This window comes from Lichenostomus cassidix, chromosome 20 (assembly GCF_008360975.1).
Source record: "Lichenostomus cassidix isolate B80296 chromosome 20, HeHo_3.0, whole genome shotgun sequence".
NCBI lineage: Eukaryota > Metazoa > Chordata > Aves > Passeriformes > Meliphagidae > Lichenostomus > Lichenostomus cassidix.
The window spans coordinates 5,155,509-5,226,386 of NC_139500.1; the positions used below are offsets into that span (position 1 = coordinate 5,155,509).

General features: G+C 45.9%; 1 protein-coding gene across 1 annotated transcript; it reads left to right on the forward strand.

Moving 5' to 3' along the window:
• The first annotated feature begins 6,904 nt into the window (after positions 1-6,904).
• NTSR1 (neurotensin receptor 1) lies at positions 6,905-60,508 on the forward strand. The gene is made up of 4 exons (XM_085078997.1): positions 6,905-7,750; positions 43,505-43,706; positions 54,010-54,100; positions 56,420-60,508. The coding sequence occupies exons 1-4, from the start codon at positions 7,091-7,093 to the stop codon at positions 56,667-56,669; spliced, it is 1,203 nt and encodes a 400-aa protein (XP_084935123.1). The 5' UTR covers positions 6,905-7,090; the 3' UTR covers positions 56,670-60,508.
• The last annotated feature ends 10,370 nt before the right edge of the window (positions 60,509-70,878 follow it).

A 70,878-nucleotide genomic window follows, 5' to 3' on the forward strand; every position in this document is an offset into this window, starting at 1 on the left:
CAATTTCTTGTATGAATGCACCCTTCTACCCAAATCATTCTCCAGACTTCTTTCCTGCGGCATTCAGACCTGGATTCAAGGCTGGGTGGGCAACTTTTTCTCTTTTGCTGTAAAATCATGTACTGCACTAAAAGTGAACTTGGTTTGGTTTCAGCATCTGTACACGGGCTTAGTAAATAAAAGAGAATAACTGCAGCCTGAGCCTGGGAAAAAAGAAGGTTCTGGAGAGACCTAATTGTGGCACAGGGTGCCCAGAGAAGCTGTGGCTGCTCCATCCCAGGAAGTGTCCAAGGCCAGGCTGGATGGGGCTTGGAGCAATCTGGGATAGTGGAAGGTGATCCTGCCAAGGCAGGGGGTGGAACATAATCTTTAATGTCCTCTCCAGCCCAAACCATTCTATGATTCTGATTCAGCAGTGTTTCCTGAGGAGCCAGTTCTAAATTCCAGCAAAGATACCACAGGATCACCCCTTTGCTTTGGCATCAGGCTTTGGAATGATAGTCACAGGCTAGACAGAACAAGAGGCAGAGCAGGGAAGTCTCTAGAAGCAAAAGTGAAAAGATGCTGCCAGAGCAGACATTGTTTTCTGTAAAATGAAAAAACCCTGAGTTATTTTTTAACAGTGAAACAGTTGGAAATATTTTCCCTTGGAGTCAGAACAGTTTGTCTGTGATTTATGAGAATCTTTAGAAAGATAGCTATTGTCCAGAGAATTCCCCTTCTCGGTAAACATCTTTCCACTAAATCAACCAAAGATTTATTTCCCACAAGCTGGGCCCTTTTTATTTTTTGTTTTTCTCCTCACCTTTCATCAATACCTGCAGTTTCCCAAACAACTCTGATAAGACTTACAGAAAAAAGACGTCAAGATTGAATGCAGCCCCAGTTATCACTGAAAGGCACTGAATGAGTTCCCTCTCTAACACAGGAATGAACTTCCCTAGCCATTTTTTGGTAGATTTTTTTCCCTCTATCTCCTGCTTCATTTGGGTGTTTCTTTACAGCCTAATTTAGAGCAGTCCCAGGGCTGCTCTACATTATAGAGCCCCTGGAGCTGGGGATTTTACCTGAGCATGGGAACCTTTTCCATTAGGTTGGATGAAACAACCCCTGAGCCATAACAGAAGAAGGAAAATAAAATCCCTCCCCAGGGACTCTCTGCTCACAGAGAGGGTGACCTGTAACCCTGCTCACATAGGGTTAATTCTATTTTTGTCATCTCTGGTCCAACATGCTCGAACTGAGAAATGGTCTGGGTAAATCTGGCCAAAGTGGGGAAGGAAATCAGCACAGCCTGAGGTGTGAGATTGTGGCTGGGAGGTGTCAGGGTGGACACAGGGCTGTGAGCTGCTGCCTCTGCTGATCTGCCTTGGAAAAAAAGGACCCCAGGCAAGCCCACAAAGGGATCTCGACAGTTTCCTGGCCTCAGGAGTGTGAATAAACCTTCCTCTGAGTCTCACATTCGCCATCAGAGCAGCAGGTGCTGCAGTAACATCAGTGAGGAAGCATCAGGATGGAAATAGGGCTTTCCTTCAGAAACAGGTGGAGGTCAGGCTGTGGCCAGGCAGCTGCACAGCCACAGGGATGGAGCTCAGGAGCCTCGGCAGCCTCTTGTTCTTCCTGGTGATAATCAGGAGGGACCTTCTCCCACCCTCAGAGGCTGCAGAACAGTGTCAGCACCCTCTCTTCACAGGGACAGGGATGCCAGATTGGGCTCAGGAGCAGCCCAGGCTCAGGGTGTCAGTGCTGCAAAAAATGGGAGGATATGGGCTCTTGAAGGGAAGAATAGCAGGAATGAGCCAGATTGCAGACAACCAACAATAAACATTTCCAACAGGTCACAGCGTGCTCTGGAAGACATAAAGCGCCAAGTTTTTGAGTTTGAAATGTCACAGAGCAACTCAAAGCCAGTGTAAGGTATTCCAGGAAAGTTCCCACTGGGAGCTTTGCTGGAGCTGACCCTGCTGCATCCCACAGTCCTGGTCCCCCTGGAAAAGGAAAGGGACTTTCTGGGTGCAAGGGATTGAGAGGGAGTGGTGTATGAACAAATGTCCTGTTGTTTGGTGACATGGAGCCGAGGAAAAGCCCTTCCAGCCCATGGCATTTCCAGCATTTAATAAAAGGCTCACACCAGGAAAGAGCACAAAGCATGCCCGGTGCTTTGTGTGTTTCCTGAAATCCAAGGCACTCAATAAGGGTTTGGGAGCATTTCAAACACATGGGAAGGTCACAGGGAAAAGACAGTAAGGAGCGTTTGGCTGCCAGGGATTTCCACCGCGCCGTTTTTTCCCTTCGCATTTTACAATCGCCAGGCACGCTGCGATTTTGGAAAACAGCACAAATGATTTGGAGGAAGGCTGAGAAAGTGAGCTTAACCTGTGACTTGACTGCTGAGATTTCCTGAAGGATGCTGGTGGGGTGTGTGAGGAGCAGGGATGGAGCTGGAGCGTTGCTGGCAGGGCTGTGCTCCGAGCCGGCACCGCTGCGCGGAGCTGTTGGAAGCACGGCTGGCAGAGCTGCAAAAGCAGATTAAATCCCCGAGGAACAGAGTAGCAACACATCTGCATGTGCCCTGCTTGGGGCTACAGCGGATGGTCACAGCTACAGCAAGTGCAAACTCTCTATTTAGACTCCTCTGTTCCTTTTTTTTATATTTGTCCCTGGAATAAAACCCAGGATTTCCAAAGAGAAATGCTGCGTGCAGAGTGTGAGCAGGGCTGGCTTTGCGGTGAGCACTTGTACTGCATACAAGAGGAGAAAATGCATTTATTGCCATGAGGAATCAGATTTGGGCTTGTTGCAGTACCAGCTCAAGGGACCCCAAACTTCTTTATTTCTAAGCTAAAGCAGTTGATATCTCCTGTGTGTGTCCAGTTAATGCATCAGTCTCTGATGTTTGAGACAAATATTACAGGGTCTCTCAGCCAGCACATTCATTATCTTTCAAGGAGTTTTCCCTAAGTAAAGGACTGAATTTGACCATGCAGCACACAGAACACAGGAACTGTAAACACCTTATAAGGTGCCTGGACACCTTATTTCCCAGTCCTTCCTTCCCACAGACTGATCCCTCTTCAGGGTGACTCTCTTGCCAACAGAACCATACACATCTCTGTGTGTTCTGGTTTTGGGCTCCTTCTTTGTTTTTAAAGCTGCCAAGAACACACATGCTGGGGTGTGTGATCCTTGCTCTGCTCTGGGCAACTCTGTCCACTCTGCCAACCCACACAGCGATGTGCTGTGGAGCCTCAGCGTGTGCATCTGCAACAAAAACCAGAGTCAATAAATTTCCTGTGTATCAACTGGTTTGATTTAAAATACTCTCCTGAAATCAGTTCAGCCAAAAGCACTAAATATAATTTATTGCTCAGCCAAACCAACACTTTATTTTGCAATAAGCTGAGTGTAGGAGTGCCTGCAAGTAATGATCCAGTCAATATTGCCACCAACAAAGCTGATCGATGTCCCTTTTTCTATCACCCCTTCCTCCCTCACTTCCTTGCTTTTCAGGCACAGCATGCCTAAAAAAAAAATCCTTGTGCACTCCAGGATTTTACCTTCCTAACCCATCTTAGACACTCCTGACTTTTAGGGGAGAGCCTGTCTATAGTGAGCCCACTGGGAACTGATTTTAAAGGCTTCAATCAGTCCAGCATCCCCTGCCTCCTGAGCCTATCTAACAGGTATTTGGGGCTGGGTGCTCAATGGGAAAAAGGTTGCTGCTGTCTCTTAGCACCAACCTCTTGCAGAGCTTTCCCTCTGCTGCTTCCTGTGCCCTTCAGAAAAATCTCACCTGAGGAAGTCTGGCAGGAACAAGATTAACGTGAAAAATTCCTAGTGACTGGAATCAACTGGAAAAAAAAGATGAAAGACACTTGAGTCTACATAAAAGGGAGTGAGGCTTCACATCTCAGGCACAATGGGACCCTCAGCTTGAAGTCCAGGCAGTTTAAATAGATGAGGTCTTTGGGTGATATTTTCCTGCAAGATTTTAAGTAAATGCCTTGCTGTAACATTTGAGATCAGGCATCTCTTGGTTTCCATGATTCTTTTCCTTTTGTTAAGCCACAGACACACACACAGAAAATATATTAAAACGAGCCCAGATTAGCTAAAAGGTCGGCTAGTTCTGAAACAAACAGTGGGGATTTATGGTGGAGGCTTTGGGGCACCAGAAGGAAGTGGTTCATCCCCACCTCTGCTTTGGCTGGAAGGGGAATATGGATTAAATCTCGCTGGGAGCAGAAGTGATGGTGAGAAGAGATTTGCCAAGGAATTATTAGAATTTATGAAATTAATTAGCTCATAGGAAGGTGCTGCTGAGGCCTTTCCTGATGGGAGCACTCAGCCCATTTTTGGGTGGTCCCTACCAGTTTTTGGGGTTGTACTCTCCCCTTGTGCTTTGAGAAAAGGAGAGATTTGGTTCTACAAACTGCACCAGCCTGTTGAAGTGCTGATTGTAGATCAACAGCAGATAATGTAGATCACATTATTTCCAGGTACCTGCTATTTCAGTTTGCAATTAGAATTATTTTTAAACTGTGTCTCTTGATATTTCCTGCCAGTACTTGGCATGGAGGGAGAGTGGAGGAGGCAGCACATGGAGCACTGAGGAACAGCAGCTGGGGCAATTCTCTCCTTGTTCTCAGCCGTGCCTGCTTGCAGAAACATGAGGCAACAGAACCCAAAGCAGAGCATTTCTGCAGACAGCTATTGATATAAACGTGCACATCCACACTGCAAAATTAGACCAGCAGATGGGTATCTTGTTTGTGGGAAGAGCAACTGCTTTTCACAAGGCCAAAATGAAGTTACAGCACCAGAAGGAACAATAACTCTTCGTTACAGATAAAGATCCCAAAGGAACTCACTGCTGGGAGAGCTGCTTTAGGCCAGAATGGTGGGTTTGTGATGGAATTGTGGGGCTCTGAGTTCCCCCCAGCTTGGGGGTTGAGGGCTAGGGACCGTGGGCAGCCAGGAGAAGGTTTGCATCCCAGCTGCAGCTCTCCTTCAGACATCAATACACACCACCAACTTATCCCATGTTGCACTTTCCTCCTCCAGGATAAACACACTTGATCCATCCTGAGAAATTGTCCAAGGGCCAGGAATATTGGGGGAGACCAGCTGGGAACAGCAACTCCGACAAATTCCTGCGACTAATAGAAATTTCATAACAGAAGAGCTTAAATGGAAGGAACACTGGTGTTAAGAGATTATTAGTCATTCTTTAAACTAGAGTGGGATGAGTGCTGGAAAATATTTCTCTCCAAATTGGTGTGAATAATATGACTAAATAAATCTGATTTTGTTTAGTCTTCCGTGGTGTTCTTATTTGGATGGATGTAAGAGGAGCAAAATTGGGGGGAATATTGACTCTTGGTGGATGGCTGAGGAAATTTTGCTGTTTGTATGCAGGAGATGATTTCATTGACTGAAGAATTAGACATCTTTTATCAGCTAGGTAAGCAGCGTGGGTGAGCACAGAGCCCACTGGCTGTTGAAAACAAGGTACCCTGCTAATGAACAGGAAAACTTTTGGCTGTCTTTGGACAAACCAGTGATGCCCTGAGTGAGATTTTCCTCCATCTCCTCCCTACATTTGTAAAGATTTTATCATGAAGACAACTGAGGGGACAGACAGCTCATCAAAATTTTACAGTGTGGCTGAAAGGGTAACCCCGTCATGGACCACTCATCCTTGGGGAACCTTTCCCTGTGGAGGATCCCTTTGCCACCTTCAGCACCACCATGACATCCTCACTGTCCCTACAACAGGGAAGCTCAGGGAGGAACCCACATTCCCAAATATGATGATATGGGATAAAGGGAAAAGTGTCTGAAAGGGACCAGAGCAAAGCAGCTGTGCCATGGCACTGAGGGTGCCCCAGGCAGGTTAGGGAATAGGTAGGTATTGTTAGGTGTTTTTTCCCCTCCATGTAAATGCAGCACCAAAACTGAGTGGGTATTTGGGAATCAGCAGAACCTACAGATATACAAGTGTCTTGGAGCACCCCTGATACTTCTCCTCTCCCTGTGGGGGATGAAGGAGGAGGTTTGGACCCACAACCAGCCCCTGACCAGCTCTCAGCTTCCAGCCGTGCCTCTGTGCCTGACTTAGAGTGGGATGGAGAAGATGTGGGGGAAATCCCAGTGCGGAGGGCTTTGCAGCCCAGCCCGGGACCCCCATGGGCAGCACTTTGGGGATCGAGCTGGGGCTGCAAAACCCCCTGGGCGGAGGGGCCGGGGGTGGTGTGCGGTGAGCGGCGGGGAGGGCTGGCTGTGCGGGGCTGGCTGTGCGGGTATGGTGTGTGTACCGGTGTGAATGGTGTGTGTACAGTGTGTGTGGGGTGTGTACAGTGTGTGTGGGGTGTGTACCGGTGTGTGTGGTGTATGTACCGGTGCATATGATGCGTGCACCGGTGTGTGTTTGCCCTGTACCGGTGTGTGTGTGTGTGTGTGTGAGCCCTGGACCGGTGCGTGTGCCCTGGACTGGCTGTGCGGGGCGGGCGGGGGTGTGTATGCTGTGTGTACTGGTTCGTGTGCCCCGTACCGGTGTATATGGTGTGTGTGCCCTGTACCGGTGTATATGGTGTGTGTACCGGTGTATATGGTGTGTGTACCGGTGTGTACCGTGTGTGTACCGTGTGCGTACCGGTGCGTGTGTGCCCTGTACTGGTGTGTATGGTGAGTGTACCGCTGTGTATGGTGCGTGTATCAGTGTGTGTGTTCCCCGTACCGGTGCGTATGGTGTGTGTACCGGTGCGTATGGTGTGTGTACCGGTGCGTGTGTGCGTGTGCAGTAGCGGTGCGTGTGCGGGGCGGCTCCCGCGCTGCCGGGGCACATCTGGGCGCGGGGGAGGAGGCAGCCGGGGCTGCGGGGAGGAGGCAGCCGGGGCTGCGGGCGCTCGCACGGAGGAGCGCCGGGCGGGGGGCGCGTCTCTCGTCTCGCGTCTCGCACTCGCACACGCGCGGCAGCCCCGGGACCGCCGGCTCCTCCCGCCGCATTAAAACGAGCCAAGTTCCCCGCCGGGCGCAGCGGCGGCTCCGGGCGGTGCGGCGGTCCGGGCGGCGCTGCCCGGCGCCGGGGATGCACCCGAACGCCACGGCTCCGGCCGTGCCGCTGCACCCGCACCCCAGCGGCTATGCCAACGCGTCCAACCGCTCCGACCTGCTGCCCAAAGTGCCCGACGAGGAGGACCTGGACGTCAACACCGACATCTACTCCAAAGTGATGGTGACCGTCATCTACTTGGCTCTTTTCTTGGTGGGCACCGTGGGCAACTCCATCACGGCGTACACACTGGTGCGGAAGAAGTCTCTGCAGAACCTGCAGAGCACCGTGCATTACCACCTGGCCAGCCTCGCCTTCTCCGACCTCCTCATCTTCCTCCTCTGCATGCCCATCGAGCTCTACAACTTCATCTGGGTCCATCACCCCTGGGCTTTCGGGGGGGCCGTCTGCAAGGGCTACTACTTCCTCCGGGACGCCTGCACCTATGCCACGGCGCTCAACATCGCCAGCCTCAGCGTGGAGCGCTACATGGCCATCTGCCACCCCTTCAAGGCCAAGAGCATCATGTCCCGCAGCCGCACCAAGAAGTTCATCAGCTGCATCTGGATCGCCTCCTTCCTGCTCGCCATCCCCATGATCTTCACCATGGGGCAGATCTACGTCAACGCCCAGGATCCCGACTCCCTGGTCTGCACGGCCATCGTGGACACCTCCACGCTGAAGACGGTCATCCAGGTGAGGGGCCGGGGGGCCGGGGCTGGGCAGCTGTCCCCTCCCCCGGCTGGTCAAACTTTGCCGAGTCGGGCGGGGCAGGACCGGGAGGCTGGAGCGGGACCGGCTCAGGAACGGGGATGTCCCGGGCAGCCCTGACGGGACTCTCCGGCCCGGTATGCGCTCAGGAGGGGTTAGTGGGGGTTTGAGGAGTCTCGGCTCCCTGTGCCCCTCCCTCTGCCCCACCACGCTGAGCAGAGACCTTGCGCCGGGGCACATCCTGCCCTGGGGTTAATCCGACCCCGAGCGGGTTCAACCCTCCCCGGAGCTCCTTCCTGTGCCCGGAGCGCCCCTCGTCCCGGTCCGGAGCTCCTGGTGCCGCAGAGCCCGGGACAGCCAGCCCGCTCCGCTCTGTCGCGCCGGGGACTCTCTGGTCCCCCCAAAGGTGACAGTTCATCGCCAGGAAACCCTAAATCTCCACCCTTTCTTTGCATTTTCTGCATCTCCTTCCCTTCTGCTGGAAAGCTGCCGGCAAGTTCAGGGCAAATAAAACCATCTCTCCCCCTCCCAGCTCCTTATGTTGATCCAGAGCTCTCCAGTGTAGTGACAGCTCCTAATTTCAGAAAGTTTTGGACACGAGGCGTAGCATGAGCATCCGAAAAGGAGCTGCATCGTGGAAGCCAGAGGCTGCTGGTTTTGCTGTTGAGGAGAAATCTGTAGCTAGTTTAACTGGCAGCCCCTCCTGACTTCAGCACGGCTTTGCTGCTCTCCACACGGTGCTAAATCCAACACGCCCATGCGTGGAGAGGATTTCAGCATCAACACTTGCCGTGCTCCAGTGCTCTGGCGGGTTGAGGCGTTTGTTTACTGGAGCATCGGGCTTGAAAAATGTAAGAGACACGGAAGGAGGGACAGAAGAGAGCAAGACACCAATCTCCATCGTCCCTGGGCTGCCAGGCTTGCATGTGATAGCTGCTCAATTTTTTATTTGGAACATGAATTTCGGGTGGGGTTAATCAGCGGGCAGTTGGAATTTAAAGCTGCATGTGCACTGAAGTGGTTGGGATGTTCCCACACTCAAAGGGAGGGAACTTAAAAGGAAATGAATCAGAACCATTCCTGCCCACTAAATGCAGGTGAGGGTACTTGCACTTAGATTTAAGACCAGAGCCCGTAGATGTTTAGTCACAACTCTCCCAGTTTCCCTCTGTACTGTACCAGTGAACCAAAATCAAGCCCTGATGGAAGCCCTGGATTCACTCTGCATTTGGTCATGATCCTAACTTTCATCTGAGATGGTGAGGGCTGCATTTCTCCTGTAGATGCTTGGAAGGTTTTGTCAGCGGCAGCCCAGTGTACTTAACCCAAATTCTCTACTCTCTGAGGAGACATGAGCCATCTGATTTGAGAACAATGGGACTGAAAAGCATTATTTCCACTCATCTTCCTCCTAGGATTAAACTGATGCTCATTGTTACCATAGCAGGGCTAAACCCAGAGGATTATTTCCTATCCATATCTTTGGAGATTACACTTTAAACAACTCTCAGTGTGCCTTACAGTCTTGCAATTATTCAGGCTATACCTTATCCCATTTGCCAAGTCAGGAGTAGGCAGACATGAATTTATTATGTGCACGTGAAGTTCACCTGTGGGCTTTTCCTCATCTATATATATTTAATTAACTAGTGAATTAATTTAAAACTTAAAAGAAAGAGGCAGCTGTTGGGGTAGAAAGAAGAACCAAACTCCAAACTGTGTCAATCTGTTCCTTCTTGGGGGGTTTGGCTGCAAAAGTAGCTTTGCCAAGACAGGAAGGCTATTTCGTGGTTTCACTCCATTCCTCTGAGCACAGGGAAGCATCACACAACGTGAGGCAGGGCCCTGGGCTGGGGAAGGCTCTGGAGTGAATAAGCAAAGCAGCTGCAAGTCAGGTTTGAAGTGCGTTAATGGAAACCATTGCACAGCGTGTGAGCAGCGCTCACACATCCTGAGCCGTGCAGAGGCTTAAAAAAAGGCAAATGATGGAAGATCCGCAAGGGAAAGGGCAGTGCTGATGTGGAGTGTGACGTGCAGAGGTCTTGCTGGGTGGCAATCTGGAGATCTGGTCGTTCTTGGTGGGTTCAAGCTGCTTTAGAGCATCTCTGCATCTCTTTGCATTTGTTTGCTGTCTTTAAATTAGGGAGAGCAATGATGCACTTGCTTGAGCTGGCAAATCGCTCGTAATAAATCACTCAACGTATTTCACTCCTATTCCTGTTTGGCAAACTGTCTAAAGCAAACTGGCAGTTTATTTTGGAAGCCATCAGTTCTCCAAGTGGTTTCATTTGTTGGCTGATTGAAAGCCTGTCCCAGAACAGGGCGACTGTAACCATTTATATCCTCAGAGCCCAGTGTGAGCTGTGGTTTTCTGGGATTATTACAGGAGAATGATCCTCTCTGGACTGGAACAAGCTTCCTGGAATAAAAATATTTCACAGAATCACAGAATAGTCTGAGTTGGAAGGGCCTATTTCATTGTAGTAATTTAACATCTCTGATTTTGGAAAATGTTCCTCTGCATTTGCTTTGAATATTTAAGTTTTAATGGACATTCCTGGGTGAAATTAGACTGTGAACAACCAGGTTTCCTTGTAACAATAATAATAAAAAAGGCAATTATTCAAACAACACTCAGGATATTTTGTTCTTGCACATATTAACTTGCACCACTTAAGCTCCACAACAAGTGTAAGAGGTAATTACAGATATTCTTCTAGCAATTACAAATTGTTCAGGGCGGCACATAATCAGGAAGAGCAGTAAGTGAGATGTTCTGCAGGGTGACACTGTGTGTCCCCACAATCTGTACACCAGGCACATCTCACCTCTCACCATCAAGGCATAAGCCCTGTGTGGCCTCTGATGTGGAATTCTTAGAACTATTTGCCAGCTTTGCTCATCCCTGTCCTGGCAGCTGCTTCAATCAGCCTGCGCATCTGGTTTATTAGATATTCTCCATTGCCAGGTTTTCATGTTGCTTCTGTCAGTCAGGGATGTCTGGTTTGGATTTTGGCATCCACGTGGGATCTGGTAACAGGAGTAAGTCCATTACAGCCACAGTATTTAGGCATAGTAAACTCTTTAGCTGGCAGACATCCCCTGAAAAGCACTGTAGCCAATTTTAGCTTCTTTTTCCAAATAGATTAAACACCTCTTAAAGCCATACAGGTGAATTCATGTTTTCATGGCACTTCAGCTGAAGGAGGTTTTAAAGCTTGTTGTGGCAGTGATAGAGTTCTGAGGCAGGATGAGAGGTTTCCCTGTCCACTTGTGGGTTTGTAGCTGTGGGGTTGGCTCTGGGATCACCTTCCTCAGAGCAGGATCCCAGTGACAGTCCTGTCCCATCATGTGCAGCCCTGTGTGCCATTAACATTGCACGCTCTCAGCCCTGACTCTCAAAAAGCTCTGAATTTTAATGGCCAGATGCTCTGCAAATTGATTTTCCTTGACTGCTTCTTGCTTCCTTACCTCCAGACCTGTTTTCTGGAGAGGTTCACAGCAGAACCTGGGGAAAGAGGGGAAGCTGAAAGAAATACCTAAAATCCTGGTGCACCATCATTCCCTACACACAGAGCCAGCAGCTCCTCAACCTGAAATCCCAGGATTTTATCTGAGCCTGGACTGGGCACATGTGCAAGGGGAGCCTGAGTGTGGACAGCTCTTGGCACCCCAAAATTCACAGCAGGGAGAGGAAGATGTTTTCCCAGTGGCATGGCACAGCCTGCACTGAACTGGCTGTGCCTCAAAATGTCCCCTAAGTTACAGCAAGTGCCTGGGTAGCGTGTCTGACACATGCTAATGTTTTATTTGCACCGACAGCTGGTGTGATCCCATTTATTAAAACACATGGCAGCAGGCCCTGCTCCTCCAGAAACTGCCACAGCTCCAGCAGCTCCACATTGCTCATTTGTCAGGGCAGCACTTGGGGAGCTCCACTGGACCTCCCCAGCCTTTTGAAGGAGCTCTGCTCTGCTGTGGATCTGCTCTGCCTCAGCCCACCCTGCGTGGCTGCAGCTCACCCAGCCCTCCAGAGCCCTTGTTTATTATGTTTTATGAAGCCTGCTCACAGTTTGGATGATTTGTGGAGTAAATAACTCTGCACATGAAACAACTGCTTGCTCAAGGGGCTCCTTGAGCAGCTTTATTTCTGCCCACACTTCTTCTTGCAATGCCTTTGAAGGGACCTGCTGAAGAGTCTCAGGGTGAAGAGGATGGAAAGGAAGGACCAGGAGCCTTGACATCCATTACCATGGTCATCTATTCAATTCCCATTAGTCTGAGAGGCTCACGGAGTTATTAATTCCATGTACAAGGCTGCAAACACTCCCTTACACTTTCCTCTGGTGGGGAGCACCTTGGCAGGGTGGTGGGATGTGCTCACGGCCCTGGTGCTGTGGATCTGCCCACCATCAGATCTGTGATGCCAAGTTAATAAACATGACAAGCATTTCTCCATCTTGCATGAAAACAGCGAGCCATGAAACCAAGTGGCTGAATTCCCTCCAGGTTTGCTGGCAAATCCTATCCAGGATTAGTCAATAGTTCAGGAATCCTCTGTTTATACTGGTATTGACTAGAGGAATTGAAGTTGATTTCCTTAAGTCACAGCCAAACTCCTACTGTGGCTTTTGGTAACGGGGCTGTTCTAAATCACTCACTGCACCAGAGATGTCCTGGGTGCCACTCACCCCTCTGATGGCACCAAAAATGGCACCTTTGTGGCAGAACTGTGTCCCATCAGGTCACTGTGCTGCCACACCCTCCAGCAGACAAGAAAATGAAGATATTGGTGTGTGAATGCGTTTGGATCCATCCCCACAGTGATGGAGAGGGACTCCTGCCCCAGCAGCAATTCCCATCTGTTGTGGTGGGAGCATCCCTAAAAAGCTGCCTTTTTTTCATGGACTATTCAGGGAACCCAGGGCTTTAACTCAGCATATGCACGACAGCCCAGCCTGCCTAATCCCAGCCCGTTTACACTCTGCTCTGTCTCGCAGCTAGATCTAATTTAAATAAGCTCTTGTGTTCATTGCTTTACATAACCACTTGGCCTGCTGTGTTTTGCCAGTTCTTACATAATTTCTTCTCTTTTTTTCCCCCCCTCCAATTGATTTTAATTCACTTGATTTCTTTTTCCCTCCCCCCTCCCGAGATGGCAGCTGGAGAGATAATAAAAAAATGAGGAAATGTGGCCAATCGATTCAGCTCTTGGGTTTTCCTCTTACCAGCAGTTTGTGAAGGCAGAAGGGATGAAGGTAATCTCATCGTTGCTTTTCCCAGAGAAAAAAAATCCAAAAACCTTCATCTGCCTTTAATCTTTCAGATCATTTAAAACAGCTATTTAATTGTCATTTCCCTACATCCCCCCTCCTTTCCCTTAAAGAATTTCACTCTCATCTCTGCAGCATCTGCTCGAGACTCACAGATGGCACTTTTGCTTCCTATTTAGAAACTCTTCTGTGTCCTGCCTGAGGCTGGCAGGACAGCAGCATCCCCCTGTGGGACACAGGGGTGCCTGGGTGGGGCACAGAGGGGAATTTGGGCTTCCATGGTGTCCCCACTGCGTTTTCCCTGCTGTGAAGTTGTCCCTTGCTGAGGGTCCCAGGGCAGCAGGGAGCAAAGAGGTATGGAGGATGGGGAGCCTGGTGGGTCCTGGGCTGATGAAGTGGGAAGTCTGAGCCCTAGAGCAGACAACATTAGATGCCAAACCCATCAGTCCCAGTGCTGACACCCCTCCTTTCCCTCATATTAGGCAGATGAGTCTGAGTTATTCCATTCCCAACCTGTCTGGTTGCTCTTTGCCCTCTGGTACAAGCCACTCACTCATGTGAAGGTGGAGATGCTTCCAATGCTCAGCTCACTCCTCCTGTTCCAGTAATATCTCCCCCATGTCTTGCCTCCCATGGATACCATTTCTTCTATCCAATTTCAAAATCTCTTAGGTATGGGATAAAAAAAAAAAAATACAATGATGATAATTCAGTTGAGATGATGAGTTATTCGGAGAACAAGTGTCTGGGTTTAGAAAAGGTGGAGTACTAACCCTGACTGGGAAGCAAATTTCTGAGCTGATGGCTCATTCCCAGTATTTTTCTGCATTCACTTTTTAAACTTTCTGTATATGGGAGGAAAATAGTAGTGAGAAAAATTTGTGTCCCATTACTCAAGTGCCTTGTCTGAGGAGGTCCATCCTCCTCCTCCCACCCTGGAGTACCAGAAATCCATCATCAGCCCTGCCAGGACAGAGGATGCTGTGGCACAGGGCTGTGCTGTGTGACTCTCATCTTGGCCTTTGGAGAGGATGCATCTGGTGGGCTGCAGGAGCTACAGGTGGTTTCAGCATGGGAGATTTGCTCCTCCTCTCCTCCTCTCCTCTCCTGTGGCTTTTTCACTTCACTAATTCTCAGTGCAGAGTGCACTGCTGGGCACAGCTCTGTGGGAGCTTTTCCTCACCCAGGAAAAAAAGAATATAGAATGGACAAAGTCTTTTTAGCTGAACTTTTTCTTTTGAGGAAAAGTTCTGTGAGGTTGCTTTGAAGCTTTTGAGTTCTCATGGGCTGGGGACAATTGTCAACTGAAATCAGAAATCAAAGAGATGAGATTTTCCCAGTAGAAATGGAAAAAAGAAAAAAAACAAGGGAAAAAATGTAAACTTTCATAAAGCCTAGTATTTGAAAGGGATAAAATGCATCTTCTATGTGAAATGCTCATGAAAAAAGCTGGGAGCAGCTCAGCACTGGAGAGTCATGGACAGAGCTGAAAGCATATTCAGTAAATCAGAGAGGCATTGGAGGGCCAGCTGTGCCAGAGGACACCCTGGGCAGGGTGGCATTGCTCGTGGCTGTGTTGTCACCTGCAGTGGAGCAGCCCTTGCTGTCCTGTGCTCAGGTTCATCCATGCAGAGGATGTCCCTGTTACCTTCTCCTCCTGGGCAGCCCAGCCCTGCTGCTGCTCCCTGCTGCCTTGGCTCTGAGCTCAGGGCTCTGGGAGGTGTCAGGCAGCCAGAGGAGGAGCAATCTCACCCCTTAACCATCTCATTTTCTTCCTTCTTTAACCTTGAAAAAGGGGTTCATCAGCTTACCACCTTCACCCAGACCTGGGCGCAGGGACCTGCTGCACATCTGCCAGCAGCACTTTGATGCAAGATGACATTTGGCTCAGCAGACCCTTACTTTTGATCAGAACTCCAAGGAGCTAATTAATATAGTCATTGCAATGCCACATCCTATTAATTTTAACTTAATCAAGAACAAAGGATGTCTGCACTGCTGAACGGAGCCAATGTGGTCTTAATATGTGGTAGGACTCTTGTACCACCTTGTTCCCTTGGAGAATTTGTTTAATCAGTCCATAAGTATTTGAGTGTGTTCAATAAGAAATTAACCCACTTTCCCCTCTTAGTCAATGATTTTTTTCAAAACCATCTCATAAAAATGCAGCTCACACAGCTGCCGGGAAAGTTTAACTCATCGCTAGCATCACTATTGATTCCTCCTGCAAAGACCTTACATTTTACCCCCACGGGGATAATTTATACATTTTAATATACTCATTTAATTCAGAGAAAAAGAAGCTCAATCCTTTGAGTTTCCCATGTTTCATTTTTTATTGCTGTCAGTCACGGGCTTGTGACACTGTCATACTTGTTCCTTAAATCCAAGTCTGTCAAGTTTGATGAAGCACTGTAGGCAGAAGGAGAAGGATAGGTTCAGACTAATAGAGAGACTATTTGACCTCAAGGTACAACGATGGGGAGCTGTGTGTGCCCCAAACACTTCATAGACTGCACTTATTAACCCAAGGAGAAAACTCTACCTCAGGCTTGTCTCCCCCACAGCTTGCAGATGTTTCCTGGCTGATGCAGGATGGAAAATCCCTTGAAAGGGAAAAAAAAAAAAGGCAGGAATTTGGTCAGAAAGTATCTCAGAGTGCAGCAGGGCACAGGGCCAGCCTGGTGCTCTGAGTCCAGCCTAGAGATCAAACCATGCCAGGAAACAAACCCTGTAATACCTGAGGCTCCACAAGGCTGAGAGGAGCTGCAGCAGAGAAAAACACAGAGGAAAAGCAGCAATAAAGTAACCCAGAAGTTCACTTCTCCTTTGGGATAAGTAATTTTTTTTTGTCCCTTGAAAGTCTAATTGAATTTTCATTGCTCCATCCTCAGCAGCCCAAGAGGATGCTCTGTGGGAAAGGGGAGAGGGAAGCAAAAAGGTTCACAATACATCCAGCACTCTTAGAGCTTGGGCTGACACCACAAACCTCACTAAACAGGTTAATTTCCCCCAAAATGAGTTCCTCAGGGCACCAGTGATGGACCTTGGCACCACTGTTCCCTTCAGCAAGTCATGCAGATGAGCAGAGCTGCCCAGGCCACTGCTAACAGCTCTCACACTTGGGTCTGCAGTCAACAGGGGGACACTGCTTGACTTAAACATGGCCTTTAATTTATTTATAACTGCATATCCACCACTCAGTATCATATTTAATGCAAATAACATTCAAGTGAAATCCCCACTGAGAGGCACATTATGAAGATTAACAGCCTGGCTTTTCTATTGCTCTGGTTTGTGCAGTGCTGATTTGTGCCCTGTGCCTTGTAGGCAAGAGTTGGCAATATTTGAATCCAGAAATCTATATCTAAGCCTGCTGTTTTGCAAAAATCAGTGCCCGAGAGTTTGCTTGGGATTGCACAGCCAAAGAAAAGGGCTGGAGGCATGAAAACCTCTGGGAAATGCTGCCATCCAGGTAGGTGAGAACCTGGAAAAGCTGCTTGTGCTGGTCACGCAATAGGGCATTGCAGAGGGGTTTATTTCTTTTAATCAGATAACTCACTTTTCGTTTAAACAGGCTGTCAGGGAAATTAATCTCACCAAGTTTAAGATGATACTGAGCATATTCTCATGCCCTGAAATCATCTGGAGCTGTTTTATTCCTTTGTGGCTTCGTGTGGTGAATTTGTCAGGTGTAATGCCCTGGGTCCAGCACCTCATGGTGGGATTTGCTAATAGGTTTGTGTGGGTTTGTGTCTGTTTGGGATCCTTCTGTGTCCCTGACTCTGTTCACCTTTCATGGAGGAGAAATGTGACCCACATCACCCTGTGAAATGTGGCCAAAGCTGTTTGTTGCCCCACCAGAGTGATGCCGCTTGCTCCCTGTGTCACCATACAGCTACTGGCTCTGTCACTGCTGCAGCCATTGCTTGCCAAGAGCTTGTCTCTTGAGGCAAAGGGGAAAGGAAACCTCTCCCTCCCTTTCTCCAAGAGGGAGTCAGGCAGTGGGGAGACTCCCAAGGGAAGTTATTTCTTGAGGGCAGCGTTGGAGTGCCAGAAAGGAATAACCAGTCCAGCTCTGAGTGGAGAGAGGTCAGTGCAATGGCAGCATGGCCAGAAGCACTGCTTGATCTGATGGTTGTTTTCCAAGAGCATCCTGGAGCCAAGGAAATACCATTTACTCTTTAGTATCTAGCAAGAAAGGGAGTTTGTTTGAAGACAGAGCACCAGCAGCTGCAATAGCCATTTTTCTGAGTCAAAGGAAACAGCAGAAGCCTATTAGACCTTGTGTCACTGCTGAATACACTCTGCTCAGGAGCAGCAAAAAGCTAAAGGAATTTCCAGCTGAGCTCCATTATGGATGCATTTTCCCTTGGATCATCACAAGCCCAAGTGTGGGGGTGTCACTGAAGCGTGTCCCAGGGCAGTGCTTCCAAAAAACAAAACTGCAATTACCCAGAGAAATGGGCTTTTCTCAGGGGCCAGGGCAGATAGAGGAAAATAACAAAACAGAGAGGCTGTGGCTCCCAGCCACAAACCCTCCCTGCTCCTCCCATGTCCCATCAGGTCCCACTGGTGTTTCCCATGCTCTTGTCCTGTTTCAACAAGGTTTCAGCTTGGTGCAATCTCTTGCCAACCTGCCCTTTCAATTCCCCCTCTCTAGGTGGTTCCCACTGCCTGAGGGGCAGGCTGGCAGCTCAAGGAGATGCTTGGAAGGAAGAGGAGTGTTCCAGGTTAAAAACAGGGATGGAGCTTTAGGATAGAGCTGCTTTTCTTCTTTATCAGCAAGAACAGGATTCTTGCTCACCAGTGATATTAATGTTAGGGGTCCTGTAGGAAAAGAGAAGGAAGATGAAGCATGGAAGGAGTAATTTATTTTTGGGAATGAGATGCCAGCTGCATTGCTGCTTCCCAGCTCTATCTATTCCCAGAAAATGAGTCTCCCACCCCTGTCCCTCCTTGCCTAGAGTTCCTCTAAAAAGGTCCAGAGATGTGATCTGCAGGGAATGGCTTTATCAGAGGGAGATGAGGCAGAAAGAAACCCTTTCATGATTGCTTTCTTCTTCCCTCTCCCCCCTGTTATCAATGGAGTTAGTGCAGTAAAGACTGTTACAAATATAGTGAACAACCAAAAATAAAGCTTACTGGTGTCTTCATGACTTTAAAACAAGTGTGTTTGGGAAAGGGAAAATTGCTGCTCGTACCCTAGAGGTTTTCTCACATCATGTAGTGTTGTGCTAAACTTCATCCCTTAAATATTGCCCAGGCAAAAGTTGCTTTTAAGGGCCCTCAGGAGCTGCACCCCCATATTGCAGGGTTATGTCTCTGTGCTCTTGCATAAACCAAGTTCAAATAATGTTTCTGTTCTCTGCTCTGAAGGTTGCTGGTTTTATCCCCCCATGAAATAATGGAAAACTTTGTTAAACTCATCAGCTATTTAGGGGAAAATGCAATTTACTCTGTTTCAATTAAAAGAAAACACCCAAAGCAATAAAAAAACCCACTGGCAGCCTGTAAGAAGTAGATGCAAAGAGGCAAGGGCAGAAACAGGGCAAGAAATGACAGTTTTATAAACCTCCTGCTGGGTAGGGATAGAAGAGGTCTTTGTGCCTGCAAAACAAAACTGTTTTTTCTGTAAAGCAGCTATTGACTGGAGCTCTACAACTGCAGCTGGAGCTGTGCACAGCAGCCACACGCCTGCAAACAGACTGACTTCCTCCCATCTGCCTCCCCTCTGAATTTCAGAAGAGACAGGGAATGCTTTCCCTTGGTGCTCTAAATCAGAAAGGCTGTCCAATTCAGCAAAAAATAAAACTAATTCCAGGCGATTTTTCGGGAGAAGGAGTTGGTTCAGGTGATTTGCAAGACTTTTCCTTTCTTCCCCAGTTTTACAGGGCTGTGCCAGGTGCCTTTTGCCAGGGCTGTGTCTGTCAGGGTGCAATGCCTGATTTTCCATGTGGATTTGCAGTAACACCTTTCCTGAGCCAGCCCCACGGCAGCAGAGAGCAGCTTGCTTAAAAGGCCACATGCATCGATCGGGCTGGAGAGATTATCTTGACTTGTGACCTGTGGGGACTGTTGAGACAAGACTGAAGCACAGCTGAAAACCTCCTGAGCATTAATTCCTTCTCAGCAATGGGTTTCTTTGCTCTTTGGGAGGCTGGTCCACACCTCAGCTCCTTGCACTTTTGAGGGTCAGCCTGTGTTCCTAGACAGTTAGTGACAGGACTTGGGGAAATGGCCTCAAATTGCACCAGGGGAGGGTCAGCTTGGATGTCAGGAAAAATTTCTGTGCTGAGTGGCTAAGCAATGATCATTCTATGAAAACCTGAACAGTTAGCAAATCTCCCTTTATTTCTATCCTACAAATTTCACACAAGCAAAACCTGCTTGTGCTCCATGGAGCCATGGCAAGGGGTGGATGGATTGTCCTCTCCAGACCTAGCATCCCTCTGGAGCAGAGCTGCTCTCCTGCCAAGACCAGCCCATGGCTGGAGCCTTTCAGGTCAGCATCTCAGCAGCAGGGAAACCACTCAGGTGGAGAAAGAGTCTTTCTGCCTGGCTGCCTTCACTTATAAACAGACACCAGTCCCGAATAGGGGGTTGTGGTGTGGTGGGGCAAAGCTGGTTTCCTTCCTCACAGCTGGGTGATCCCAATGCTTGGGAATCACCCAGGAATGGGTTTGGCCATCAAAGACCATCAGTGGTGAATCCTGGAATCACAGAATGGCTTGGGCTGGAAGGAACCTTTAAGACCATCTCATTCCAACCCCCTGCTGTGGGCAGGGACAACTTCCACTAGACCAGGTTGCTCCAAACCCCATCCAGCCTGACCTTGGACACTGCTGTTCCCAATGTTCCAAAAAGCTGATGGGGAGAAAATCCCCCAACCCTTTCTGGGAATGAACTTGATTAAAATTATCACCAGCAAACATCAAGAAAGAAGCCTTGAAAAACTCCTTTCCAGGCTGCGGCAGTGGTTGTTTTGACAGAGTTTTGATGCCTTTATTCAACATTCCATTGAAGCTTTGCTGGAGATAAGCGATCTCATAGAAAACAGGGCTTTTGTGTCTGGTCACAAAGAATGAATTGCAAAGACTGCTGAGGGAAGTGGAGTACTTATCCAGGGAGACAAGAATTTCAGCTGAAAATAATCATGGCATTTTCATTTGTAATTCTAGCTGCAACTTGCCAGAAATCTGTGTCCAGCCAAGCTGATGGAGCTGGAAATGGGACAAACCAGTGATAAAATGTGGACTGGTCACCCTAAGAAAGCAGCTTGTTCCAAGACTTACTCACAAAATGCTTCCAGCTTCTGCTCACAACGTGGTGTGCAACAAGAACTGGGATGTTTTTAGGAGCACATGGTTAAGGTGGTAAGGTAGATGTGGAGTGGAGCTGCTGCCCTGCCAGCCTCTCACAGCTGTCGGGGGAAGTTTTGTGTTTCAGTTGTTTTAAGGTGAATGAGACAAACTTGCCTGGAGCACCAGCAGCAAGCCCAGCAAAGAATGGACTGATTAAATAAACAGAGATTTCCCAGTTATTAGTGCTGTTTAGATAACTTTGAAATGCTTATTTTTCAAAGTGAATGAATTACATAACCCTTTCCCCTATTTTTGGCTCAAGAAGGAGTCAGTGAGTTTTCTGTTTCAGAGCAGAACATTTGTGCTTTTTTACCATGATTCAGGGAACAGTTTTTTAGACTGAAACTGGCGTGTGGATGATTCACAGTGACACATTTTGTGTTGGCAGCTGGCCCCACCTCAAAAGCCTCCATGCACCCTGTGGTCTGGGCTGTGCCTCTCCAAAATTTGGGTTTGAAACTGCACTGAGTTTGGGGGAACCAGGCTAAGCCATGGACCACACCAGAGTGCTGGTCTGTGACAGCCTTTCTTTTCAGAATTCACCCTTGGACTTGTGAAAAGTTTCATGGATTATTTTACTTCCAGATTTTCCTTTCTTTCGTTCTACTTTCCATCATGTTTCACATGTTCTCCTCCATTTTTTATGCTTTCTGAGCATCTTTTGGTTTGGAACTCTGGGGCTTTTTTATCTTCTTTTATTTTAAAGCAAAACAGGCAGGGCTGGAGTGTGGGTTGGGTCTGCTTCCCAGAAGGCTGCACTGGAGGGAAAATAATTTCCCACCCTAGCTGTCCCTGGCTTCCATCACTGAAAGTGAGAAGAGATGGAATGGTGCAAAAAGTGTTGTGGAAACTGTGCTGTTTAGCTCTCCCTTTAGTGTGTGATCCATCAAAGTAATTGCATGCAGCTCAGGAACCTCAGACTGCTGCAAGGATGGCATTCTCCTGTAGCTTTCCTCTTTCCATCTAATTAAAATGTTATTGTTTCCTTCACGTTAGTTTGCATTTTAAATAAGGAGATAAGGGCAGATTGGCTGATTGGTAACTTATTCTGTGTGTGAGTAAAGATAATCACTAATCACCCTGTCATACTTGTGCTTTCCCTTTCCTTATGCATCTCAGACATCAAAATGCAAAAGAAGGGGAGAAAGAAGCTGGGTTTTGATGACACCTGATTTATTCCCTCAGTAGGGTGTAAGAAGGGGGAGGTGACATGCCCTTGCCCACTGCCTGGGCAGTCTCTGTCTGCAGGAGTTGCATTTTGAGGGAAGAAGGAATGTTCATCCCAAAACAAAGCTCTGCTTTCAGAATTTAGCGAAACTTAGTGGAATTTCTGCTTCCATCTCCCATTGCCTTTAATTTTTGCTGTGTTTTGTCACCTGTCTCTTTGTTGTGTCAGGAGAGGGCAGGGAGGACAGCAAGGCCAGGCATGTACGAAAACATTCCTCCATCCAAACCTGGCTTGGCTCAGCAGCATCTCAGAGCCATGATTTGCTCCCAGAGCAGCCAGGGTGCAGCAGGCACCATCCCCACCACCCTGGGGAGGCTCAGCAGCTCAGGCTCCACCAGAATTCCCCAGCCACAAAACCCCTCAGCCCTGATGCTCAGTGGAGGTTTGGGCACATCCATTGGTGCTCCCAGTTGGGATTGAGCAGGAATTTGGCCATTTCAAACCTCCCCTGCTCCAAGGGTTTCAGCAGCCCTGGAGCACGTGTGCTTTTGGAGGGTATTTTTAGCAAACTTCAGTTTGCTGAGGGTCACAGGGAAGTAGAGCATCAGCATCTGGAGGAGCTGTCATTCCGCTTCCAGTCTTGCAGGAGTAACACATTGACTTATTTATGAGAGCAGTCAGCTCCCCTCTCCCTGTGTGTAACAATCTGCTTTACCTCTCCCAGCTCGGAGAAATAATTTTATTGTCAACCATTCTGTGCCCTTAATAAAACCTTAAAACGAGTTAAGCAAGCTTTGAGGGAAATGGAAATGTTCCCAGATTTTATTTTATTTTATTTTTTGATTCTTTCCAAAATAATCCACTCTTTCACTGTCTAAACCAGCAAGCAGTAATCACTGCTCAGGCCAAAAGGAGGGGGAGGAAATTACTTATTTTGCAAGACAACATCCAAATACTTTGTGCCTGGTAGGAGAAGCTTAATCCGTTAGCTGGAAAATGCCCGAGTCAAGAATGACTAATCTGAGGCCAAACTGATACCTGGAAAACAAAGATATTCAATGCTCCCTGCAGAGAAACATCCATCAAAATAAAAGGACAGACTGCTTCCTCCTCCTTTGTTTCAGTCCAGATGAACTTTCTTCCTTCCAGTGTGAGATTTCTATACTTATTTTTTTGGATGGGTGTGGGAGAAGCAAAGTACTCTGAAGGCACTGGTGGTTCCCACTTGAAAACAAAGTTGTCTTCCTGTCACAACCTCTGCACCGAAATGCTGAACCTCACAAAAGGAGTTTTGGGAGAAATCCTGACCTTCTCTGCCATGGCAGGAACCCAGAGAAATGTTGGATCAGCAGGCTGCAGATGAGATCAGAGCAGGTGGGTGATCCCCAAGGGCACATTGCTCCCAGTGCTCTTGGGCTGGAGTCACTATTTCTCTTTCCTCCTCCTTTTCTGCTGGAGATGTTCCTTCTGCACTTGGGAGAATGACGGGATTTGTGGTTTCACAGTGAAATAATTTGTTTTCAAAGGAGAAAAAGATGCTTGGGTCAAACCAAGAAGAATGAATTATGAAATTTAGCAGGGATGAGTTAAGCAAAGCAATTAATTTGGGGTTGACTTACAGCACTTTGTGTGCAAATTGAACTTCGAGCTCAGGTGGATTGCTTTGTTTCATTTTGGGCTTATAACCCATCTTTTTCTTCTGTCTTTTTTAGCTTAGGACAATTCTGAAGTAAAGCAGAAGTTCAGCATATTTTCTTATTTAATATTTTGAAATGAAATGTGTTAGTGTTTCCAGGGAGAAAATAAGTGTTTATTTGAAAACAGTGGAACAGTTCAACATTTCCCCCTTTTTTGTCAGTTCTGTATATTGAATTATGACAAGTAGCTTTTGGTTTCCTTCCAAAAATTCATTTTGCATCAAATTCACCACTCTCACAAGAAGATTATTTGTCTATAACTGTTGCATTCCTAAGCAAGGGTTGCATCCTGAGCCTCCAGGTTTGTAACTCCCCATCCTCATGCCTCAGCCTTTCACTGGGTGAGTGGTGGGAGCTGCTGGAGCTTGAGCCAGGGACCTCCAGAAGTACAAGCACAGGGTTTTATCCTCAATTTAGAGGCTTCTTTCTGCAGGAGGGGTCCAAAAACACACTGAAAAACCTGTTAGAGCAGCTCTAAGTTAGAGCAGCTACTACAGATCACAACACAGGTACAAAAGAGATTTGCTTTCACTTTTTCATGGCAATTAGAGCTGCTTCATCTATTAGAAACTCTTTACAGGACAAAACCATTTTTCAGTTGTTTTCATAATTTGTATTCTTTCATCTCCTTGATCCCTGTACTTTTCATTGCCTTACAAGAACATGTCATAACTCCTTAAATGCACAAAGCTCTTAATTCTCCAAACAGATCTTTCTGGTAATATTTTTGTACAGCTTTCACTGTGTCACTGTGATGAGTCAAAGCACATCTGATTTGGCTTCATCACTCCCTGAGCTAGGTTCCACTTCTTTTAAGCATTTTAATTAATGCATAATAAATAAGCAAACTGATGCCTAAGTTGCCCCCTAGAAGGTAGGCATGATCTCCTTGACATTCTCTCTTGATTCATTTTGTTTGAAGTATCAGCCTTCGGTGTGTCTTTTTTTAAAATTTATTTTGCTTTTGCTCCTTCACTGCTAAAGATCAAATGTTTTGCCTTGTCTGTGTCAAGTATATACCAGAGAGCTCATGGAGGAAGAGTGTTTAATAAGGTCTCTAATTGGCTCTAAATATATTAATCCAAATAGCCCTCAAGTGGCTGCTGCCTCTCCCTCTTTATGTTTGGTTTATACTCTTTATTTTGGTTCTCAGGTTGTGAGGCTGAATCATTAGAGATCAGACTAATCCCTTTTTGTCATCCATACGATCTCTGCTTCACCAAAGGCTGTGCAGCAAAGCAGAATTTCTGAATGCCTTTGCAACAGCAGACAGGTCCTCACCTGTGAAGTTTTGACACACTCAAATCAGGCTTGAGCTCTAGAATTAAAGCTGGTCCATGCATATATTCATACAAACAACCACTTTTTCGTGCAAAATGTCTTTTAAATTAGACTGAAAGGGCTTTTGCAGAGCCAGCAGCCTTGTTTGCTTGAAACAACTGCAGCTGGATACAGCTGGATGCCCACAGGTTTGGGCTGAGTGAGGAGGGACCTGCACTCCTCAACTCCTTTGTGTAAGCTGTGAACCTGAAAAAATGGTCAGAGTTGGCACAGACCTGTCATTGTAGCTCTGGTTTTCCAAATTTAGCAGTGCCAGGGAATAGAAGGTAAAATGGATGAGAGGTGTAAGTAATGGAGGAAGAAGCAGCAGTGTGTGTAAGCCATCCCCAAAGGAAAACATCTGCAGCAGTGCTAGAGCAGGGCTCAGCAATTCCTCTGGGCTGGCTGAGACCTGGCTTTGGTCACTGCCCTCATCCTCATCACCCACATGTTGATTGTAAACAGCAGTTCAGCAGGGAGTTCAGTTCTGAGATCATTTAATTTCTATCTTAAACAAAATCCAGTGATGCCTCACTGAGCTGGTAATTCAATACAGCCTGAATGGAGGGAATGGTGAGGCTCTGGTGTAGGGTGCCCAGAAAAGCTGTGGATACTCCATTCCTGGAAGTGTCCAAGGCCAGATCTTGGGGCAACCTGGCCTAGTGGAAGGTGTCCCTGCCATGGCAGGGGGTTGAAATGAGATGATCTTTAAGGTCCCTTCACACTAAAACCATCCTGTGAGTCTGTGATTCCCACCAGTTTTACCTGCAGGGTTTTACCTTTGCCAGCATTTCACTGCAGTAGACATGAAAGAAGCAGCATTTGCCTCCTTGCTAACATCTAGTTTGAAACCAATTAAAAGACAGGAGACAGTTGGAAGGAAAATGTGCCATGGCTCTGCTTTCTTTGCCCACGGTGCTGCCTTTGCTGAGAGTGGCTTGCCCGAGACTTTGTGACTCATTGCTGCATGAGAGAGCTCAGAGTTCAGTGTAAAACCAGCACTTTTGCTCTTGCACACTCTCATTTAACATCCCTCCCCCTCCTTCAGCACTTCCAGTGCCAGTGGAATAATTGAGAACGTGGATGTTTTCATTTCCATGACTCGGTTTCCAAATTGGCAGCACAGGGCAACAGAGGAGTCACTTCTCCAAGGCACTGCAAATTCCCTTAAACAACCATGACAAGGCCAAATTCTCTCTGCGTTGGTGTAAAGGCAAGCTTTTGTCCTGAAATCCAAATTTTGCTTCATTCATTTGTAATATTCATGCACTCAGTCTGCCAGCCTGGCATTTCAGCTCCCCTGTGGATGATTTTATTGCCTTTAGTCAAGGCAATATTGCACAGGAGTTGGATTGAGGCATGGAAAGTCAGACTCTCCAGGGTCATTTGAAGGCTTCATTTAAAAATAAACTTTGCTAGAAAACAGAGAAAGTCACTGTGGAAATGCTTGGGAAGAGGAGGTTTAGGCCAGAGCTAGTAATTTTCTGCCTCTGTCTATTTACCTGAAAAACAGGAATTATAGAACCTTTCTTGTACCCAGAAGGGAATGGATGGTTTTGCTTAATGAATCACTTAATATCTTTGTCCATAAAATGATGAATAAATTTATCATACTTTCAGCATTTCAGCGCTGTGTATGCTATTCTCTCCCCATGAAAATTCATTGCAGTACCTGAATGCTGAGTGCTAATGAGAGTTCTCTGCACTTAAAGGGCTGAAATTAAAATATCGCAATTACCAAAGTATCTTCCATTAGATGGAATCATTTATGAGAACTTGTCACTTAAGAGACTCTCGGATTTTACTGAATCAAAAATCAAGACGTTTCAGGCCATTGTCATGTCTTTTATTTCCACCAGAGTGACACAGGATCATCTCTTCTACATCGCAGGGAGTTATTTGGGGGAACGAAATCCAACTTTTTTAACCAGTCTTCTCTCTAGTGGAATCTCTCCAAACAATTCAGAGCTGAATAGCTTCATTTCACCAGTTTTGGTGCTCATCCTTCTCCTGTCTGCTCCTTCATGGAAAGTGAATCTGGAAGGAATTCAATTTATTGTCCTGGATTTAGTCCAAGGCATTGACCAGAGGGAACATCGCCCCACCAAATAATTACATTTTTCAGGTTTTTTGGCAGAAACAGACCTGAAATTGGCATCCCTGATCTTTTATGGTCCCTCTCACATTTTCAAAGCTTGGAGTTTCTAAGGCCACCCTCAGATCCCAACTTTTCAAATGGAAGGGGTAAATAATGCTAGAAATGAGTCTGTCACCCATTGTGAACCATGATTTTGTAGGCAGAGAAATACCTTTTATTAAAATAATGAACTGAGATGAGAAGAAAGCAGAGTAAAGATCTGGGTGAGTTCCTTGGAAAGCAGGTCCTTCTTTGATCCCAGATAGGAAGAGACACCTGAATTATATGTCAGAAAATCAATGTATCACTGGAGCTGTGGTGCAAAGATTCCCACACAAGAAGCCAAAGACACTCCTGGCAGCAGGAGAGGTACATGTGAGGTACATATTTATTGTCCCTGGGGTGGGGGTGACAAACATGCCATAAAAGCAGTGTCATACTCTGTCTGGTGTTCCTTAAAGCAGTGGCACTGTGTCATCTCAGAAAAAGATGTTTATGCTTAAAATACATTCCTTGGTTTTGGGGTAGAAAGGGTCACAGTGTATCTCAATTGTTTATTAGCCTTTTGCAAATAGAAATGATTTTGAGAAATGGATAGTGATAGTGCTGCTTCCCTGTCCCTGCCTTATTGTTGAAAGAAGCAAAAGGACTGGAGAAATTAATTACATTTGAAGTGTATCTGATATTAAAAAAAAAAAGAATGAAGAAGTCATCAGTCACTGAAAAGAGGAGAATGTTTCATTATGAAACCAATTTGTTCTTTATTGTGAGTGACGTGTGCAGGTGTTTGGCTGCTCTACCCCAAACCAACCCCAACAGAGACACACCAACCCCAGAACAGCCACACCAACCCTGGCAGGGTAACACCAACCCCAACAGAGACACACCAACTTCAGCACAGCCACACCAACCCCATATCAGCCACACCAACCCCAACACAACCACACCAACCCCAGAATAGCCACACCAACCCCATATCAGCCACACCAACCCCAGCACAGCCACACCAACCCCAGCACAGCCACACCAACCCCATATCAGCCACACTAACCCCAGAATAGCCACACCAACCCTGGCACAGCCACACCAACCCCAGAACAGCCACACCAACACCAACACAGCCACACCAACACCAACACAGCCACCCCAACCCCAGCACAGCCACCCCAGCACATCCACACCAACCCCAGCACAGCCACACCAACCCCAACAGAGACACACCAACCCCAGAATAGCTACACCAACCCCAGAACAGCCACACCAACCCTGACAGGGTCACACCAACCCCAGAACAGCCACACCAACCCCAGAACAGCCACACCAACCCCAGAACAGCCACACTAACCCGAACACAACCACACCAACCCCAGCACAGCCACACCAACCCCAGCACGTGGCACCAGATCATGCCCACAGCTGCCTCTGCCTTGTCCCCATGCAAAGCTGGACATGGCACAAACCAAAACAACATCACTGCTCGGCAGCAGCTCCAGCATCACTTTTTGCCAGGAGATGGAAGGGAAAGGATCAAAGGATGATTTTGCTGTCAAATTTTGTTCGGCAGCATCAAATGGGAGAGCAGTGTGTCGGTTCTCTGTTAGGGAGCAAAGCCAGATGCTCCCAGTGCTTCAGATGAAATGTGCTTTATTTCATTCCTTCACCTTGTTCTGGAGCTGGTTTTTAGTAGTGAATTAAAAATTTTAAAATATTAAATACTCAATTCTTGGCTATGAATATTTATGGTGGTATTGGACTTGCAAATCAAAGGTAATTTAAATGTCAAAACTGGTGTAAAGTCTCTCCTTTGGAGGATAAGTCAGAAAATTAAGCTTGATTACAAGCCATAACATTTGGAAATTAGCATCTTAGGGTACCAGTGATAAACACTTCTGTACATCCCCTTTTTAAGTAATATGTTATAAAAAGATAAGAATTAATTTTAATAAAAAAATGGTCCCTTAATTAACGGTGAGGTAATTAACGGGGAAATCCTGGTTGCATTCACAACACTGGGATCACTTCATCTTGCTAAACCACTTCCTCTTTTGTGAGGAATCTGCCTCCACAACCATTTGGACAGGAACAGTTCCTACCTGAGAGAGTCTTGTGTCTGGGCAGCCTGCCTTAGGGATAAAAGCAGCAATTTTTGCGCTGAAATTTTTGTGCTTCAAAAGGAAAATTATTTTGGTTAATGCATAGCAAAGGCCAGTGCAAGTAAGTGCCAGCAACAGCAGCTGCAGCATCTCTGTTGGCTGAGGGGGATGTGACCAACAGCCACACTCAGATAGATCCCTGAACAGCCCCAGGAGTTTCTGGGTTCCTGCAGAGATTCCTGGTTCCTGCATCACAAAAATCAGGACACTGGGAGCTGATACCTTCTCCAGGTCGACATTCTCAGCCATTCCTCCATGGAGCTCTGTGGGTTTGAGAAAGGTGAACCTGAAAACCAACCCTCCTGTTGGGAGACTCTGAATTGTGCTCCAGGAGTTTGAGCTGCTGTGGGGAAATGGTTAGAGATTCTTCTGAGCCTGCAATCAGAATCTTGATTTGAGGAATAGCTTTGGTCCAAACAGAATCCAAACAGAAAAAAAGGAGTTATTTTTCCCAGCACCTCAGGCTTCCCTTATCCCTCAGATTTTTAGCCCATCTCAAATGCTGGTGGGAACCCCTACCCTTTAGGGTAAAGTCCAGAGAAATCTATAGCAGGAAAGAAGCCATTCCACAGGCAAAATATCTTCCTCCTGCCAGTCACTTGCTGGCTGGATTATGTTTTAGAGCAAAACAGGTTACATAAATTCTGCTCTCAGCAATGACTCCTCAGCAGAAACGAATCTGACATTTGGCCTATTAGCCTCATTTGCAGTCTAGTCTGATAGCATTTGGTCTCACATGTTCATTTTGCACTTTAATTTGAAAAAAAGAAAATCAATTTTGAGAAACGGGAGAGCATTCAGGGCTTGCCTGTGCTGTGGTTTGCAGGGGAGAGCTGTGACCTTCTCAATCTGTTTTGCTTGGGGTTCATTTTTCTGAAAGACAATGTGGATTTGGGGTTATGGGGCATTCCAGCTTCCCAGTCAGACTTTGGACCTGCAGCTCATTAGGACCTGACCTGTTCAATGCAGAGGCTTTTAATTGGCCAGCAGAGACATTGTCAACAGAGACAGGTAGCTCATATCTCCTTTCCTCCCTACCTGTGCTAGATTTAGGATTTCTCTCTCTGCTTGTCACTGGAGCCAACATATCCTTCCATGCTGTCTCCACTATTTGAGTATTTCCCTGCTGATTTACCCTCGTGGCTCTGTGAAGCAGCAGCCTGGAACCAGGAGATCTTCTGAGCTCCTTGGAGATGCCAGCTCTGTCTGCAGCCCCTCTGTTTGCCTCATCTCCCTGGCAAAATGGCTTTTCTCCAAAATCCTGCCCCCCACACACACCTCCTCAGGGTGACACCTGTAATTCTACTGTAAGAGCAGCAGAGTGCATAGTATTACTGTAAAAATATTAAATAGGCCCTTTCAAGTAGTCTGAAAGCCTGTGCATGAATAATCACCCTGGTTTCTCCTCAGGAGCTCATGGCTTTCCATGCAGTAATGTTTCCAGACCCCAGGTGATGACTCCACAGCAGCCCTGAGTGCTCATTGCACATTGCAGCACAGCTAGATCCACGTGGAGGGTGGGATTGGCTGTGGGTGGAGATGTCCAGGATGACTTGTGTCCACTGGGGACCCTCTCAGAGCAGCTGTTTCCCATGAAAACCCCAAAACTGCCATGCCAGGATCTCCAAACCAATGCTCACCCTCGTGCCCTTCTGCAGCTCCAGCTCCCAGATGGTTCAACCCTTGGGTCCATCTTGCAGAGAGAACGACCTGTCCCAAAGCTTCAGGCATGGAAATTGCTCACTCAAATGAAAATGCACAGTTTCATCCAGTTCTTAAGCCTACTTTGAAAAAAAAAAAATAGCTCTGAATGTTCCTGGCTATCAGATTTTCATTAGCATCTCTTTCCAGATTTATCTGAGCCATTTGTATGTCATCCTTACAACACAGACAAAAAAAAAAAAAAAAAAAAAAAAAGGAAAAAAAGTGATAGACACATTGACTGATAGTGAATAGGCTTTTTTTCCACCTTCTGGATTTGTTCCTTTTCCTCCTCCAGCTCTTCAAATCCTCAGATCTCCAGCTCTCTCTAGCTGTTCATATCCTTAACAATGAATGGACTCAGAGAATGTACTCAGGAACACACAGTGCTGTGGAGAAACCAACAGCCACACTCACATCACATGGGCTGGGCTCAGAAAGCACCTGAAAATGGTGCTGATTATTAAAGGTCCTTCCCAGAATGAGAGGTTTTTCCTATCTCCTGGGGATGCTGGGGTCAGAGCAGGACCAAGCAGCAGCCACCACCTTGAGCAGGAGCCCTGGGGAGTCAAAGGGACACCACAGTTTCCTTCTGCCCTCCCTGCCTTGCCCCAGGAGCATTCCCTGGCTTTGACCACGATGTGCACAAATTTTCTGCTGGTTTGTTTTTTCCACAACAGCCACGGCAAGTACCCTGCAGGGAAAGGACCTCATTTCAGCTGCTCCCAAAGCCCACAGGCACAGACCTGGAAAACAATATAATGACAAATCTGTTGATTTAAGTGGCATGACCAGAGCAAGAACCAACACTCTCCCAGGATCACAAGAGAACCAAGCTGCTCCCATTTCACATTGCATTCCTCTTTTTTTCCCACTGGCATTCAGCTTAAAATCTGGGGGATGTAATGTAATTAATGGGTGACACAGAGCTAATGTGTGATAAAGACAAATCTGGGTTTGTGTTCAGTTTTTGTCTTGCCCACAGCAAGAGTGAAAATACCAGAAGTATTTGGCCAGCATAAAAAAGGTGTTCCATGAAATACAAATGCGCTTTCTGACGTCCAAAATAGAGGAATTCAGGGAAGTGTCTGAAATTTTATCAGGTTTAGTAAGATCAGAAAGCAGCTGAGACCTCCATGAATAGTCCCTTGATGATAAATCAGTAAAAGAAGTCTATAAACAAAATGTTCTTCGTGATTTGCCTTGGTTGAACCACTCAAGTGCAACAAAGAGAGATAATTTTAGTCTTCCTCAAGACACTGCCTAGTCAATACTTATCCTTGGTGGCTCATCCAATCACCCTGATTATGGGATGCAGGGAATCAGGAGAGATAAGTTCAGCCAGCACTGCTTGACCCTGCATGTTTGTGAGAGTTTGGCTGCTTTTGTAAGGCAGAACATCTCAAAGGAGAGCTGGAAATCTCTCCAGCCCACTTCAGAGCCTGATGAGGAGAGGGACAGACAGGTACTGCCTCCTGGGAAGGACTGCCATGGAAATAGGGACAGCAAGAGGGTCCTACAGTATTTCCTGAGAGAAAGCTCAAACCTCCTGCTAAATGTCACCACTGTGCCAAGGTGTTTGTGTCCACCAGGTGTTGGACTGGGAGAGGTGCTGGTGGCTGTCCAAGCTGTGGGGAAATACTTTAGGCTGCAATTAATTTGTGTAAACTGGGGGGGAAAAGAGAAAGAAAAAAAACAAAGTTTAAAAAAAAAAAAAAATCCACACTGCCACAGCTTAATAAAGCAGCCTGGGAGGAACTGCAGCATTTTCTCTGTGAATTGAGGTATGTTCCAAACTTCAGCTTGAAAGTTCAGACCCCCAGAGAGATTGTTAGATTTTAATTGCTACCTTAATCAACATTTATTAGTGCTAACCAAAGCTCCTCATGGATTTAAAATTCAACCCAATTGTCAACTACTAATTACTTTAAGCAGACAAGCTGTTATTTTACCAGCTATATTAATGAGACTTTTCAGCGTATGTGAAATATTACAAAAAGCTTGAGAAAATTTGATCCTGAAATGTAATTCAACAGATACATTTTTTTCCATGCTGTTACTTGTCTCTCAGACACTATAGCATCTCTTAACCCTCCTCAGCCTCCACCTCACCTGGCAGAAATGCAAACCCAGAATTGGGTCTAATGTATTTTTCAATAGCAGAATGATCTTTTCTTTCCATTTGTTTGGAGTTTTGTTTGACTTAACTTTCCCCTGAATTCTTCTGAATTGGGTCTAATGCGTTTTTCAATAGGAGAATGATTTGTTCTTTCCATTTGTTTGGGTTTTTGTTTAAATTAACTTTCCTTTGAAGCCTCCTGCAGTGTGTTCCTCATGCATCAGGCTGAAGGCTGCAGTCTCTGGCTAGTTTATAACAAAGTCTTTATCTTAAATCTTCACCATTATCCCAGAGAATGGAGCTGATTTATTAATTACCCTGTGCTCTAATGACTTTCTGCTCTCCTGTCACCCAGCTGCTGGTTGCATCCTCATTTTTTCCCTACAAAGAGCAGGACAGAGGAGCCACTGAGCCCAGGACCAACTGCTCCACACTGATCCACATTCCAAGTGTAAAACTGGAGTCTGACAGGCACCACGTGAGCCAAACAGACCCACATTCTTCTCTGTCATGATCCACCTACCAAGAGAGTGTGGGAAGGAAGAAAGTGCCACTTGATTCAGCTGTTTGCTGCCCTTCACAGTCAGAAATCTTTGCTTATTATGCTCCCATGCCTGTGTCTTTGGCTGTATTTTACTGCTAGAACAGGCTGTTTAGTTAGGATCCTGAAACACTCACTGCAAGTGACTTCATATCCATGTGGGCAAAAGCCATCCATTTGGATCATGAGGGATGAAATGACTCAGTATTGCCAGAGCAAGAGAAGTTGGGGGATAATTGACTGTCACCAGGGTTTGAATATTTTCTTTGATGTTGCCTGTGAGTAAACATCCAAATATAACAGTCTCATTCATGACAACAACCATCCCAAGCATGAGCCAAAGAAGAATGGAATAACAGGCACAGCTCAGAGAAGTCACAAAGTCAGCTGCTGTGAGTTATTGATGTGGTGATAGAGCCCTTAGAGGATGTGGTGGTCGTCCTTCCTGCACCATCCAGGCTGCAAAACCCACTCAGGAGTGTCAGATGTGCTGAGCACTTGCAGTGGTGGCCAACAGCACAGGAATGATTTCCTGGGGTTTGCCAAGGACATCCTCAGCCACCCTGAGCAGAGAGCATCAGCCTGCAGCACAGGGAGCACCATGGAGACACTTTCTGTGGATCAATGTCCACCACAACTGTGCAATCCAGTGGGAAAGAAGAAGCAAAGGAGGATAGACAGAAAATAACTGCAGAATCTGGATTAGGATTACTCAGCCGTCAGGAGCATTAGGCGCTGTATGAACATTTATTAAATTATTTAGAGGGCTGACAAGCAGCAGAGCTGGAGAAACCCAAATATCTTGTGAAAGGCGATGGGCAATAGCCCTTTGGCAAAAACAAGCAGGAACCAGAATACCAGCAGATAGTGAGAACTGAAATCCAACTGCACTGGTAAATTATTTAAAGCATATTTCCAGACTGTCATTTGAAGTTGAAGTATTATTTCCCCTCCAGTAGAACATAGCTGCTGGGGAGGGTGAGGGGGAAATAATAACAAAGACCTGCATGTTCAAAGGGAAAAGCAAGAACATTACTCACTGAGTTTTTGTTCAACCAAAAATATTGCCCTAAATAGTGCCATGGATAACTGGATCTGAGGAGCAAGGCTGAGGCCAGCAAACTGACCGCACATGAATTGACTTTATTCTTGTTTGCAAGCAAAATAGAATTAATTTACCTTGTAGCTGTCTGTACCAATAACAGGAAATGAAGAAGGAAGGAGCTGGACTCGATGATCCTTGTGGGTCCCTTCCAGCTCAGAATATTCTGTGACTCTGTGATTTCCTGAAGGAGGAAGAGGGGAGGATTTGAAGCTTTTGGGTTAATAATGATGTGATGGAGGATCATCACAGCTGCTCTGTCACCACTTCTGTCCTCCCTCACCAGGTACAGGAAGGCAGCAGCTCTCCTGTGCTAAAACCCTTCCTTTGTAAATTCCACATATCCCTCTTAAATCGCTGGCAGGAGGTCCTAAATTAACTGAAGGTCCTAAATTAACTGTACGAGGTCCCAAATTCATCATCTTCATCAAGCTCAATCCTAGAGAGAACTTGGATTATTTGGGGTTTTTATTGTATGGGGTTGAGCTTTTTGGTTACTGATTTACTCTTCCATTTTTCCAAATAAACATTTATCCTTCAGTGAAAAAGCTGAATATCTATGATATACAAGGCATTTCCAGTGCATGGTGATAAACCTTAAAACCTTCCCATTTGTCTATTCTCCAGTTCATTATTTCCAAGATTTCCTGAATTTCAGTTTTTCTTTCTCTTCGGAAGGTGGAATCAGCAGAACCATTCAAGTTTGAGTTTGGTGGGCAATGACCAGGAAAGGAGGAATTTTTCTCTCAAGAACAGTTATAATGGAGTAGGTTCTCTGGCATTTAGGGAGGTAATGAAAAGCTCTGAGGTCCCTGGGGAGTTCGATATTTAGGTATTACCCTTGTGCACAATTAGGAATAATAAGATTTATATCTATAATTATGGATTAGTCATATCTTTTGCTATTACTTACAATAAATCTGAAAATACTTCAGGCCACAGCATTGTAACCACGCATAGAAATGAGGTTAAATGATCCTTCAGGTATCCAGTCAAGCTTGGGAATGCCCCCATTATTCAGTGCTCTGACATCTTTCTCAACCCATCACGAGCAAGAGACCCATTTGAGTTGCTCTGCATCAGATGTTGTTTTTTATGTACAAATGTTTTCTCCAAGGAGGGAAGTTTATGAATGGGGCTGTTTTTGCCGTAGATATGATGGATGCTTTTTGTCAGTACGCAATTTATTTCCATCTGTTCTGTATCTGATTAACTCCTGCGGAGTATGTGATTAACTCAACTTCTCAACATCATTAGCTGCTCTGCATTCCCATTAGAGTTCATCAGTGTGGGACCACACACAGGCTTGAAAATGGCACACGTTGGTTATTCTGAAAACCTTAATCCACACTGCCTGGCTATTCTCTGTGATGGCCACAGATCTACAGAGAGAAGCCAGGAAAACATCACTAGTGTGGAGCAGACACAAAATGCTAATGAAAACAGAGTTTCAGCAGATCCTCTTTGTGATCTCAATGCTAGAGCTAAATTAAGCTCTTTGGAAGAGTTCATGGCTAGTGTTATCCAGCTGGAGACAGTCCTGGAGGCATCCAGCCAGCCCAGAGAGAGGAGAGGAGAGGAGAGAGGAGAGAGGAGAGAGGAGAGAGGAGAGAGGAGAGAGGAGAGGAGAGGAGAGGAGAGGAGAGGAGAGGAGAGGAGAGGAGAGGAGAGGAGAGGAGAGGAGAGGAGAGAGGAGACTGCCCTGTGCACAGCCATGTCCTCCTGCTTTGCACCAGGTTGTAGGAACTTGCACCTTGTAGATCTCCAAGTACAGCACAGACTGCAAGCAGCACACGCTGCCACCCCAAGCCTTGCAGTAACATAAATTTTCTTCTGATATAAATATCCACCAATACAAAACCTGAAACACCTCCACAGCATCAAGCAGTCAGAGCTTGAGGACAAGTCTTTTGCATTATCCTCTGAGTTGCAAAGCTTTGGAGGGGTTTTCCCTCAGTGAGTAAAGCAAGTGGATGTGTCAGGAACAGCTGCTCACATGTCCTTGCCATGCAATTAATTGAGCTCCAGCCTCATTGACACTAATGGCTGCAGGGCAGACAGGATGGGGACAGGAACCAGTCCAGTGACTTGGGAGCATCCATCAACTCCATCTGATAATTTATCTGCAGACTTTTCTGTTCTCTTTCTTCACCTAAACAGCAATACCTGCAGTCCCCATTCCCAGAGCACAGCCAAAGCAAAGATAAAACTGGGGCTCCTGCAGAGGTCTGCAATACAGAGTTTTGTCCAATTCCAGCTCCTGTGGCTGATGCCAGCTGAGGTCAGCAAAACCTGCTGAGTTATTTAATCAGCAATGCATTGGACAGGATGAGCCTGTGTTCAAGGCTTTGCTTTGGGTTTTTTTCTCCCTCAATGGGAAACTCTGGATGTCCTGCTAGTCCCTGTGTTGAGATCAGACTGACACCCTCATCAGTGCCCCAGCTCCTGAGGTTTAGCTGCTTGTGCTGCCATCCATCCCCATGTCCCCACACAGCTGTCCTGGCACCAGGCTTTGCCTCTGTGACTCAGAGCTGATCAGACATCGTGACATCAATACCTGTGACCGCGAGCAGCGTCTCACATCATCGTCACCTTTCTCTGAAATGTCCTGGCTTGATATTCAGCGCTTCTGAAAAGGTCTCCCTGAGGCAGAGGGAAGGTGCTCCTCGGTCTCCCTGAGCTCCTGCAGCTCCAGGAGGTGATCAGGGGAGCTCTTTGGGATGAGATTAGACAAACTCACAAAGCCACTCTCTGTCACTTTGGGTGATGTGTGTGGAATGTGTCTTCCCCTCTAGCTGGGTAGAAGAGGTACAGAGAGTACCAGGAGACAACAATAAGAGGCTTTTGTGGCCATTTCTCAGGATGTTTCAAAGAGAAAAATAATGCCTGGGTTTTGATATCTTGTCTTTGATTACTCATTGAGCTAATAATGGGATGTTATATCCTGGATCTGTACAGATGTTTGCACACTGTCCCTCTTTAGGAGGAGAGGGGAGGAATATTTCTCCCAGCTGAGGACAGTGGGGTTTGTGTCACCCTGTGCTGTCAGGGGACCCTGCAGGGATGCAGGATTCAACCACACCCTCATGCACCCACCTAAAGAGTCTGCACAGGGCACAGAGTGTCACCTAACCATGTCACCAGCTGGCCAGTGTCCCAGGGTGACAGCTGTGTCACCCCTGTCACACTGCTGGAGAGAGCAGCCGCCCGAAATGAAGCGTGACAGGCAAAAACCTGCCTGAGTTAAAACTGGCAGCGTGTAAAGGTCGAGCTCCTGCTCAAATACACTGGTAGAGTTCCAGATCCACACACAGGCTGTGGCACTTGGCCAAATATCCCTATTTACCCAGGATTTGTGCTCCCATACCAGGATGCACTCAGCCAAGGTAAGGACCAGAGCCAATACCCTGCAATACAGCTCCCCTCAAAAAATTCCAGAAGAACTGAATTCCCTTACTAGGCTGTAGCTGTCCAGCTTCCACATTTTCCCCTGTGCCAGTTACTGGCTCCAAAGGCAGTGGTTCTTTTCCTCTATCACTCACAAACACAAACCTCTCCTGCCCTGTTGCAGCTAAGGAATGGCATTTACCTGATAATCGAGATAATTGGCATGGAAAGCTGGAGAGCCATGTAAAGGTGGGGTTAATTAGATGGTAATTTATTTACTGTGGGGGAAAAAAAACTTCTGTTTTTTCATCAGACACATCCTGTGAACATCAAACATGAGTGCCATTGCCAAATGATCCCTTTGGCATCCCAACACTATGTACCTTCCCCTTATCCTGCTTTGTCTTCCACAGATTGCTGTATCCTGGAATGCAGTACTGTGCTTATTAATGGCTGAAATTATCCACTGGGTGGTTAAAAAAATGCTAATTCTGGCTACTGAGTGAGATAACCAGTAATTTTGTAAAGTACATTTAGTCAAATAAGATTTTTTGGCAGCCAAATGTTGTTGTAGCAGAATGTGCTTCCCTGATTGACATATGCTAACAATACTGCCTCCACAGTCAGGGGGAGGATAATTTACTTTCCATTTCCATTGGAAATGAGGTGAACCAGAATGTGGTAGATTGTTAAATGTAGCTCTGTGGTTTAATAGATTTGCTCAAAACAACAAATCAAACAATGCTCTGTATCCTCAATCCTCTCCCCGTCACTTCCAGGAAACCAGCAAGGACACATCTCCTCCTCAGACAGTTTCCAGCTCCTCTGGGGTTCCTCATCCATTTCTCCAGGTTTGTCTCTGCTCTGGGAATCCTCCCCAGCAGGGAAGAGAAAGGCTGCAATACAGCAGAATCTCAGAATCTCACAGCTTTCCCCAGGTGTGCACAGGGAAATGAGGTGTGACAGGAGCTTAGTGGGTACAGATGAGGTTTTACCAGCTCATCATCACCATCCACACTTCTCTCCATTTTAACTGTCCTTCCCTCAGACCTGAAAAGGAAGGGAGAAAAATCCCTCTGAGCATCCCAGCCCACTTCTGTGATTTAACTGTCACTGCCATGTCAATTAAAATATTGTGAGTAGTCCTGATTTTTGGCTGTTTTTATGATAAATACCTCCAGTGTTGAATTTGCTGCTGTATCTCCAGGAGAGCCTTTAGCCTAATTTTTTTTTTTTTTACTTTTAACCACATAAGTTCTCCAAGACCTCACTCATTACTTCTGTGCCTCTCCAAAACCATGTGATGGACCATGGGAACAGTCAGCTGCAGGTGGCTCAGGTGATGGAGTTTTGCTGGGAGCAAAGACAAGCCATAAACAAATGTATTATTCATAAATTTCACCCTCCTTGCCTTCAGATATATCTAAAAAAAAAAGTCTTGGCTTGTAATAGCGATACAAAACTCATCTTTTTCCAAAGTGGCCTTTCAGGCTGTGTGTCCAACAGCCACTTTAAAACACCAAAGAATAAATCTTCGCAAACCCTCTGATTTGCAGGACTTGTTGAAGCCCTCTGGGGAGTCCCTGTGTGAAGTTCTGTGCTCATCTGCTCCATCTCAGCTGCGAGGGAGCTGATGGCTTTCAGTGGTAACCCAGGGAAACCACACCGTCACATCAGCTGAGGGACGACTTGGCAAAAGTGAATCACGTCAGCAAGGAGCTCAGCAGAGCCAGGGGAGCAGTTTGCCTTGCAAAAGATTTAGGAAGAGCCACAAACCCCAGAATTGTGGTCTGGTTTTGTGTCCCTTGGTTTTTCTGGTCCCTTTCCCCCTGTCTCTCGCATGTTTCTGTTTGGAAGGAAGAAGCAAACTCACACAAGGCTGAATTCTCTGTCTCACACAAAGCCTGATTTTTGTTGAGCTAATAGCTACATCATTTTCCCTTCTAGAAATCTAGCTTAATTCCCATAAATATCCATTTATCTTCTCATGAGCTTCTCTCCCCATCTCCAGCTTTGCTCAACCCCCTGTGTCCTGCAAAACCCTGCATAATTTCAATGATTTCTATCATTAAAAAATCACCTTTGGCAATAGAGGGCCCAGAGAAGAGTGGGATGAACATCATCATTTGAGAGCCAGAGAGGCTCTGTGCTAGGGCAGGGCAGGACCTGCAGGGCCACCAAGATGGAGCTGGAAAGGTCATTGTCACTGCCTTGGGGACAGTGAAGGTGTTGTACCTCTGGGGGAGTCACAGCAGGGTCTCTGCCACCTCTTGGCATCCATCAAGTGATCAGATAACTCAGTGCCTGTGGGGGTTCAGGGTCTCAGCAGAGGTTTCTGCTGGGAGTTCACCCTCAGGTGACATCAGTGTTGTCACCATCAGCTCAGCACAGCCAGGGCAGAGTGACTTGTGTCTGGCTGTCACTGCTCAGGCAGTGCTGGAAGGGAAGGCTGCTGTTCTGTACCAGACAAAACACGATTTGCTCCTGAGCACTAATCCCATCCCACAGATGCTGCCTGCCTGGTGCTTGAACAGTATTTAGGATTGCACTGATTCTGGGAGTGACAGCAGCACAGAAGTGGGTTAGTGTTTCATTCTGTCCTACCACTGGCAAACATTGCACTATTGGATTTTCTTTTCTTTTTTTTTTTTCCCTTTGTTTTTTTTTTTTTTTTTTAAATGAGGATTTAGCACACAGTCAGGGGGGTTATGACGTTGGGTTTTTTAGCCTAGAGAGCAGCCAGGGCTAAGCCTTCTGTTCACAGCTCCTGCACTGAGCTCATTCTGCCCACTGTGGTACTGGGATCTGTGGCTTCACTCTGCTGCAAACACATCAGTTTTGATGGGCAGGATAATCAGCCTGGACTGTGCTTGAGGCCAAACCCCTGTGCTTGTGCATCCAAACCCTGAACACAGGATTAGTGTAGATCCAGCATCACACAGACTGTCCTTTCCAACATAAATCTGCAACTTGCAGGTCAAAAATAAGACTGCACACTCCCTAAATCCTCCTTCCTAGGACCAAAGTTGTCTCTGTAAAAATCTATAAAGCTCCAAAGGCTCCCATGGGTGTTCACTGACAGCTGTAGCCACTTCAGTCCGCTGATGTTAGGAGACACTGTAAAAAATCCCATTAAACACCTCTACAAGTCTTCCTGCTCCTGAACTTTTGAACATGTAGTCCTGGGATCCCAGACCAGCTCCTCTTGAGCAAGTGGGAAGTTTCCCCCTGACTTTGAAGAGTTGTTGGAGGAGATACCAGCTCCAGCAGTGTGCAAAGTCACCTCAAAATGAAGTGTTGCTGCACTGATGTGCAGAGTGTGCTGGGCTGGGCTAGAGCAGCCTGACAGAAAAACAGGGAATACAAAGGAGTTGTTTAGGGAGATTGGCTTTTCAAGCCTTTATGTTTTTTGGGACTTTGTGCTTGCAAATAATTCTTTCAACAAATTAAAACATTCTGCTTCTGGGGAAAATATAGATTTTTTTTCTTTTTTTTTTTTTTTACACTAGATGAGAGTTTTGCTACAAATCAAGGTAGGGAAAAAAATCTTTAAATATAGCCTTTGATAGAAAGTATGCAATATTCCCACTTTTACCATAACAATTCCTAAAAGGGAAAGTCAATTTTATTCTATCCAGTTTCCCAAGCTCTTTAAAAGATTTTCACAGTGCAATTATAGAATGAATCAAGGCTTTTAAGAAAGCTCAGAAAAGACTTTTTGAGTTCTGCAAAATTATATCAAGCAAGTCGAATTTACAGCTAGGGCAGAATTTTCGAATGAAAACCAATAACTCCTGGCTCTCAGGTGACAGGGTGAAACATTTCCAGAGTTAAGTGCTGCATTTTGCTGATGTGCAAACCTTGCTCAGCAGAGGGAAAGAAGGGCATTGTACAGCTAAAACCACAGAAATTGGAGTGAGGAGCTACAGGGTTCATTTCTTAGTGTGACTTGGTAAATCTGAGCAATCATTTCGCCCCTGTGTACAACAGCTCAGCCTGGCTGCCTCATGAAGGTTAAATAGTTGGTCTTTACTGCTTGATGATCTGTCTTAGCCTGTGGAGGCAACTCCAAAAGACAGCCCTAATATGCAGCAGGCTGTGAGATCTTTTAGAAGTGTAGAGAGCTGTTCCATACTTAACAAAAGAGGCCATTAGCAGCTTGTGGTGGTGGGATGTATCTAGGAATTCTGTTTTATTGCCAGCATCAACGGGAGAGGATGTTCTCACCGTGTGGGCGAGAGACAAAAGCCAGCTGGTCCTTCTTAACACACTGAGCTGCAGAGCACAGAGTCTTTGTGCAGAGACTTTGTCCATCTAAAGGAAACTTCAGCACCAACACCACCTCCTGTCTTTGCCCAAAGAGGACTGGCAGCTTCAGATTTATGGATAAAGAAAGTGAAGTGCTTCTGATGTGCACCTGCTGCCCTGTGCTTGTGAGCTGCTGGTTTTTTTATGGATCTCCTGCAGCATCTTGGGGATGTGGTTGGGTGGTTTCCATTCACCTCCAGCGTTTCTGGATCCCTGCAGAGCAGAGAGGTGACAAATCTGCACCAGACACAGGGTGCACAGAAAACCTTGTCCACCGTGGTGGTGGTCCTGAGGGGGATGTCTCCATCCCAGCAGATGGAGAAGCTGTCTCTAGATGAGGTTTGCAATCTGCAGAGAGACCTGGCGTTGGTTTGGAGTGCAGGGTTATTCTGTTTTGTTGCACTGAGGTGAAAGGTAAGTGGCTGGCTGGGCAAGAAGTCAGCCTGCCTTGGAGCTCTCCCACTGAGTAAATTCCCCTTTGAGTTTCATAGTTCCATCTTTTTGTCATTTTATCACTTTTAATACAATTGCTTTCACAGCAATTTGCAGCGCAGTTTAATTCTTGTCAATATTTTCAAATCCTAAAAACTTACAGGGCTTTTCATTTGTCCTACACTCTTCTGGGTGATGTGCTGAGTCTGCTCCTGTGACATCCAGCAGAGAGGACAGTCTCCTGGGCTTAGCACTCCCCATCCCACCATGGCAGCCTTGCCACAGATGTGCAGGCAAATCCTACAGGTGCCTCTATTTCCCTGTTTCCTAGTTCCACTGAGATTTCTAAACAGCCCAAAAGGCCCTCACCAAGTTTTCCTGCATTTGACATGAGCAGTGATTTCTACTTGATTCAATCACTGCTTAATTTGATCCTCCATTTAATTTTATCAAAACTGTAGTAATCAAATAATTTGCACTGAAAAACATTACGACTTCCACTTGTTTATTCTGATCAATTTTAATCCTTTAAGGCACAAAGTTTATTTAACTTAGTTATGAGATAACAAAACGCTGCCATTAAATGCACAAGCAAAGGACAGAGGACAAAAAAAGAGAGTTAAAAAGATCCCAAGGAGTGCTCATAATGCAGGAAAAAGACAATAGCATACTGTTATTTAGAAGTCACGCTACACATGATGAAAGCTAAGCAGCATCCTGCTGGTTGTGAATGAGAAGATCAATGGCATGTTTCAGTCGAGACATTTCTGGCAATGAACTGCACGGAAAAGAGGAAAAGAGTGTAATTAGATACGAATGAATTTGCCTTTTTTGGGTGTTGACCCACATGAATGAACATGCGTCAGCAGTGTTTGAGTTCTCCCTCTGCGCAATAAACCTTCAAAAGCCAAAACCAGCTGAGTAAGAGGAAGGGAAAGATTTCCACTGCAGGCTGTTCCTCTGCTGCCTTGAGAAATAAAACCCAACCTCCTCCTCTGCTGATCCCATCCCTGACTGTGCCCCATCTCTCCCCACAGGTCAACACTTTCATCTCCTTCGTGTTCCCCATGGTCGTCATTTCCGTGCTCAACACCATCATCGCCAACCAGCTGCTGGTGATGTTCAAGCAGGCAGCCCAGGAGAACCAGGTGTGCACCATTGGTGGGCAGCAGACCATGCTCAGCATGTCCATGGAGCCCAGCAGAGTGCAAGCCCTGAAGCACGGCGTGAGGGTCCTGCGTGAGTATTGCCTTCCTTCCACGTGGAACTGGCTGGAGGTGTCTAAATGAATATGGTTTGAGCTGATGCCTTGATGGGCTTGGCTAAAACAGAGGCTTGACAAAGTTAGGAGAATAAAAGGCAGTTAAATTTAATGAAGGGTCTTCAAGGTGCATTTAGGGCAGACAAAGCCTACTTGAGAGGCTACACCCAGAACGGACATGGGTCAGGAGTTTTTCATAATTTATAAATTCTGTCCATTTACATATCAAGCTTTAATCCTCCAATTACACCTTCAGGTGATGATGTCAATTACTCCAAGTTTGCTCCCCACAGTTCATTGTCATTTACATATCTTGGGACCTGAGGCAACAAGGTGTCCTTGGATTCCAAGCTTTCGGGGAATTGTTTTGCCTAAAAACGCTGAGACCAGGAGCTTTAGCACCCTGTATGGAGTCCAGAGTTACACACTAAATTACAAACACACAAAAAATACAGAAGCTAAAATCCTAAGGCATCATTCCCCCTAACAGGTTGAAATTGGCAAACACTTCCACCCAAAACAGCCTCTTCTTTAGCCTTGGCTTGCTGGTTTGCAAAGCTAAAGAGCAGACCTGCTCACTCTAAAAGAGCAAAACCAGCCCAGCATTTTAATGATTTAGTCAGCAGCAATGTAAGCTTTGCACGTATTGTTTCGCTGCTTCCCTTTTTCTGTGGTGTTTTGGTTCCGACAGAGCTTAAATAAAAGATCCTGCACTCAGGAATTGAACTGCACTGCAAAATACTGGATGTCTTGATTAAGCAAATTGAAGAAAAGACCAAAGGATCTGGCAGCTTAAACTTACAGAGGATAAAGCAAAAGCTGTTCAAAAATAGTACCCAAAATAGCTAGCAAAGTATGCACATGGTGGTTTTAAACATTAAATGGGGAGAGTTTGTTAGCAGAAAGCTTTCTGGCTGGTGTTTTTGGAATGGTTTGGGTTGGAAGGAGCCTAAAAGTTCACCTAGCTCCAAACCCCTGGATATTGGATATTTTCCAATATCCAGGGATATTTTCCAATGGACATTTTCCACTATCCTGGGTTGCTCAGAGCCCCATCCAGCCTGGCCCTGAACACTTCCAGGGATGGGGCATCTTGGTATCTGAAGTGCTTTGGCCAAGCCCATGTTTCCAACAAGGAGGTAAATCCCTAGAGAAGGCACCAGGAAGCTCCAGGACATTTTTCCAGCCGTTTTTCCTGAGGGATGCATCCCACTCAGCACTCCTTGCCCATGCCATTGGGGAGCCACTGCAAGCATCCCAGAGAAAAAGGAAAGAAAAACCCAGAGGACATTACATTCCCCACAATTATCTTGCTGAACAGTGTTTACTGTCTCTACTCCCCAGTGAACTATTATCCAAGGGTGGATGAGGAGGGAGCCTTGCTTCCCCACGGAGCCTCCAAGGACTCCACTCTCTGCTATCCTTTTCTGTTTTTTAACACTTCTGCCCGCTGCCATTAAGTGAGAAGCTGCCTTTTCTCACTTGTGCTGCGCCACCTCACACCTCTCGCTCTCCTTTTAGTATTGTATCCTCTTTGATCATCAAGAAGAGAGAGCTCTTCATGAGTAATAAGAGAGAAACCTAAATTTACACCTGGCATCCCTCAGCACTGCAGGAAGTGCACCCCTCTCCCACAGGTCCACATCTCCTCCGAGGCACTGAAAAACAGCCCTCCTCTTTCTGAACAATAAGCATAATTTTCTTTTCATCTTCTTCTGCTTCCTCTGTTTTTTCTCCAGGCAAATTTTTGGTTTTGTTGTGTACTGCAGAAGCTGAGGATATTTGGGAAAAGTGAGGGTTTCAGTCTGGAGCCTGAAATGGTTCAAAAGTGGGTCAGACCTGGAACCATGGGGCTCCCCAGGGCAGTGATGTCCAGATATTCCAGGCATCTCCTCAGGGCCATCCCAGCAGCAGGACTGAGCTCCCCTCCCTGCTGGGAAGGCAAGGAGAGGGCAGCTGCTTGTTGCATTTCTGTGCTGAGGAAGATCCAGCAAATAAAAAAATCCTCCCTCACTTCTGTCTGTGATTCACTCCACCATGTGGAAATGCTCTCTTTATCTAGCAAATGGGAGTAAAATCCTGCTCCATTTCAGTTTTTCAGGTGCACTTGATTACTGGAGGTGCTTGATTCACTTTTGTCACCTGTTCTTCATGACTTATATTTTAATAACCCAGGTCCCTGAGCCATCTGAAAAGTGGCAAAAACCACACAAGGATGCACATGGCATCCATGACAGCCAAAATCGGGAACAGAGTCTGGGCTCATATATGGAAGAGGAAGGGAAAAGTAAAAATGACACTTCTTCCCCTTATAAAACTCTTGGCACAGTATCAGAGCTTCATGGGGGTCAAAATATTTTCCATTTCCAAAAGCGAAATTTGGCCCGAAGTACAGAGAAGGCTGATTTAGGTTGAAGGGTGAAATGTTTCAGAGCTTGTAAAACTAGTGCTTAGAAAAGAACTTTTTGTGGTTCATGGTGTGCAGAGCTGTTGGATAAGATCAGAGCAGCAAAAAACTTCCTTGTTCCAAAATGTACTGAGATGAAGTATTTGTTTATATGGAAATAAGAGCTAAAAGTGGCCAGGCTAACAGCTTCATTCAAAACATCCACAGCACTGTTTTCCTCCTTTTTGGTAGCATTTGTGTATTTTCTTGGCTCTGTCTGGCTTGGGTCATGTACAAAATAATGAGGGTGATCAGGATCAGGGAATGTGTCAGGCCTGTTGCCTGGGAGCCTCATTAAGTCAGTAAGCATGAGATTCCTGATTGTAATTCCCTCTCTGCTGTCAGCACTCACCAGGTGTGAGGATCCAGATTCAGAGAGCTCCAGGCACTGGCAGCTTCCCAGCTTCTTTGTGAGGATAACAGGGCAACCAGTTCTGTTGTTAAAAATACCTTCCACTGAGAGATTTCATACCTTCCTCCATCCATCCAATTCCTTCCATCAAACCACCTCCAATTTGTGCTGCCATTCCTTGGCTGTGTTGGAGCCCTGGAATGCTGAGTGTCCCAGAGCTGTGTGATCCTTCACACAAGTGTGAATATTCTGATTGCACAGCCTGATGTGCCAATCACTTGATAAAATTCTAATTCTTAAATGCTCACATGTACACACAGCCAACAGAACGATCATAGAATCACAGAATGATTTGGGTGTGAAGGGACCTGAAATATCACCTTGGGACAGTTCCCTGCCATGGGCAGGGACACCTCCCACTATCCCAGATTGTTCCAAGCCCCATCCAACCTGGCCTTGGACATTGCCAGGGATCCAGGGGCAGCCACAGCTTCTCTGGGAAACCTCAGCACCCTCACAGGGAAGAATTTCCTCTTAATATCCAGTCTAACCCTTCTTTCTTTCAGTTTAAATCCACTCCACCTTGTCCTGTAACTCCATGCCCTTGTCGAAAGTCCCTCTCCAGCCTTGCTGGAGCTCCGTTAGGCACTGGAAGGCTGCAGCAGGTTCTTCTCCAGGATGAACAACCCCAATTCTCTCAGCTGCTCAAAAATCAGGGTGTATTTGAGCTTGGCTCAAGAGGAAAGCTCTCTTCAGCCAAAACATCTTCTCAAAAGGGGACATTTTTCTGCCATGGACTGATATCCCCACCAACACACCTTCCTGCAGCCCCTTCTCCTCCAAGCAGCCCTCAGCACCTCCTGGCTGCCTGTCAGATCCATTCCCAGGTGGATGGAAGGGAGGAAGGAGTTATTGAATGGCACAGCTGAGCCCTGATAACGACATTGAGACAAATTGATGGACATCAAGGGGAGGCTTTGCTTGTCCCTGGATGCACATTGGCTAAGCCTATTAACATGTAATCAGTTCCAGGTAGCATTTGCTCTGCTACACAAGCTGCTTAGCAAAAGCAATTATGAAGCACTTAGAGGTTTAACCAATTAAAAGAATATCCTTCAGTCTCCCACAGCTGGCTGGGTGATGCCTCAGTAAAATGCTTTTTAGCAGATGAAGTCAAACCACATTTTTTACCAAATGTCTGTGAATTTTTAAATTATGATAATGGAGCCTCTGCATTTTGTCAAGTAATACAAGACAAGGGCCAAGAATTAATGATGTATACATGTATTTCATTAATTTGTGCATTAATAATTCCCCTTCTGAACAAATATTTTGAGGAGTCCATTAATTTCTCCTCACCAATGCTCCACGTCTGAGTTATTCATTTCAGGAGGAGAATATTGCCATGAGATTTAGTATAACCAGCCTAGAGACAGGAATAGTAAATAGCTCATACTTTGCAGCCACAATACACAGAAAAGCACCACTCTAAAACTCCTTAAACAGTTGTATTTCATAATTCCTATATTCTAAGGAAAGCAGATTTATTTTTTCATGAATCATTTCTTTTCAAGAAAGGAACAAAATTCCATGGCACTTTGTATCTCTAATAAAAAGTCTGAGCAACTCCAAGTGGAGTTCAGCAAAGCCCCTGTGGCATTAAGCTGGAGTGGAAGCTGAGCTTAACAGCTGAAGTATCACACTGAAATTTGGGAGGAAAAATTACCTATTTAACACTTGTATTTATTTCCCAGTGATATTTGTACTGGTAGGTTTACTTTGCAGCCTCCCAAGTGAGATAAAGGGAACAGAATCAGAGCTCCTATAAACACCCTCTGAGGAGCAAAAAGCAGGGCTGGCTGCACCTCTTGGGGCAAGGAGACTCTTTTTTCCCCTCTCCCAAGATGTGTCCCTTTGCTGGCACCTCAGCTTGGGCTGGCACAGCATTCCTGCTGGGCTGCAGGCTCCTGTGGCTCCATTTCTGCAGAAAACTCCAAGGTTTGCCATGCCCTGAAAGCAGATTTTCCAGGTGTTAAGCTGTGACAATGTGAGTGTTTAAAAAGTTAACTAACATGATTTTAAACATGAAGTCTGGCCAAGGCTTTAGTCACTGTGGAAGCATGCAGTGAACACAGCTCCAGAGTCCCTTTGATGGGCAGGAACCATTCTGGAAGGAACAAAGGGCTTGTGAAACTCAGAACTGGAGGGGAAAGAAGAAAGGGCTGCAGGGGAAGCCAGATTGGGTTACACCTGATCCCATCAAATAAAAAGAGCCTTGAACCTGGTGAGGGTAAAATCCCTTATCTACCTTTCCAAGGGGAGATTTTCTGCCTTTCTTCTTCCTTCTCCTCCAAACACACAGACATCCCCAGGGGAAATGGCATGAGTGAAGTTTAAATGGAATCAAGCAACCTCTTCTCTAATTTCCAAAAGAATAATTACCTTAGAAGGAACCTTGGGAAGAGAACCCAGTTTGCACTGGGACAGCAGTGATGTGCTGCTTGCTGGAGTCTATTCTTGGGCCTTCTTTAATCTGTATTTTCTTCCTTGCTCCTTATGGACGAAACTGGTGCAAGGGGATGATTTAACCACCAGCATGAGGTGGGGCAGAAATTCACATCTATTTCCAAATCTGTCATCTGCAGCCATTAAAAATCAGGACTGGAGAGCATAGTCTGAGTGAAATATGTTGACTTTGCATGCCAAAAGGTTTTTCCATTCAGTGTGCTGCCTCACACTAATAAAGAGGAATTTAGGGCTGTTTTCAACAATACATTCAAGAGCAGTGGGGGGATCTGTATCCAGCAAATGCTGTGTGTTTTCAGTGGTGTCTAAAGGAGCTGAGGACTTCCCAGGCTCATTGTTACTTCCAGTTTCTTCTTTGCTCTCCTGAGCACTCCTGGTGGTCCCCAGTCCCTGCTGATTGTCATTGACTTTTATGGAAATCCTTTATTCCACAGCCTTATGACCCAAATACCAGCATAAGTAGTTTTAATTTTACTGGGCTCATACCTACCCTGGCAGCTCCTGCAATTTCTACTTTGGGGCCTGCTGATATAAATATTGCCAACAGCCTGTCAGGTAGAACATCATGTTCATATAAACAGCACCTCGAGGTTTAGCCAGGCAGTGCCAGTTCTGTCTGCACTTGGCCCAGCTTTCAGCACCTCTCAGATCAAGCAGCACTTTGTGAGAGGTTCTCTTGTAGTGGCATCGACTAAATAAGTATATAAAACCCAAGAGTTTGGGATATATAAGGATTGTTTCTCCTAAAATCAGCATTATGCTGACATGAGCCCCACAACCTTTCCTACACCTTAGTACCAGCTGGTGTGTTGGAGTTGAGTCTGAAACACAGAAAAGGCTGAGAGCTGCTGTCCTGGGGGGTCAATACATCCCCAAACAGCTCCTGCCTTTGCTCAGGAATTCCACCTTGCTGTTCAACATCTGGATGTGGCTCAGCTCCCCTTGGAATGCAGAGAAAAAGAAATAAAATGGCTGAATAGTCTGGACAAAACTATCAAGGGAAGATGCATCTGAGCTTGTCTGGAGGCCTTAGCAGCAGCAGAGGTGGTTGGAAGAAGGAGCAGCATCTCTTTTCTGCCTCTCCTGCAGAGAAAGGAGGACAGGGCAGAGGGATGCCCTGGCCGAGGGGCCGCAGGGCTGTGACTCAGCACTCCCAGAGGGGATGGAGGAGATGAAGTGAGCAGGAAAACACCAGCTTTGTAGGGCAGCAGCTCCCCGGGGTGCCCGTGAGTCAGCGGTGGTGGCTCCTCACCCATCAATGTCCCCATCTCTGAGTCACAGCGAGCCTCACATGGCCCCACAAAGGGATGGGGACTGAAAACACCTCCTGAGCATCGCTGCTGTGCTCAATCCAACCAGAAAAACCATGGTTTCTTACACAGGATGCCTTGCCCCAAGCACATGCTAATCCTGGAGAAGGGCAGTTTCCCAGCCCAGGATCCACACAGGGCAAAATAAAATACCCAGTGGGATCTAATAGAATTTAACTTCCAGAATTGCCCCCACATGCAGTTTAGTCTGAGAAGCAAAACTGGCACAGTTTAAATCTCCTGTGCAATGGAAGAGATGTCACCCAGAATTGATGTTTCTCTCTGCAGGACTTCCTGAAGGAAAAACAAACCAGGGCTGGTCTTCTGCCACTCCTCCTTCCTCTCCTCTTCTTCCTTGGCCTGCAGTTCAAACAGGCAGAGAATAGAGCTATTATAGGACAAAATAGAAAGACACAGGATGTAATAATTCAGGGTTTAATGCACATGTAAAGTGGGAGTTTGGTTTGGAAGGGAAATGAGGGCATACATTGGTGGAAAAACCATTCCCTGACACATCAGTGTCATCTTGCTGGGGTCCCACCTCTGCTCCTCAGGTTTGGCACCTCATTTGCTTGAATATGGGAAATATCAGAAGCTCATAGAGCAGCTCTACTGCTATTAGAACCTGATTGAATTAATTAGACGTGAGAGATGTGACTGGTTTATTTTTAGTTCAAAATATAAAGGCAGGAAATCTCCAACCTCACAAACACCATCCTGGGCAGTCACCCCATCACACACTGAGTCAAACCCTTCCCTGCAGTGCTCAGCTCCAGCAGGCTGACCTGCTCCTTCTTACTCCACCAAAGAAACCCATGTGTGTCAAGCTTTTGATGGTGAAGAACACATCCTAGGAGCTCATAGCAATAATAAAAAATCATTTTGGCAGCCAGTTTGCTCAGGATTTGTTTTACAGCTCAACCATTTTTACAGGCAGGTGCTCAGGGAGGAGCAAAACAGCAGGAAAAGACACCAGGAATCTGGGAGAAAAGGACACTTTCATCCTTTATGAGATGAAAGTTAACACAGTTCTGTGTTTTGTATTCCTCCCAGGGGAGAGGACCCAAGAGGGCAGGATTGCCACCCTAAATCTGCTTGATCCCTTGTACGATAAAATGAAAACATACGGATTAAGGGTGACAAATTCAGGTCGGGATCTCCTAATCTGTGCAGCACAGAACTGCAGTGTGCCACCCAGCTGGGACTTCCAGAGCAGACCATAAGTGTCTCCAGTGCACTTCACATGTTTAATAGAGTTTTAATTGCAGAGTGATTGCATGTGGTATTACAGAATTATCACAGATTACTTAATTGCTGAGGTTAAGCAGATACTTCTCTCAATATGTGTTTTTGTCACTATAAATCCATATTATTTGGCGTAGCATTGCCTGAGCAGCAGAAGCAGAGATCATTTACCAGGAGAAAACCACTTCCCTTTAACGTGTTGGTAAATTTAACAAGCAGATGTGTGAGATTCTTATAATTGGCTGGGGAAAGAATCCGAATCCTGCCATTCCTAAAGAGCTGCACACAGGGGTGAGCAGCTGAGAAGTGCCAGTGCATGGAGGTTTCTGCAAAAATCATTATGTGCATGAATGAACCTGTGTTTGGAGCCATTTGGGAAGCTGCTTTTGCAGCCTGAAAATCCAGCTAATCCCGTGCAGGAGCTGGGAGAGCAGATGGGCTGGAGCTGAGATGTTGGCTCATTCCTGTTGGCCTGAGGCTGATGGATGGAGGAGGAGAGGCTGGAGAGTGTTGCTTCTCCTGCAGCCCCTGGGAGGGATCTCCTGGAGAGCCATGGGGGGATTGCTCCATCCAGGGCAAACCAAAGGCCCATCTGACAGAGAAATGAATTTCTTGGGGAAGCCAAAAGTGGGTGCTCAGATATGTGAAGGAGCAAGGCATCCACACTCCCACCAAGCTTCCCAGTGGATATCCCCATTTTTCCTGTGCCAGGAGTCTCCTGTCAAAGACCCATCAAAATTCCCCAGGGAAGGATCAGGCACAGGTCAAATTCATTCACTTGATGGCATCTGAAGGGCTGCAGGCTGTCTGGAGATGAATTACATCTGTGATCACTGTGACCAGAGAGCGGCCAAAAACAGTTTGAACAAATGAATTCACTTGGACAAGAGAATAAAAACAGACCCTCTAGCCTTCTTTCCAAAACATGTCCCTTCATTTGCTTAAATCTTTATTGGATAAATGGTTTTTGCAGCATTCCTGGAAGATGCTGTCATGCATCAGGCAGGCTGATGCTAAAGGAATAGAACCTTCTCCATTCTTAGCCATGTGGCTAATAGGAAAGGAAGCTCATGGAGTTGGAGGAGAGTGTGAGTATGGAGCTGGACACCAGGAATTATTTTATTTCTGCTCTCCTGTGCCTCTTGGCTGAGTTTCAGTGATGGGGAGATGCAACCACAGCCAGACTTGTTCCTCTTGGACTGCATTCTCCAGGGGAAACACATCTTCTGCACATCTTCTGCATATCTTCTGCACATCTTCTGCACATCTTCTGCACATCTTCTCCCTGAGCTACAACATTGTCCCTGTAGGATGACAGCGTCTGGGTTTGGGAAATATCCACATAAATATTTTCAATCCCAAGGCAGAAAAACACCTCAGCCTTTGGCTCCACATGCCAAATCCACACTGCACTTGTGGTACCTCACTCTGGAGGTACCTTCCAGGTCACATAAAGGACAAAAGTGATGTGGCCCTTGCTGTCTGTAGAGCAAATTTGGGACAAAAAATTAACTTAATTGTTTTATTTAGTCTTTATTTTCTTCTTGCCTTTTATTGTGTTATGTTTTAACTGAGATTTCTTTATTTCCTGCTAGGATTCTGCCAGAATCCTGCTGTTCCATACAGCGGTTGAAAGGTATATTACAAAAGGAAACAAATCTTTGTCTTGATTGCCTGATGGATCTACTTTTTAATCCAGACTGACAAATGCATTCAATCAACAGCACTTTTATGCCTCAGAGTTGTTGCATTTTATTTTCCATTGTTTGACATCCCTCCGAATCTGGAAAGGAAAAGAGCTGCAGTGCCTTTCTCTGCTTACCCTTTAATTGATCATTTTTATTATAGCAAAGTCCAGACCCAAACACATCGTAATCTCAGGTACTGCACAAATGTAGAACGAAAGGACAAGCCCTGCCACCAGAAAAAGCAGTTTAATGATGCTCAGCACTGTGGGGACTGTGGCCAGTGGCTCCACATAACAAACTAATGGGATTAGAGTGTCCCTGGCTCCCTGTCTACCTGGATGAAAAACATACCCTAACTGTCTCTGTACATATTTTGGACAAGATCTCCAGTGCCACAAGGGCATGAAACACAGATGCAGAGTTTCCTTTGAGCCAGTGTCTGAACCAGGCATCACCAGTCCTTCATCTGTACCTTGTGTTGTTCCTAACTTACTGCCCAACACTCAGTGCTGTTTTCTATTATTTCTGTTGTTCTTGCTTTTACAGACATTTGCAGGTTGGTTGTCCCCCAGGGTTATTAATTCCTTGCACAACAGCAATACAATAACAAGTCAGGCTTCAGGAAAACAGCAATAAAACCCACGCAGACAGGTCCCTTTTTCACCCTGATGGAGAATTGCTCACTGAGTTAAGGGCTTTTTCCCTGCCTTGCAGGTGCTGTGGTGATCGCCTTCGTGGTCTGCTGGCTCCCTTACCACATACGGCGTCTCATGTTCTGCTATGTCCCCTCCAGCCACTGGACAGAGTGAGTCACAGCGTGGGGGACACTATCCCCCCATGCCAGGACAGGGTGGGGGGTCAGGCTGGGACTGGGGGTGTCAGGGAACCCACAGATGCAGAGATGGAAGTGGGGATCTGCAAGCAAAGGCTCCAATTGAGGGGTTAAAGCCTCAGTTGCTGGGGTTTTTGGGTTTTGTTTTGGATTTTTTTTGATGTCTCAGTGTTTGTCAGCACAATTAAGAGTCTTAGTTTTACCTAAATCCCCCAGACATGGTGAAAGAAGCATTAGCTTGAACCAAAATGCATCATCAGCCCCTCCTCCTGTGGGCTGCAGACTCACCCCGCTGGCAGCAGCAATGGGACTTCACCTCTGGCAGCCCTCGATGAAATGACATTTGGACAAGGAGGTTTGACACATCCAGAGTGGATTTCAGTCTCTGTGCTGCAGATATCGATCCCCAGCCCCAAGATGGAGCAGCTCCCATCAGCACACAGTTTAGCTCCACGAGGCCACATTTCCTCAGTGACAGGGGACAGGACACTCGTGGGGGAATAACTGTGCTACTTGCTGAGTCTGGGATGCGTTATTCACTGTGTTTTGCAGGGAGTGGATCAAAATGCAATGCCAGCAGTTGCTGCTGATTAGGAAATGCCCAGATTGTCAGAGAATTCCGGGATAATTGCGCGGCTGTGCTGAGCACACGTGAGCTGCTGGCAGATGTGCAAGGGCACCCCAGGAGCTCCCTGCATCCTGTCTGAGGCAGCAGGCCAGGCTCCTCAGCAGAACAACCACCAAAGTGATTATTATTTTTAAATATGTCATTAAAAGCTAGTGCTGTCTGGGGACACACACCCAAAAAGCCTCAGATGCCAAGGGATGCACTGGTGTGTGTCCTCCCATGGTGTTACATCCCTGTTCTCCCTGGCACTGAGTCTGTTTCCTTCAAGGAAAAGGGGAAAAAAATCTACAATACTAAAAAGCAGAACAACAGTTAAGAACTAAAATTCCATCAACTGCAAACACAGAAGACAGTTAATTAGGATATAGCAGTCTACTGAATGGAACTGTGGATCCAGCCACAGTAAAATCCAAAGTCTATCTTCAGTCATGAAAACAGAGCTCTAGGCACACACTGGGACAAACTTTCTTCTTTGCTTTCCTATATGAAAAGCACTTAAGGCAGTGTTCAATTATGTAAAAACTGCATTTGCTTTGAGCAAGAGGGGTAGAGAAGTCTGTCTGCAGTTAGTGGGGATTTATGCATCATGGCTGCCTTCACATAGTTTTTTTGTCTTCTTTTTAAAGCCATGAGTGATTTTAGAAAAACACTGAATTTACAGAATGATAGTGAACTATCAGTCTGGTGGCTAACCAAGAGTTTGCAGCAGCTTGGCATGTTCATCTAGAAATGAATGTTCCTTGCTCCTGAGGAAGAGGAATTTTTCCAATATTAATTCTTCACAGCTACACAGAGAAACTCTGCCTGCAAGAGCTGGATGGGCCATGCAGTCCTTGGCAGTGCTGAGGGGGTGTGGAGGGATGGGCAGTGCAGTCCAGAGCTCCTCTATTTATCTTTTGTTAGACACTGCTCGGACTAGAAAAAAAAAGAACTGCAATTTCCACCCAGATAAATGATCCTGAGGAACATCTTCCTGAAAATGAGACCCAAGGTGTTTATAAATGCTTTATCAGCTCAGGGCTGTTGCTCTCAGCTGGCCCAAGGAAAGATACTTCCAAAAGTATAAAAGATAATAAAACATTTTCAACATGTCCTAGTTGAAAACATTAAATTGTGGTGGTCAGGATGTGTTTCAAAAGGATGCTATCATCAGCTTGCCCCCAGAACAGGCAATGCTATCCCAAATTATGGATGAATCCCAGCCCAGGGACACATTGAATGAGCTGATGCTGCCAGAGGGAGGACAGAGATGCATCTCTTACCCCAGTTTGGCTCTTCTGCAACCTCAGATCAGAACTGCAGGCAGAAAAGTCAAGCTAATGTGTATGTATGACAAAGAAGCAAATTTCCATCTGGCTTCTCAGTTTCCAGAATGACTATTTCCAAAGGGAAAAGGAATGCACGAGGTAAATATCATGTCTGGCCCCAGGGCTTCAGTAAGTATCTAAGTGCTGGTGAGTGGGGTAATATCTTCATAGAGGCATTTGATCCATGTCTGACCAGTTCCAGTTGAAGACAAAAATGGTTTTTTGTGGCTCAGGCACCACTGGTGAATTCAAATCTCCAGCCTAGAAAGGTTAGATGGAAAGCAGCTCATGTTTTTCTCACCCTCGTGACTTTGAGTTCTTCACACTCTGATTTTTACCTTTCATCTGCCCTTCCAGTTTCCTTTACAACTTCTACCACTACTTCTACATGCTGACAAACGTCCTCTTCTACGTCAGCTCAGCGATCAACCCCATCCTCTACAACCTGGTGTCAGCAAACTTCCGCCAGATCTTCCTCTCCACTCTCACACTGCTGTGCCTGCCCTGGAGGAAGAAGAAGAGACGCTTGGCCTTCACCAGAAAATCCAACAGCATCTCCAGCAACCACACATTTTCCAGCCAGGTCACAAGGGAAACTACATACTGAAGCCAAAGGAGGAGGAGGAACACAATTCATCGTGGAGTCAAAACTTGGGAGAGGCCTCTGTGACTTTCGTGCATGGTCTCCAAATTCACGTAATGCAAATCTGTTTAGCAAAGTCATTTTTGTTGGGAAAAATAGGCTTTGTTCTGCCAGTAACTTTGAGGTTATTTTCGAGCATTGGCCTTGCCTCTTGTGAGTAATGTCTACGTGTATTGTAACTTCAGTCTGGCATAAATCCAGATGTGGTGTTGACTGGGAAGCCAAAATGTGTTCAACTTAGGCAAAACCGTGCTGCATTTCGTCCTTTTCTCAGTGCAGAGATGCCATGTTCACATCCAAGGGTTTGAGATCACATCTCCTGGTGGCACCCAGCAGAGAGCTTGGTGAGGAGAAAGAAGCTTTGAGCAGAAAGGGTTGTTTTTGGAGGATGGACATGCTCATCTGTGAGATGTTCAGTGGAGTAGGGGTGAAAACTCAGGGAGCCAGGTGGTTATTTCAGAAATATATCTTCATTATGAGTAATATGATTGAGGTGCTCAAGAGAGCCACTCTGGCTCCTTGAAATTAAATAAGAACAGACGATGCCTTACCTAGGCTGGGGTGGCTGTGGCCTGGGGAATGGGGTCACCTTGGGCTTTAGGGCATCCACAGTGCCTGGCATTGGTACCACTGCACCAATAACAGCAGTTTCTGGCAAAGTCAAGAGTGCAGAGGCTGTGCCCAGCTGGAGGGCTGCAAATGAACAGAAATGGAAAATCTTCCTTTTGCCATACAGCCAAATCCTATTTTTTTTACCAGGGAGAACAGTTTGCTGGCCTGCATTAAGAGGTGAGAAAACTCCAAGCTCAAGAGGGCTCCAGGCTGCTGAGATAAGAACAATCCGACCCAATTCTGGGCAGCCTTCAGATTTTTCCCAGTTTTCAGATTTTTATTCCAGTTTTACTTGTTTCCTCACCATTTTCATAAGGCTGACATCTCATAGTTTATATCAGTTGTAGCCAGCAGGACCTCTTGTTCTACCTTTATTTTTAATACTTTTTCCTACCAGACCTGTTGGCACACTGATCTGCACCCCCAAAATTCAGATAGTTCAAACAGAGAGCACAAGAAGGTCTAAACTGGGGAGTCTTGGCTCTTAGCCCACTTTCTCTTAACAAGCCAGAGGAACAGAAGCAAGCCCTGAAAGTTCTCTTTGAAATTTCTCAGCTGGTCAGGAGAGGTTGTACCAGAGGATAGAGATTTATTCAACCAAGCACTTTAGTTGCTCGTGGACTGTTGACTCCTCTGTGACAAGGAAAACAGGCAGTGGCACACAAATAAACAAATTCAAACAAGCAGGATAAAGGAGATTGATCTCCTTGGAAGGAAATCTGTGAGAAACCAGAGAATGTTTTCTGTGTATGATGTGTGTGAAATGGCTTGGGCATGTTGGAAGAAGAATCTCTAGAAAAACTGCTCATCCTGCCTTGTGGGAAAATCCAGGTACCATGAAGAGGAGAGGGGAAAGGTCTTCCTGGAGAGGAAGAAGAGTCTTGATGTCACACATTTAACATTGGCCTTCCAGGCAAGACACTTCAGATGTTTTTGGAGGACCCAAATTTTTTTACCTCACCTCTAAATAGAGTCAACAGCTGGGAGGTGCTTTCTGAAATCTCCCACAGAAGCTGTAACTGTGTTGTTTTGACTTTCATTCAAATTTAACACCCTGCATGTCTCATTTGCTTCTGAAACATTAAACATTATTACTATACTTGTTCAACACCAACCTGCTGAAATGTGCTTGATTATCTTGGGAAACACTGTACAAAAGTTGTTGTTTCACATAAGATGCTTGGTTTAGATTTTCACTACTGAGATACACTGGCAGCTTACAGAATATTTGATCACGGCTCAGAGGAACTGGCAGGTTTATTTTTGGTTTGACTTGACAATGGGAAAAAGCTGGAGTAAAAGTGAATTTACCATAAACTCTTTCCACAGTGTTTGTTGGGCCACTCGAGTGCTGAAGAGCTGGGGGAATTTGGGGGATTTATCCAAGTGGTTTGCTGACTTCTGCAGCTCTGTTCTCACAGTTTAACAGGAAAGCAGACCTGGGTCCATGGCCTTAATCTGAGATTGCAGCTCAAAGCTACCTCTTCCACTGGCCAAATCTGACAGCCTTGAGCTGAGCAGTGTAAGTCACAGCTGGTTTCATCCTCTCTTCCCTCCTCACCTAATTTTGCTATATTCAGCTCAGAGATGTTGTTCCCTCGGACTCAGAGAAGTGAGGATAACTCTGAAAACCCCCATGGTTTCTGGAGAATCACTGGATAGTTTGGGTTGGAAGGGACCTTGAAGATAATCCAGTTCCAAACCCCCTGCCAAGGGCAGGGACACCTTTCCCAAACCAGGTTGCTCCAACCTGGCCTTGTGAAGGAAAGCTGACACTGTAGAGAAGAAAAAAGTACAAACTGCCCCATATTTACCAGAGAAATTGTTCTTTACATGTCTTTTAACAATGATCAAACTGCTAGCCCAACAAGGTTTTTTAACTGAATCTGGTGTGAATGGTTTTTTCCATCAGACAGAACATAAAAACTCCCATCTGCTGTGTCCCTGTCTTGGCTGAGCTCTTCACCAAGGCAGAGGTGAGTGCTAGGGCCTCTGCTCATCTATGCAAATTCCCTCTAAGTGTTTGGAACTGTTTGTTTTGACTAAAAAAAAAGAATGAAATCTGTGGAACCCGCAGATGTGAAGTGCTGCCAGATGGATTCTGAGAAATTCCCCTCTGAAGAGAGTCTATCAAGTGACCTCTTCAAACGTTATTTCGAGGTTTTGTTTCTCTTCACAGAGCTCTTGCCAGAGCCATCCGTTTGGCAGAGTGTGAAATCAGGTTTATGAAGTCATTTTGCTATTCAGAAATTTCCCCCAGACAGGACTTTCTCACCACAGGCCCAGTACATCAGTGCTGGAATGCTCTGCTGAGCTCGTCTATTTTTGTAAGGTGAATGAGACCTCACTTCAGCGAGCTTTGCAGGAGAAAACTCAATGGAAAATCAGCGAGGAGGGTTAGCAGGGCTGCAAAAACAATAGCAGGACCTTTGAATTTCTAGCATTCCGTGAAACAATCCCTGAGTGTGCAGCTGCTGCAGATAACTCCAGCTGCAGGGATGAACCAACATCTGTACAGCTGCACTGCTCCCACCCTGGGGCAGGACCAGCAAAGATCCACAGGGCACTGGAGCTTCCCAAGCAGTGCTGAGTGTCAGTCTGGTGTCCTCCTGGCTGTGTTGTTCGGTGAGTGTTTAACCAAAGCTGTATCTGCTAGAGCTCTGTCTGCTTCTTCACATCACAGCTCAACCACTCTTTTCCCGTCCTCGGTCTGGGTTTGCTTCGTACGAAAACAGAAACTGCTGATGCAAAATTTCATGATGCTGTGTCCTGGCTTTGTGATGCAGAGTCCTTCCCCAGCTGTGCCACCTGATAGTCCTGCACATATTGTATTTATGGCAAATATTTTTTAAAGTGCATCTTTTTTCTTTTTTTTTTTTTTTTTAATTCTGAGATACAAAATGTTGATGTGCTTTATTTTCTGTGGCCTGTTGTTCAATGGGGAAAAAAATGAATGTTAAAAGTGTGTCAGTGTCTACTTTGTAATATTTTCTGTGACAAAGGGAAGGAAGAGGGTGTGGAATCCTTCTGTGTGGCAATGGGAAACACTCTTTCAGTGTAAGATGCTATTATTGATACTGTATTTACTGATCAAAGTGTAATGAAATGGTTAATTCCTGATATAGCCTTTGTACTGTATGGTATTTTATTTTGTCATTTATTGATCCTAAGAAATAAATATCCAAATTTAAGGCTTGGGCTGCTTTTCCTTGAAGTGGCAGGTATCACACAGCCTGGTTACTAGCACAGGCACCTGGCTGGGGTCTAAACTGGTGAAATTCCATTGGCCTTGAACTGGGATTTGCATCTTCTGAGTGCTCCTTTTCTTGCACTCTCCAGCACAAACAGCATCCAAATGAGCAAAAATCAGTCACCTCCATCCTCCCTGCAGCTCCTGGTTAATGTTCTGTTGTGCAATAGCTGAGCTGAGCTGTAAAAGCTTCATAGTTTTTAACCATTCAACCCTTTTGTTTTGCTTTCTGGTAGAGGGAAAGGTTGCTTGGAAAGCAGCATGGGAATAAAATTAAATATTTGGAATCATTCATGCCGGGAAAATCCATCTTCTAAAAGCTATCTGAACTGCTCTGCCTCTCCAAATGCTTTTTGGTGCTGCTTCCAGATGAGAAGAGCAGGAACCTCTATTGTCCTGACACCATCAAGTAATAAAGAACCAAAAGAATTGATTTTATGGATCCTTTAATTTGGTGTTCAGCCCTGCTCTGCCCAAAGGTGTATTTTCGGTCTGTAGCTCATGTTTTCAGCAGTGGAAATCCACAACTCATGGCAGCATCCTTCTTCCCTTGCTGCAGGAGATTTCTGTGCTGGGCACAGTGCTCCCAGTAGAGTTTCCATGGCTTATGCAGAAATCTAGCCCTTGCTTGTTCAAGCTGGAGTCAAAATGCTGCTCTCTGCCCGTGACTTGTCTAGCTCAGGGCTGACTCCTTGAAAAAGCCAAATCCTGGGAAGCAGAGCTTCCCACTCCTCCCAAGCCACCCTCCCATGTGGTGTCACGCAATGGTGCACATCACCCCCACAAATGTGGAGAAAAATAAAATATGTGGAGAGTCAAATAATTCTTTTATTCCTTTAGAAAGGCACAAGGACTGTGCCTCGAGCCATGAGGGATGCTTTCAGCTTGGCCCTTATTTCTCATTTCAATTATAAAAGCAATTTCCGTAGTCCACGAGGGGGAAATTTCAGGCACCTTTCGAAAAAAAAATGTTACGTTTTAGTAAATGGCTTCATAACACTTAATAAACATCCATCCAGAAGTTAATTTATTTAAAATAACTTTAAATCCTGCTCTGCCTTATTGAATTTGTTTGAACTGTAGATCAGGTTGGAGTATATTCATGAGGCTATTTAAGCACTAAGGCAGCACATCATGGTTATTATTCCAGATGTCCTGTGGACTGGGAAGTACAAAGCAGAACCTGCAGTGATTTTGGGCACTCAAGTGCAAAACCCCTCCAGAAGCACAGGCACAGGCATGGCCTGAGTGCTGCAGGGCAGCCAAACCAAGCTGCTGGGGTTGTTTTCTGGGAACAAAACCATGCCAGGGGAGCTCACAGCAGCCAGCCCAGCATCCATGGGCTGCCAGCCCAGTCCTGGGCTCACTCAGCCAAATGCCAGTGGGAAAGGATCAGAGAATCATGGAATAACAGCATGGTTTGGGCTGGAGGAAACCTTAAAGCTCATCCCATTCCACCCCCTGCCTTGGGCAAGGACATCTTCCACTGTCCCAGGTTGCTCCAAACCCTGTCCAACCTGGCCTGGGACATTTCCAGGGACTGAGCAGCCACAGCTTCTCTGAGCACCCTGTGCCAGGGCCTCTCACCCTCACAGAGAATTTCTTCCTAATCTAAATAGAGAAGCAGTAAAATTAGTTAAACACCATATCACTGCTGACACAAACCAGCCAAGCCAGCCAGGACTTTCAAGAAAGAGGAAGAGAAAGGCCAAAAATTTGTGGTGAGTGTTTAAGTGCATGTGTGAGTGCTGAATCCACACCTGGGATGATGCTTTGCCCAGCGCTGTTCAGCCTGGAGAAAAGAAAGCTAAAGGAAGATCTTAGAATCTATTTCAGTAGCTAAGAAAGCTTGAAGAGAGCTGGAGAGGAGTTTTTACAAGAACCTGGAGTGACAGGACAAGGGGGGATGGTTTTAAGCTGAAGGAGGGTAGATTTAGATCTCACCAGCACCACAATATTTCATGAACATAACTGAGATGTAGTAGCCTTGTTATCAAGATTTAACAGCATCAACACACTTCCAACAACCCAGCACACTCCACATCTTTGTCACAGCAATGGTGCTCTTGTTTCAGGGATGGATTTCAGGCTCAGGAACTGCTGGGATTCACCCATGGGCCACAATCAATTCTTGCAGACCAGAGACTCAAACCTCAGTGCTTCCAGCAGTCAACTCTGCTCCACCTTTCCCATCACTCAGCATAAGCAGGTAGCTCACGAGCTATATTAAGCCTCCATTCCAAGACATATATTAGCAAAACATGCCAACATTCAGCCATCAAAAAGCAGCTTCTCGCTGGCTGTCAGCACCAGCAACAACCCTGTCACAGCACTTGGCAGCTCTCAGAGTGTTCTTGATGGTGCTGTTATCCTTGGTGTCTGCTCCGTGCAGATTGCAGGAGAAGGTGAAGCATTGTGTGCTGAATGTAAAAAATACCCAAACAGCAACAAACTCCATTAAATGGGAGTGACCTTAGCAGTGCCACGGGGAGCTGTAACGAAATCTGTGACACCTGACATTTTCGATGGTTTAGCTCTGTCCAACTGAAAAGCAGACTGCCAACAGCATTATTAGCACAGCTCCCACACAGAGCATGAGTTCTTGTGAAGTTTCACATTACTGCAATAAATCATTTTTTGTCTTCCTTCAGACTGGCAATTGGAATAAGATTAATTTCTCTTTACCATCAACACAAGCGTGAAATAACATTTTTCGTGACCAGTACAGGAAAACACCTTATGTTGCAGTTGGTGTTTTCTGACTCAGAACTTGAGACTTTATCCTTCTCCTTCCTCTGGGCTTGAGCCAGCCCAAGGCAAGAAAATGGTGCAGGGATTTTAAAGGTGGTCACCACAGCAAGGTTAAACCAGACTGGTTAATCCTCTTGCCCAGAGAAGTGAGAACCCTTCAGGGGGCTGATCTAGGGAAATATGTAAACACAAGCCTGTAGGCTTTTGAGATGAAAGAAAACACAAATTTCTGGAGCATTTCTGAGCCTTGATGAATGCCCACCTGCACAACTGGTATAAACCTGTTTGCATCTGAGAAGAAACCCAGTTTGTGTTTGTAAGGGACTCAATCCAGCTCTGTTTGTTTCTCTTTTCAGAGGCTTTTTTAAAATACCATTTAGCAGGGGGAAATGAAGCTGTTCGTTCTGTTCACAGCTCCAGTCTTAAATGCCAGAGGTGCTGATCAGATTAAAACAGAAATCAGGATTCACAGATTGTGTCTGGAAGGAATAAAGACTCTGTTCCTGATTTTTATTGAATACAGGACAATATCTCTTGCTTATTGTACATATTCCAATGGTGAGGGGGGAGAGCTTTTATCACACCATGGCTCAGTGCTTTTTAATATGTTGTTCATCATACAGAGTTCACTGGCATTCACTTGCAGATTTCACTTTGTATCTTAATAAGTTTTCATGGAATTTTGGAGACAGGGAAAAATACATTCCCCCTGTTGCCAGTCTCACTCCATGGATACACCAGCACAATCAGCTCCTCATGACTGAATCACAGATTGGTTTGGGTTGGAAGGGACCTTAAAAATCCTGTCATTCCAATCCCCTGCCATGTCCAGGGACACCTCCCACTGGGCCAGGTTGCTCCAAGCCCCATGCAGCCTGGCTGTGAAGAGCATCATCATGAAGACCCTTGAAGAAAACTCTCTTTGTCTTAGAATGGCTGACTGGTAAAAATTCCTCTCCCCTTGCCCTAGGGTAATATGATCTCTGGGAGATCAGCCACGTTGTTATCATCTGATTCTTGGGGAAGATTCTACTGGGAAAACATTTCATCAATAAGCTTAATGAAGAGTAAGAGTGTGAGTGACAGCTTTATACTTGTGGTGAACAGGAAAGCCAAAGGTACCCATAGATGAACATTAAAATAAAAACTGGGGAGGGCTATTTCTGCTCCACTCCTCAGTCTGGAAGGAAAATGCAAAATTAATGAACTTTTGTACAGGGAGCTAGAGGCATAAAAGGTGTCTGCAGAGAGCAGGTCTCACTTTGGTTTCCTCCCAAGCCCAAAACCTCTGATTTCCAATGCTCAGCTTTGAGGGAGATTGTGCCATATCTGCTTGTGGTGTAGGATAAAAGGTAGAAAAGATTCCAAATGTCTTCAGAAAGTGTGGCTGCCATCAGTGCACAATGACAACTCTATTTGCTCTCTGTGTTTTATATCCATCATGTCATCAAAAGGCTTCGCAGACCTTTTCTGGGGAGAATGCAGTTGTGTTAGCAACATCAGCATGCAAGAAAAAAACCACTGGAAAATGGAAAAGAAAAATGAAAACTAGAGCACATTCTGCTCTTTGTGATTTTTGCATCTTCACAGATGAGTCAAAAGCTTTTCTCTTCAACCAAAATTTCACTTCCACTTGTTTACAACAACTCATCCCCTGTGCTATTCATTTTCCTGGGAAATTGGCTCCAGGGCTCAGGATCTGCCTGTTTGTCATATCCATCTCTCCAGAAGGCACTGTAGGGTTTGAAGATTGGTTGTCTTCATCAAGAGGAAAAGGCTGTTTTCTGTAAGAAGGGGCTATGAGTCACAGCAAGACTTTGATGAACCCAATAGACTTCCTTAGAGGTTAGCACCAGAGCACTGAGACAATTAGGAGCTGTAGGACCAAAATGAAATAATGAATCAGATGATGTGATGAGAAAGATGTTTTGTTGGAGTGAAAATTGATAAAATTGAGGGTATTGCATATTTATTTGAAATCGAGCCTATTTCTTGTGATGCACAAATGGAGTTTCTCAGGAAGCTCTTTAACTGTGCACAGAGAAACACAGGATAGGATTGTGATCAAAATAAGGGGGAACAGGGCTGGTTAAATGATCACCCACTGCAGTGGGATGAAGCAAAGGCACAGGGACAACCCCATCAACCTGCTCAGCAAATCATCCCCTCCCCAAGCATCACAGCAAAGCAGGGAAACAAAGAGTTAACTTTGCTCACATCTCCCAGCAAATGCCTGTTCCCACAATCACTGTCTCTTTTTGGCCAGAGTTCTGTATTTTTTAGCTGTTCTCAACTCTCTTGTAGAGCAATTATTCCAAAGTGCAACTGAGGACATTTTCCCTTCTGCTCAGATGAGATTTACTTCAATTTAGTTTGGTAGTAGCTCCTCAGAGCACCTAAGAAAAATCTCCTGTCTTCAGAGTTTTCCCAGCTATGGGAGAGCTGCTAAAATACTTGGGAAATCAGGGAGAGAAGAGAGCAGAAGGGGAGAAAGAGGATTAGAGGTGGTGCTGCAGAGGCTGAGGAGTGGGACACCCACCTGGCTTGCAGGAGAGAGAAGTGGGATAGCCAGGAGAGAGATAAAAATCCAATTTTGAGAAGGTTTTCAGGATTTCCTGCTGCCAAATTCAGCTCCAGAGCATGTTAAGCTGCATCTTTACCAATACCTGCCTTCCCACATTCATATTTTCAATCACAGATGTTTTCAAAGTCATCCCTACTCTCCAAATATTAAATTTGGAAGAAATGGTCATAGACCCCTAAAATGAGTGTGTTTGGTTTGGTTGATTTCATCTCCAGTACAAATATTCACATCTTTCCAACCAGCTCCTTTTATTTAGGATTAACAAGTAGAAGTTTCACTTGAGCAGCTGTGGTTCCATCTCATGAATGTTTAAATTGAGGATAATTTGTGTTTCTGTTCATATCAAAGTATCTTCTCTTTCAAATAGCTTGTGTCAACTCTACATTTTTACTGTTTGTGAGCAGAAGTATTTCTGGCTTATTGGCATTGTGGACAGCTTTGTTCCTCACTCTGTTTTCTTTAGTTAGAATGTAACTTTAATAGGATTTTAATATTGAGAACTTACACTACTCAAATTTCAGATAAATTTGTTCACTGGTCACGGCACAAAAGAGAAAACATTGTAATAAATTGAATATTGCCTATCTACTGTTCTATCTACTGTTCTCCCAGCAATAATGAATTGCAATCTAAAATACAATTCAACTCTAGCCATAAATATTCATAGCTAAAAGTCCTTATTTTCCCTTAAACGGTTCTGTGCTACTGGAAAGTCTAATGTTTCAAAAGTCAAACACGGAGACCTCATCATAACCAGATGTACCCTGAAAAACTGTGATGCAGAAAAGTGGATTTCATTTCAAATAAATCATGGACTGTGGTGGGAGCAACGCTGTGCTCTGATGCACAGCATTTCCATAGGGACAGAGAAACCAATTCTGAGACAGGCAAAACAGGGATTGCACCCCCAGGTATGGGATGTCATAGCCAGTGAGGGGGATGTCCCATCATGGGGACCTTGCAGCCACACCTGGATGTGACCTGAAGGACACCACTGATCAAGCAGAGAGCAGCTGCTTTCTGAGCATCACTTTGAAAAGGGCAGCTCTGGCTCTGGGTATCAGCCCTGCAACACTTCAGAGGTCATCTGGTGCAAGAACATTTCCTTCCTCCCCCATTTTCTCCTCTCTGCTCCTATCCCCCTGGCTGGGGATCACTTTTCCTTTCAAACCACACCAGCAGGTTGCAGGTGACCTCCCCAGGGAGCAGCTGGGGACCAGGACATCCCTGGCCAAGGCTCCCACCCTCAGATGCAGAGCCAGAGGCACTTTGGGCTGTTTGCTCAGTGTTCGTGCACACGATGGCAGAGGAAGAACGAGTGTCTCATCAACCCCATGACAAATGGGAAGACAAAGGTAATTCGATTACTCTGCGCAATGATGTTACAAAAAAAGGATGAAGAACTTAAGTAGATAATTGTTTATCCTTTGTTTCCATTGTTGATTCAAAACTAACACAATTATTTGTGCAGGTGATGTCTCAGTTCTGATTCACTGGGGGGGAGCAGCACTTCTTGTGCCTTATGAGCTGTTAATTCAACATGACAGGCTTGACCTGAGGACACCAATAATGTTGTCATCTCAGTTGTCTGGTGGCACAAAGCTGAACTGATCCCTTCTGTCTCAAAGGCTCAGGGAATTTTGTGAATTTGGTGGAAGAGGAAACCTCCTCGGTGACAACTGCATGCAAGGGGAGTTTCTTTCTTTTTCCCCCCATGACTCAAAGCCATGGTCTTCTTTCACTTTTCTTTCACCACCCAAGTGTTTCTCATATTATAGCTCCAGAAAGGGAAGGGATATGAGCAGGGAAGTCCCCTGCAGAGTGGGCTCTGGAATACAGGTACACAACAGGCTGTGGCTGGGCTGTTCACTGCTCTGCCTCTGTCTCCTACTGTCAGCAGAAGAGAACTGTTTCCTTTCTCCCCCAGTTATCCCTGACACTCTGTGGCAAAATCCTCACTCATGTTTGGCAGTTGCTCCTTCCCATGAGAACAGGCAGGGCTTGTGCAAGAGACTCTCTTTTTGAGAAGTCCCAGTTTAATTTTCCCAACACTCCCCAAACACAGCCCCTGCCAGGTGACCCCTCTGTGCCCAAACTGCAGCCCAAGCAGTGGGACTTGGTACCAAATTCGTGGCACCTGGGACTTTCTCAAGAGGGGCAGATCATCCCAGTCCTGGGCAGAGCTGCTTGTTAAAGCACCTAAACATCTCAACAGCAACATCAGCCTAATGGATCACAGCAGAGCTCAACAGCACCCAAAGGAAATGCTTCCCAAACAAAGATCAAACACAAAATACCAGCTAGGAAGCAGAGCTGTGGGATGCCTCTGCTCACAGCCTCCTCCACTCCTGCTGACAGAAATAAACCTGCTCAGCTGTCACTTTGGAGCTGGAGATGGGCCATGGGGAGGCAGGACGTGTGGGGGTGGATGAGGGGGAAGGATTTTTTTTCCTCTGTGGAAACATCCAGTTTCACCACTGACAAGTCTGACAGGTGGAAACCAATTAAAAAAAAAAAATCCTACTCACAAGTGCCTGGCTTCTGGAGAAGTTCCTCAGTTTGGCCCACGCCTCTGTAGTAACTGCTAGGTGCTGACACAGGGCAAAACTTGTGTCCCTGGTGTCCCTGGTGTCCCTGGTGTCCCTGGTGTCACTGGTGTCACTGCTGTCACTGCACTCCTGCTGGAACAGAGGCTGGGCTGAGGTCTGGGACAGGGAAGGGGTAATGTGGTCACACATTACAGTCCCTTGTTTGCACGTTTTTTGGGCTCACACATCAACCTCCTGTTTGGAGCTATGCTGCAGAAATGTTGACTGCAGCCTTTTGCTCCCATTTTCCCTTGAGATGCTAACAAAGTGTCTCAGGAAGATATCAGCTATTTCAGTTTGATGCTTGGCAAAGCAAGGACAAGGATGAGCCGATCTTCAACGTTCCATTTTCTACCACATACTAAAAAAGATCTAAATTAAAATATCTGAAAGGCAGGTCTTGCCAATTCATCAGCACACGGGCTGGACACAGGAGCAGAAAATTAGTTCTTCCCCTCCTAGGGTCAAGTTTGAATTTAAACACATATATTCCTGGGAATCTGCATCAGAGATGCTAAACACCTCACAACAGAAAAAGCAGGATGGGAAAACAATGTTATTATTCAGCTACATTTGCAAAATTCCCATGTAAAATAAATGTGCATTAGATGACTGCTGCAGCATCCTGAATCGCAGGCACTTCAATGTTTTAAAATTCCCTCATGAGCTTTGCTCTGCCAGCTACTGAGCAAGTTTCCCCCTGTACCCTGAAGAGAGGAAGGGTGGAGAGCTGCCAACATTTTGTAGGGTAAAGCTTTTCCCGAGAAAAGCTTTTCCAGAAAATCAACTTGCTTTTTGTCACTTCAGAAAAGCCCCAGGGGATCTGAACCCTGCAGGCCCAGACAGAAGCAGTCTGGGTTTAATGTTCCAAGAACAGATCAGACACCAGGAGTATCAGCTCCTCTGCAGCTCTGCAGCTTTGGGAAACATCAGCACAGCACAAATGGTTGTGCTGCATTTTCAAGCCAGGCTGCAGACTGAAGCCCTACAACCATCCACCCCTTTCCCAGGGATTCTCCTCACCAACAGGGTAAAACTTGATAATGAACATCTGGGTAACCTCAGCAAACAGGGTCAAGTGGCCATGGCATTACAAAGCATTTGGTTTTTCAGTAATTAACATGATGGACTTTAATGTCAGGAGAAATCAAGTTACTGTTTTAATTTCTCCTAACTTTAGGACAGGTGGGACAATAGTATTTTGTGACAGCAGCAGCAGCACTGTGAGCTGCTCTTTCCCAAATTACAGAATTAAAGTATTAAATTGGCTGTGGAGACTCTATTAGCAACCAGAGCAAGCAGCCACTGGCTTTCCTGGGCTGATAGCAGAGATGTCACCTCAGCTGGGCAGTCTCACCTCAAGCAGAGGAGACCCTTATTGTCCCTCCAGTGTTCTTGTCACAAGCTCTTTTTTATCTAATGTTTGTTCACCTCCCAGGATGCTGCCCACTCATGTGAATCCATTCCAGATCTCACTATATGGAGCCTTTTGAAATGTTTCCCCTTTCATGAGAGCCACTTCTCTTCAAGGAGCCTCCCAGGCCTGGAGATCAAAGCCACCATCCACCATCAGCATCACCAGAGCTGCTCAGGGCAGGGATAACCTGCCTCACTGCAGGGCAAGGATCATTAACACAACTTGCCTTCATCACCAGTCATTACATGAGGGCATTTGGGACTGCTTGGCAAATCACACAGCAAAGCCCCATAACCCCAGCTTACCCATTCCTGCCCTAAAAAAAGGATCTGCAGGGTAATGACTGACAGAAGGTCTGATTTGCCAGTGTCTCTTACCCTGCACTCATGAATTTTCATCCCAATGCCTTCCTCACAGGACTTCCCAAGAGCCAGGCTGATTTTATTGAATGTGACAGGAGATAACAGTGCCTTATAATAATTGTGCTTTTTTCCCATCGTGAAAACTAGATAATGCAGCAACCTCCAGCTCGCTGATGAGCAAAGGGACACCTGCCTGAGCCACAGGCTGGGATGTGGGCAGGAGAGCTCTGCTTGCCCTCATTCCATCCCACGCAAAGAGGATGACCCAGGAGGTTGGAGCTGACGTCCAAAGCATCTCATGATGCACTTATTCCCCCCATGGGCAGCAAAGAAGAAATGAGGATGGGAGCAGAAACACACTGGAGTGCACCTCCCTTCTGGGGGACATGCTGCTGAGAGAGGGAATGAATAAAATGGTTTGCCCTACCTTGTTATTCTAATTTATTCCTGAAAATGGGCAGTTAAATACTCATAATTCTGACAGGAGAATCTTCTCCCACGGGCAAGAAAAATCTTGCCTTCATTTGTGAGACTCAAAGGAATTGACTGCTGAAAAGTTATCCAAAGACAAAGGGGAGACTTCTGCCCGCAACCTCTGTTTCTCAGCAT

Excerpts from the sequence above, each read along its gene's own strand:
- NTSR1 (XM_085078997.1), top strand. The coding sequence starts at position 7,091 with ATGCACCCGAACGCCACGGCTCCGGCCGTGCCGCTGCACCCGCACCCC. Across the intron at positions 7,751-43,504 it reads CGCTGAAGACGGTCATCCAG|GTCAACACTTTCATCTCCTT; the intron begins GTGAGGGGCCGG and ends CTCTCCCCACAG. Across the intron at positions 54,101-56,419 it reads CCCTCCAGCCACTGGACAGA|TTTCCTTTACAACTTCTACC; the intron begins GTGAGTCACAGC and ends CTGCCCTTCCAG.